Below are 72,089 nucleotides of genomic sequence, written 5' to 3'. Positions count from 1 at the left end.
AGCTGTTGGGAATGGCTGCTGTCTCCAAGCCCTGTTGCTGGCTCTGGAGAAGGCTGAAAGAGGCCTGTGAGGAGGAGGAGGAGGGTGCATGTGGGACATGTTGTCTTTCTGCCTTTCTGACAGTCTGGGTTGGTGTATTTGGGTTTTGCAGTGGGTTCCAGGACAGCGGGGGTGGAGACAATGCTGCAATCTCTCAGCAAAGGCACTGTGGGTGCTGTGTAACTCTCCATGGAGAAGTGAAATGCTTAAAGGTGCCATTAAAATGCTGAAGGAACCAAGTATTTGTGATGTTGGCCTCCCATGATGCTGCAGTTTGACACTGGAACCAGGATCCCCTGAAAACTGTTTGCTTACCTTCTCCTGCTACAGAAGAGAGGGGGAAAAATTAAACAAGGGTTCATGAGTTGAGATAAGGACTGGGAGAAAACACTCTAAGGGCAAAACAGGCTCAAATTTAAAGGTGTAGGGTAAATTTATTATTACCAGAGTCAGAGGAGGACAATGAGATAAAGAAGCCTTTAAAACACCTTCCCCCACCCTCAGCCCCTCCCTGTTCCCAGGGGTGCCTTGCCACCCCTGGAAAAAAATGCATGTGTGCTGTTTTGAATTTTTCTTAAATATGTCATCACAGAGGGGTTAGCAACCTCTCTAATTGGGCCAGCAGTGTGTCCATCTCCAGAGCATCAGGGATTGGCTCTGTTGGACATGGTGGAAGCTTCCACCAGCTCCTCACAGCAGCCACCTCTGTGGCCTCCCCACTACCAAAAACCCACAACAAACATCGCAGATCAACACTCATGATTCTGTGAGAAATACTCTGTGCTATTCCAGCATGCAGTGAAACCCCAGCTTCTCACCACAGAGCAGCCCTGCTCCCCCCAGGATGGCAGCCAGGCTGCTCCCTGCTGAAAGGAACCTCTGTGTTTGAAGGTTCCCTGGCAACCAAGGTGGAATATCTGGTCCCCTTTTTCTTTTTAATATTAATTTAGCTTTGTAGTTAAAGGGGAAATGCTGGGAGATGCACAATGTGGGGCATTAATGGGTTAGTCAGTGGGGTTTATTTGCTGTAGTGGCAGGGGGCTCAGTCTGCAGGCACAGTGAGGTTTCTCCAGTTTCTTTCATCGTGGTCAGAGTTCAGCCCTGCATTTCTCTGGTGTTTGGCGACTGGGGACCTCCAGCTCTGGTTGAGTTAGCAGGTGGTTTTGTGCTTACAGCCCATGCAGGGAGAAGTCAGGCATTTGTAAAGATTTTGGAGAGACGGAGGAGCAGCAAAGATCCTGCATTGCCTCTGGGCTCACCTTTGCAGTCCATGACTTTGGCAGAAATCCCGTGGGACAAAATTCTCATTTTTTCAGTGGAGAATAACCCCAGTGCAGAGGAGGTAATGATGACCCTGTGCCTCCATCTCTCTGCTGACTCTGTCACTCCAGACTCCTCCACATTTCCAGGCAAAGGGCACAAAGGGCACATTTACAGCTGCTGTATGAAGTTAGTGAGTGTTGCCTTTACCAGCCAGGGTGGCAGGGCTGTTCCCAAACCCTGGGGTCTGTTAGAAAAGTCTCTCCACATCCTCAGGAGGATCCATAATCATGGAGAAGACTTTGCTGGTGGAAGCTCAGCTTCTCAGTGGGCTGCTGTGTCTGAGTTATGCAGTTTGTCCCTCCTCTCCCCCTGTCAGGACAGCCACAACCTCAACTGCTTGTTATGGGGAGTGTGTGTGTGTGAGCACACAACCAGAAAAAGGCAATTTGGGATCCTGTTATTCACACAGCACTGTGTGAACTCAGGAAATTGGACCATGGGGTGAGAAAGCAGAGCCCTTGCTCAGTGGGAAGCAATGGGGAATATGGCTTAAGGAAACAGGGAAAACAGGTAAAGAGTCTGACATTTCCTGGTGCTGAATTCCTGCTGAAGAAGCAGAGCTAAGGGTATGCAAAGTGATCATAACCATGTGGAAAAACTTTCCAGTTCTTTGCTTTTCTGGAAACTGCCTAAGTCACTAATGACATGAGGGCAGAGGAAAACACTCTGCCTTTCCCAAAGTTTTGTGATTTTTGATTGTAATGTTCAACTGCTCTAAATATTAGTGATATTTGGAGGTAATATGGTAATATTTTTCAATAGAGGATTTTTAGACAGCAAACTGTAAAAAACAGCATATTTCTAACTTGGGACTAATATGAATTGACAGATAAAATTTGCCAAACCCTGGAATTTATGAGCACTGCTAAAATATACAAGCTGGAAGCACCCTTGAGAATTGCAATTTTTCTGCCACTCTCCCCTTCTTGGAAGGGCTGTGTGTGCCTGGCTATTGACAGCAGTTCAGTAGAGGAAGAAATTGCCATTTTGATGCTACACTGACATCTGAGGAAGAAGTGAATCAGGGTGCTGAAGGTGCCCAGGGCAGGGAAAGCAGGAGAAATGCAAAGTGTGCTGAGCTACATGTGCAATTGTCTGTAGGGGCTTTTTTTTGTACTTTTGCCTCCTAATCAAGGCTGTTGTTGGTTTGCTTCAGGCTGGGATTGAGGGTTTGTGTTATATGAAGAGGAGAGTGAATTTCTCTGGACTACAGCATGGAATGTGAGTGGAGAATATGCAAGGTCACACAGGGACACTGCAGCAGAAACCAGGATAAAACTGTGGTCCCCTCAATGCCAGCACTACTCCCAACAGCAAGGAATGTGGGGGGAAAAGGGCACACAGATTTTCAAGTCAATTGAAATTATCCATCCCCTTATGCACTGGGCTTCATAGCATGAAGGGTTTCTACACCTCCAGTATAACCAGTGTGAAGCTCAAAGGAGCAGCAGCCTGGGCCATCTCCCTTTTTTACTGTGCTTAACAGCAGTAAAAACCTCCCAGCAAGAAAAGGATTTGCATGATGAAACCTTAAACAGCTCCAGTTCTTCACCTGGAGGGAAGCACTGGGTTGTAATGAGATCTAAGTTTAAAAAAAAATCCAGTTTATACTTAAGTTTAATTTTAATTAAAATGTGCTTTTCAGATTTCTACTGATAACTCTCAGGTGCATTATGAAACACTGGAAAGGACACTCATTTTGAGCACTTTTATATTTTCAATCATGCTGACAAATTCTCCCAAGTTGTTATTGAATGGGTTGATAAAAGTAGCCACCTACACAAATGTGGGATCTAAATCTCATCTGCTGGAAAGGCTGAAAAAAATATTCCTGATCTGGATGGGAAGAGCATTGGGCAGGTAGAAGGACTGCTGCTCTGGGAGCACATTGCTCAATGTCTGCTCACAGGCAGTGATTTTCTCCCAGGGCTTTTTGGATTATCAAGTCAATCAATGTATGTGATGCTGGCCAGAATTTTAGTCTGACTATGGTCACCCAGAAGTGGTTTTGCTGTGTCTCCTTCTGTGGGTGTTCAGAGGTGCTTTTTAGAGGTATGAATTTGTTGGTGGCTGTCTGCACAAACAGGTGGGAAGGTTTGCAGCAGAGCAATCCCAGCCAGCTGCCTCTGGTGGTGCTGGTGGAGGTGGGGAGCAGATGAGGTAAATAAAGCACAGGAGGCAGTTAAGGATGGACTCATTTCCCTCCACTACTTATAAATTAATTCCAACATCCTGTGAGGATCTCACACAATTTCAGTTCATGAGCTCACGTGGCATTAACCACAGAGCCTTTCATGTCACCAGACACGTCACAGGAAGAACAGCAGCCTCTGAACCAGCCATCATTCCACAGGAACACACAACCTGCCTGTTCAAGACAGTGGATATATTCTTTTTCTGTCTCCAACACTACAATTAGACTATTGAAAGGACTATAGGAGACAGTTGTCCTGTGAAGGAGCAGGTATTTATTCACAGAGAAGCTGTCCCCAGTTGTCTTAAGTAACTGGCAAAATAACCTACTCAGTTACTCTCTCATTGTTGCATTTCAGGAGGATTTCATTAATCTGTGGTGTCAGGCTCTAAACAGAACTCCATAATCAAGACAGAAATAATGTCCTATTTCAAATAATGTCCATTACAATTCTGAATGTGAAATCTAAAGCTGCTGAGAGATAAGGAACATGTGGCAACTAGGTAGTGAGTCTCTTTGCTACTGGAAAGATTTTCTTGTTGGGTTTGGGAGAGGAAATGTTTGTTTTGCTCCTTTGATCTGCAGATGCTGAGTTGTCTCCAAGCAGGAACAGCCATTTCTAGTTACTTTAGAATTTCAAGAAGTATTTGATCCAGAAAGGTACTAGAGATAATTCTCTGTGTTTCAAAGGGTAGATAATGCATCACATGAGTAGGAGACACCAGAGTTGTTCCCTGAAGGATCAGACAAGGCTATCGGAACATCATCGAGGAATTTGAGAACAAGCATTGAAGCATATTTGTTCTGTCACTTTTGAGGAATATTTGATGAAGCCTGTTTGATTTGATTGTTTCACTACTGTGTGAGCTCGTTTATCTGATTATGGTATTGGCCACTTTCTCATTGTATTGAATTTTAATAGTCCCAAGATTAATTAGATGTGCATAAAGAGCAGCTGTGAGAGATGTGAACCTTTTGTTCTGGATTTTTTTTCTACTGCAATGAGAAGAAAGAGATGAGAGATAACTGAGTGCAATCAAAGTGCAGTCATGCTCTTGATTAACAACATAATTAGTTAAAATTCTGAAAGTTTTGCAGGGAATATCTGCACTTGATATTAGGCTCTGAACTGACTAGAGAGAAAGACCACGTTTGGATTTTGCTTTATTATTTATAAACATAATTGAATGTTTAAATAACAAAATTTCTCCTTTATTTTTCCATACGAAAATCAGTTAATAATAAATAAACAGACAAACCAGGAGGGTATGGTGGTTTTACTGTTGTTACATTAACCCCAAAGGGGAAAGTTTGGTCCCCAATCACAACTATTTTGCAGCTGGATTTGCTGTAGTTCCCTTAATGTGCATCCAGGTCAATGTATGTGCATCCAGTTTAATGTTTCATGGAGATACAGGCTGAAAAGGGTTTTTTTTTAATCTGGGGATCAGGACATCATTTTTTCTCTTTAAAAATTCAGCTTAGGTGGATGCTTTCAACAGGAGCTCATAGAGGAGGTTTGGTGCAGACAGGAGAGTACAGACCTGGGGTGGAAGTGGCTGGGGATGTAAGGGAGGCAGATGTCATTTTAACTAAGGGCTAAAAATGAATACCTTGTCTTTTTTTTTTACAAAAAGCCGATTCTTTTCTTATTTAGCTGTTAAAATCACACACACACACAAAAAAAAATCTCCCAAGCTAAAACTGGTAAGAAACTCATGAGATTTTAATGAAGATTTTTCTGATAGGTTCTCCTGCTTTTTTGAAAACTTTATTACCAATTAACATTTGAAAATACCTGTTTTCACACTGAGTGAAACATTATGTCTAACATTATGTATAAAAAATGAAACAACAGAAGAAAAAGAGCATTTAATGGCTATTATTTGTGAATACTCTGTTTATTTACCAAAGATAACACACAGGATAGAGAACTACAAGTAATCTCTTATTTATATTTTATGTAATTGTATGCTTTTACTTTCACATTTTAACAGAATAACCTTTAAAAATCCTTTAAGCCTGTGGGATAAACATGATAGCAATGAATCTTCATAAGCTCACAAAATATGTGTTTGCTCTTCTAGAAGTTTATGCTTCCAGATTTAAGTATCTCCATCCCAAAATACATCCTGTATAAAACTCTCAATTTCCTTGGTGCATCTGCAAGTTTGCAATGCTTTCCTTACAGCCACCTGTCAGTTTTAGCTTCTCAAATTCCACTTAGCAGCCCTGCTGAGAATCATAAAAAATAGTAGACTAGAAAATTAGCAAACTTATTTTGTCGTGCAAGGGAAACTATTATTTTCAACATCTGGAGAAAATCTGTTTTGGCTATCGTTACTTACTCAAAAATTTTGGTGGTTTTTAAATGGAAAAAATAGGTTGATTTGTTGTTGTTGTTGTTGTTGTTCCATGCATTTTTAGTGCCCATAAATCCCAAGGGGTTTTTGGGGGACAGATCCATCCTTTTCCAGGAGACTTGGGGAGGACAGGAGTGAGGATTTGGGCTCAGGAAAAGGCACACCAGTTTGATTCTGCTCTGGTGTTGTTGATACTTTATTTGAAGTTTTTTCTGTACCCCAGTGTGCTGAAGCACAACACAGAGGGCTTGTCCTGTTCATGCTGGAGGCCCGATAATTAGAAATTAGCTGTGCTTGCAGCGACTTGTTGGTGGTCTCATAAAAATTCCTTTTAGCTCTGAGCAGCCCCTCAGTATGCAGAAATTCTTCAGTCACCATCTGCTCAGGGCTTGTGGACATCTGCAAGTTACCTTTCTGTGACAAGGATCTGTGAGCTGGGTGTCTGCAGCATCCCTAACTATCTAAAACATTTCAAAGCCGACTGCTGGTGAGAATGCAAAGGGGATTCTTGCACAAAATGAATGTGTGCTATGAAATAAATTACTGGGACACACTTGCAACTGTTTACCTTCTGTTAAGCTTGTTGCTACTGAATTAATTTTGGAAACGTGGTAATTTCATTCTGCTAAAACTAATGTAGGCATGGGATGTGTTTTTAGAGCTTTAAATCATCTGAGAACACTTACTTTTCTTAATTTATCACCTGCTTTCTAAAAATTTTAATTTGTAGTTTTCCTTCTGTGCAATCAAAACCTTATTATTGAAGAGGCTGTCACTCAAAACTTCCTCCTCTCCTGTGATGTGCAAAATGAATTCTCTGTCAAATGTGCTTGTGTAATTCACTGGGACCAACTCTGTTCAGGATCTGATCCTGCTCTCACAGCTGTAAAGCCTGAGATACTCCTCTGAATATTCACTGCAAATTATCTGATCAGCTGCTAGCCAGCCTCCTGTTAGCAAAACCAGAATGTAACAACTGTAGGGTGGATTTGCAGTTGGCTGCTAAACAGCCTCGTTTTTAAATTGTTGTCCTTAAACAGCATAGTCATGTAATGGAGCAGAGCTGAGCTGAGGATGCCCTGTCTGTAAGGCTCTGAAAGGCCCCTGTCACACCTCCCTTTCATCAGGCAGAGAGAACAGATCATTTGAGCTCTGTAATCTGTTGCTGCTGATAGCTGACCTAATTTCTGAGTGCAGAAATGGCTTAGTGGCAATCCCATCTCTTTGATAAAGGAGGTGAATAGAAGTGGTGTGTTGTTGAATGGCTTCTGCCAGGAAGGTCAGCAAGTTCTTAAGGGAAAATGTTTGATGGATGCTACTAAATGTATAAAGCTTCTGCCTATTGCTTATTGACAGATTCTGAAATGAAATTATTTTCTCTCAAGCTTGAAGGTCATTTCCAATACGTGCCTTGGCACTAAACTCAGGATCAGTTCAAATAAAATGCCAAGAGTGGAATCGAAAATCTCGAAAATCTTCATATGCTGCAATTACAAGAAACAAACCAACAAAGGGAGCACATTGAATGAGATCCACGAATGTCAGAATACAACTTCAGGACATATCCACATCCATGACTAAGACTTTACTCTGTGCATGCTCATATTGCACAGCTGATAGACAGAGAGGCAAATTGAGCCTCACTGACATCCTTTATCTATTTAAAATAATTGCTTCCAATACATTGCAGGGGAAAGCAAAGCAGATGTATAATTAGACATATCCCTTGGTGAAAAGTCAGTCTATAGGCTTGGATGTCTCTTTATTTTTAACATTCCCAATGCCATCTGGAGGTTATTCTAGCCCCCAAATAAGTAAGACAGCTCTGAAACAGCTTCAACGGGGCTGGGCCCTGAGGTTCAATTATCATGCCTGGTGTCATGTCATAACTCATTAATTTTCAGAAATATAAATTTTTAATGTAATACAGCAGGCATAAATATTTTTTGCCATTTGATGGGGGGAGGGATTAGAACACAATGGGAGCAGAGCTGTACTTGGAGTGGCCTTTTTGGACACATGGATAAGATGCCTGCTCATTAAGGGAGCAGCCAACTGCTGGCCCTGGCTGATTGCATTGCCTTGTGTCTCTGGGAGGTATTTTTCTCTGAGTCTACAAGCTGTAAAAATAGCCCCTGTGAGTCTGGGTTCAGACTTCCTGCCACATTTGCACATTCCATTAGCAAAATAAGAAATTTGCTATTACAGTACAGAGGGTAAAACAGGGTGATGCATTTTGCTTTAGTGTATGTGTATCCACTTCTAGAGCATGCCCTGCAAAATGATCAGTGGCTTTCTCTCTGTGTCTGTTCTACTGGCCCCTAAACACCCTCTTATTCTTCTACCCATTCCAAGGAAACAAATATGCTAAATTTAATCTTGCTGTGTTGGATTTAGGAAGCCCCGAGGGACATTTAGAGATCTCCTATTTATTGATTGTGTCCCTGATACCTCCACAAAGATGTGGTCTCCATTCCCCTGCTTCTGCAGCTCCCTGCAGGTGCTCAATGCCCTCAGCAGTGATGGACATGGGAGAGGTGGCCTCAGGGACAGGGACAGGGTCAGTGCAGGTCACCCAGGGATCTGTCCTCAGCCTTCCTGCCCCTTGTGCCCCTGGATGGTGCTCCTAGCAAAGAGCCTTTAGAGCTGCAGCGCTCATGGGTCAGCTCACCCTCCCTTCCAATGAGACTGATAGCTTGGAAAGCCCTTATCAAGAGTGATAATGCATTCTGGAAGATGGGTGGAGAAATTCTTGCTGTGCATAATGCATGCTTCCCCCCAAGGACAAAGCCTGAAGGAATTCTAGTAGGATGCCAATGATAGAGATGCAGTGGAAATTCCCACCTTGAATTGAGATCCACAGTGCCGTTTGGCAGCTGGAGACTCCTGGAAGAGGGAAGGCTGGAATTTCCTAGTGGATGTTATGCTGAGTGCTGCCCGGATGGGGTTTTGGGGCAAGGTAGCCATAGTGCAGTGCCTCAGCTGGCTGAGTGACTGGACCCAACCCTCTTGGCACCTACAACCTTCCTGTGGTGCTGATCAGTGGCTGCATCCAAGCTCCTCTCTGATTTACCAAAACCTACCTGCCTCTTTGAAAAAGGGTCCCTACAAGCAAAGGCTGTCAATGTAGGTGTTCATGTGCACAAATACACTCAGGACTACTTCCAACTATATAGAACAGCTTTTAATTTGTCCCCAGTGTGTGATACGTGGCATTTAGGGACACGGTGGAGGAACTTGGCTGTGTTAGGTTCTTGGTTGGACTGGATCATCTTAAAAGCCTTTTCCAATCTAAATTATTTCATGTTTCTATGTAGAAAACAAAGGACTCCAAGTACATTTAATTTCTTGGTGTGATAATTGTCTAGAACAGCTCTCCACCACCCTGAAAAACCTAGATCATCCTCTCTGGGTAACATCTATTGAGCTGTCACTGGAAACAGAAGATATTTTTTGCTGTCAGGTGTAACATCTTTAATCTCCCTCTGTGTGGGGGTTTTTGGACTGGAGCAGGTCCATTTGTACTACTGGACTGCTGAAAAACCTTTGGCTGCAGCACTTCTGTCTATGTGAGATCTGCACAAAACACAAACTGTGGTGCAGGTTCCAGGATGGCAGAGGGTCAGCACAGTCTCTGGCATTATTATGGGCTGCAGACCCTGCAGCGTGGGTGTTTGTGCTGGTGATGGGATGGAGGAATGGTGCAGCAACCATGGCATTGCAGGGCTCTGGCAGCAGTTCTGGGAAAACAGCATTTCTGTAAAATATTAGCACAAATTTCTACAGAAATGGTCTTTCCTTGGGTCTGTGTTAGATAACAAAAAAGCACAAAGTGTTCAGCAGGTTCTTCTCATTTCCCTGACCTGGGATCAGAACTGATGCTGGCTGTCACCCTCTGTTTGCCTTGCTCTGGGTGTTGCTTTTTCAATGGCAGAGCCCCTCATCTTCCTCCCCTGTCCCTGGCTGAGCAGCCTCTCTGCTCTTGTGGGGCTCTGGCAGAGGGGGCTCTGCTTCTGCTCCCTGGGGATGTCTGTCCAAACCCTGGGACCCCTCCCAGGAGCAAACACGTTAAATGTGGCACAGCAAAGGACAGGCAAGAGGTGAGCTGTGAAGGGACAATCATAACCAGACAGCTGTAAAAACTTCCTAGTGAGCAATATAATACTTGAGCAGTCTGAGGAGGTGGTTAAGGACAGATGAGACATCTTACAGGCAGAGGTTCAGCTGTTCCTGCCCTAGGCAGGAAAATGTATGAGCTGGAGCTGTGAGGTGCCTCCCAGCCCTGTTCCTCCTGGTCCTGCAGGTCTGTCCTTGGGGCTCTCATGGCACTGCTGGTGTTCCCAGGTGCTCTGATGGCTCCCAGCCCTCAGGGCCCCTCACTCTGCTGAGCACAGGGCACCTGAGAGCTGCATGGCACTGCCTGGCTCAGAGGTGCCTCACAGGAGTTAACCAGGAGGGATTTTCCATACAAATAACATGCCCAGGATGAGCAGCCTGGTTGTCCCCGTGTCCCTCAGCACAGGGTGACAAGCTGCCCTTGCAGTGTTTGTGCAGCAGGGTGAGGGGCTCAGAGCTCTGGGGGCTCCCAGCTCACTGAAAGGCAGCACTGGAGGATGGCAGTGGGATGGCATTTTCTCATCCCACACCCAGAGAGAGCCTGGTGGGGCAAGAAGAGCACAAAGAGATGCAGAACCTTTTTCAGAAAAACTGCAGGAGCCACAAACTGGCTGCTTTTCTCTGTGTCCTGTCACCAGGGTGAACAACTCACTCCGGTGTCAGCTTTTGTCCCCAGAGTGGCTTGCCAGCCTGTGAATGGAATTGCTGATTTACTCCCACACAGGAGTATGAGTTTCTGTGCCACAGAGTGTCAATAAGCACTAATTAGCCCAGTTCATGTGCAGTGACTTTAGTCTGACACCAAGGCCCATTTCCTTTGTGCTTTATAAATCCTCCTCACATCACCAGGACTCCTGGTCAGGGCTCTTGTCATCCTGGCCCAGCCCCACAGGAATGGAGAGTCCCTGCAAGCTCTGCTCTTGTTAATAATTCCCCTTGTATCACCCCAGGTTAGAAATGCTTTTTGCTTGTCTTCAAAGCTTCCATTGCAATAGAAATGCACACATTCACTGCCCTCACCATGGTGGAAGGAGAGGTGGAGTTGGGTTGTTGAGAGATGCTGCACACAGGGTTGGGCTGCAATGAGAGAAAACTGCTCGTTCCAGGCTTGGATTCCAGGCTTTGGTTCATCTCTGCTGTGCTGGAGAAAAGGCTGGTGTGCAATCTGACAGCTGGTACAGGGAGTTTCCAAACAGGTCTGTGGCTTGGGTCAGGAAAGCCACAAAAGCTTTAGTTCTTTGGTTTTTTTCCTGGTGTCTGTTTTTGTGGACTTTAGGGTGCAGATGTAATTTTTTCTTTATTTTTCCCTTGGTCATCAGCATTGCCAGAGTAAAATAGTTTTTGATGAAAACATTGATTTGAGGTAGGCATGCTAAGACCAATGTCATGCTGCTGCTGGCACCTAGATTCAATTTTACCTTCTATGAAATACAGATTTCATAAAATGCTCCATGACTTCTCTGAGCTGTTTCAATTATCTTCAATCAGTTTTGAAAAAATATTTCATCATCTTCAGTCAGTCAGTTTTCTTGACTTTTTGACCCTTAAATCCAATCTGTTGTATCCAAATCAGCTGGCACAGAACAAAAACACAATACTGGCAAATCAGCTGCCTTATAGAAGCAGTGGGCAAAATTCCTGCTTGCATTACAAATCTGGAGCAAATTTAGTGGCTTGATGCCAGATCTGAACTGAAAGCAAAAGGGGGCTGTTTATTTTGAAGCCAAATTATATATAAATGTTGTACAAATTGTGTCCTTGCAAGAACATCACTCTTTCTACAGACACAAATATTTACATGATGACTATATAGCAGAGAAACTGTGGCATTAAACTTTCAGACATTTGCACTGGAACAGCCACATAACACACTTTGATTCTAAATGATGCTGCCCTTGTAAGTCTTTGCACCTCGTTTTTATGGCCAACTTGTCATTTTTGTAGATAGTTATAAATATGACCATAATGTATCTACAAGGACACAGTAATTAAATATATAATTAATTTTAAGACTGTGCAGTTTAAAGTTCTGTTCAAACTGTAGGTGATATGATATTACATTTCAGTGCTGCTTTCATTAAAGACATTACAAGGAAAAAAATCACTGAAAAGCCTCTGGCTACCTATTGGGAGAGGGGGTGTGAATTTTATTGTCCATCTAATTACTTGGCTGAAGACTCTGAGATTTAAAATCCCATTTCCCACCCCAGCAGGGATGTTAGATACTGTTTTCTGGCCCAAATCCAAGCCAAAGAGTGAGCTTCTGCATACCAACAGGGCCCTGCTGCTCCAGCTGAATGTATTCTTGCTGGTTTGTCCTGGGGACGTGGGAGTGGGGTTGCTTCTGAGCAATATAATGAGTGATGTCTTGCCATCCTTAGAGCCTGTGCCAGGGAGCCCTGGCAGGTGCAGATTGGTGGCCTGAGGGTCTGTAACTCCACCAAGCCATTACTGAACTTTTGTGGTCACTGGGAGCCAAAGTGAACCTGGTATGCAAGCTCAGAGCTGGCTGTGAGCTTCTGTATTGTCTAAAAAAACACCAAAATCCTCTTAAAAAACTCTCTGTGATGGAAAATGCATATTGCATGGAAGGCCCCCTAAGTATTACTGAGAGCAAAAATTGTCATATTTTAAATTAAATTTGTTAATTTTCTGTGCAATTCTGAGCTCAAAGTGGTAATGTGGGAAATGGCAGTGTCAGCTGTGAGTGTTACACAGGCTGCATCCACCTTGGAGATCCTTGAGCTCAGGGTGAGGCTCACATCCCACCTCTCATTGTGCAGACAAATCTGTGGGATTTGCTGCATGGAGCAGCACAAAATTCCCAGAGATACAAAACTTATTTTGCCTTTTGTGGTGTAGGCATTATGATGGAGATGTGGTCAGGTAAATTGTTGGGACCTGGAAGTTCCACCATGAGGGCTGCAGCCACCCCGCTGATTCATAAAGAGGAAAAAAAAAGAAATAGTGAACTAGACAACAAGGAATGAGACAATAAGTATTTCACATTTTCCCTCCAAAGTATAGTAATTTATTGGACATTCAGAGCTCTTAATTAACTACATGAAACAAGCACTCCTTCTCCCCCTCCTCTCTTTCAATAAGGTTTCTACAGCAAAGCAAAGGTGTGATGTTGGTCTGGTTATCCTCAGAGATTAAGGCAAATTGTGTAAGATATATTTAAATCAATTAATCTTTTCAGATAGGTCCTAAATCATGTCATCAATCTATTTGATTCTACAGGCATAATCCTGAACATGCAGCTGTCTTGTGCAATAAGCCAGGGAGATGCTCGGCTGCATTCAAGGGAAATAAATTTAATTATAAACACATCATGGAGACAAACATTTCCTGAATGTGGAATTCGATGTCTTGTCAGCCTTCCAGCAGAGAACACCATCAAAATTTTATAGGGAAGTAGACTCTGTCCTGAATTTATATGTACTGGCAAGCACCTCAACCAGAAAACAATTTCCTCTTTTTTAAAAATGTTTTTTAATGTAAAGCTATTTTTGTCTTCAGTACAATTATCCACAGTGTTAGATGAAACCAAGAGTGCAGTTACAAGGTGTCAGAAAAGAAAGAAATACAAAAACCTACCTGGTCCACATGGCCACAGCATCACACCCCAGATTGTGAAGGGAGCAGAGGGGCTGGAGGTGCAGCAAGGGGTTCACAGGCTTGTGTGTGGCCAGAAATTCAATATCTTCCTGTATTTAAAGCCTGGTGGCTCCTTTTGGTGCTGATTGTTATTCAGCAGTTCTGGGCACCCAGGGACTCAGATGTGGGTGGGATTTCAGGGACATTGGGAGCAGGATGCCCCAGTAAAGCTCAGCTGGGTGTGCAGAGAGGGATGAGTGCCCTGCACAGGGGACACCGGAGCTCCCAGGGGTGCAGGGACAGCAGACAGGGTGTCCCTGTCTCTGATACAGCCAGCAGGGCCCTGTTAATGCTGACTGAGCACATCACAGGGCATCTGGAGTAACTACAACATGAATAATCCTGTGCTTCTCTTCTATTTACTTGTTCCTGTAACTCAGTGTTGTCTCCTCACCTCCAGTTCTTTCTGGATTCTTTCAGGAGGAATGATTGACAGGGTTTTTTACTGTATGGTTTTTTATTTATCACTACTCCAGGTTATACTAAATATTCCATAATTTATAATGGAATATTCTATAGCAGATGTTTTAAAGGAATTTTGTGCTTGGAAAATTCTGTGAAAAAAAGGCAGAAAGAAAATATCTTGAACTTAGTGATGATCCCTTCCAACAGTTTCTCACAATGTTTCAGTTAGGGGAATGTGAGATTTTATTCTTTAAAGAATTCAAAAAAATAAATGTTTTCATTGTTCCTTCAGTGTTGGAGTCCAGCAGTGAGCAGTAAAGGTGAGATGCAGCAGAACTCCTGGGTGCTCACAGAGGGTGACCAATGTGGTTTAGAGTTTTCAAAAGGAGGCAGCTGTATTAGTATGTTATGTATCATAAATTTGTAATGGCAGAAAACTGTTCTGTTAATAGCTTCGTTTAGTTCAGAATAAATTTTTAATCTTCCCTTTTTGCAGGCTTATTGTTATTAAAGCCAATGCTAGTTGGGGAGTTTCAGGGCAGATTTGGTCCCACTTGAGGAAATAACATATTTATTCACGCAGCAGTTTTTCTCTGGGACCAGGTCCCACCAAATATTTAATTTTTCCCATCTTCCATGGTTGGCTTTTAGGTTATTATATAGTTGCAATGTCCCTGGAGCTCTAAGCCCTGGGGCTTTTTGAACCTGAACCATAACCCCAGCATGAACAGTAAAGCAGCCTTCTGCTGACAGAGCAATGTTGGGCCATGCTGCCCTTGGCGTGGATTTCGTAGCTGCAATGCTGAATCAGTTTCATTTATAACCAACCCAAAGCTGTGCTGGTGTCAAGGGCTTTTGGTTGCTCCTACATTGCCCCTTTCTTGTTGCCTGTGTGGGTTTATATCTGTGTGGGTTTGTGTTTTCTCTTCCTAAGCTGTTCTGCACCTCTGTCTTGTGCTGTCATCAACCACTGAGACAGAGAAGTTCTCAGCTGAGGAGCAGCAGGTCTGGCATTTCCCTGCCAGGGAGATGCTCTGAAATGGATGCTGAGGAGCTCAGCCCCAGGTCCCAGGGCAGGGGGAGACTCTGGGGTCTCTGCTGAGCTTGTCCTGCTCACAGCTGGGGGGTGGCAGCTCCCTGAAACCACCCAGGTGTGGCTGCAGCTCCTCTCCTGCCACAACAGCTGAGGAAAGCTGATAAGAACAATCCCAGAAACCCAGGGGAAGAGAAAGCCACATTTTGTCCAGTGTGTGATTCCTGCTGCATCACCTTCGCAGACAGCCTACCAATATTTTCTTTTCATATTACATTTTAATTTAGGCTGTGGCTGCTTTTTCTAAGTGCCCTTTAAATATGCTTAGAATGCAGAGGAAGGGTAGGAAATAGAGAGAGGTAATTACCTGTTCAGCCCTCCAGTGCAATCCCATGCATCATCTGGAAAAATCTGAGTTAAAGCCAGAGGCAAGGAGAGCCAAAGCACTGCTTATTGGCTTTCCGGAATGTGTAGCATCTGTCAGGTGTAATTATTTCAGCTGATATCTTGTTAATTATTTCCCCACGCTTACCTGAGGTGGTGGCAGAGCAGGTGAAGGAGAGCAGAATCCCACCTGTGTGTGCTGCCCTCACCATGGAAGAGAGACAACCCTGAGCAGCATCAGGAGCCACTGCTTTTAGATGGCATCTTTATCTGTGTGGGTTTTGCCCCTGTCTCTGGTAACCTGAGACAACTTGCCTGCAAATTCAACTACTTCCAATTCTACCTTTTTTTTTTACACACTTGATAGCTTCCCAAGAAGACTTCAGCTTTCACCTCATCAATATTCATGATATTTTATACTTTTGAAAAATTTTTGTTACTCAGATTGTAGTTTTTAATTTATAAGAAACTAGATATTATTAATAAAAAATAGGTGCTAAACTGGATAGCATTTGTGAAAAAAAATTGCTAAGTGTTTCAGTTTAAAAGTGCTTCCAAAGCATCTCAATACAACAATCATTAAATCCATAGAAATATTATCTAGAGATAATTTTTCTATCTGCAATTAATACAGAGAGGTAATTATTAATAGAGAGAGGTTATTATGTTATAATAAAGAATAATTATATCTATATAAAATATATGTAATATAAAAATATATATCTATAATATATATTATATAAAAATAATATATTATATATAATATAGATAATTCTGTACTCTATATACTCTATCTCTATATAATATATATATAATATATATTTTTATATATCTATAATATATATTATATATAAAAATAATATATAATACATATAATATATATAATTCTGTACTCTATATACTCTATATACTCTATCTACTCTATATATATACTCTCTCTATATATACACTCTATATATATAAAATACAGAATATTTTTCCAAAAACCAGGTGATGCCTTCATTGTTCTAAGTGCATAAAACTAAAGAGAGAGTACATCAAGGTAGAGATGTCAGTGTTGCTTTTGATTATAATCTGTTCATCTTGAAAGCAGCAAGGATGAGCAGGTCCTGCCATGGCAAGATGTTCTACAGTCTGACACTGTAGAAATGCCCATGGCTACCTGGGGACACACATGCTTGGAGATGCCCCAGAACCTGGGCACTGATCCCTGCTGCAGCCACTTTGTCCCACACAAATCCTTGTGGTGCCATCCTCATGCACCCTCTGGTAATCTCTGGGGAGGAAAGCTGATTTATCACAAGTGATTTCAGCCTGACTGACATACAGAGGTCTCAGGCTGGCAGTGCTGAAATGCCCTGAAAATATTTGATAATTATAGATGGCAATCTCCTAACTCAAAAAGCAATGGATTTGGCACAGGAGAAATCTGTATTTGACCTTCTCCTGATAGGGACAGATATGTTTCTAAGAACTGAAAATGAGTTATTTTCCTGGGTATAATTAATTCTGGCTGGACTACAAGACCATCTACACTTGTCTTTGTAATGGAGGGCAGCTTGGTGGCAGCCAGTGCTGCAGGGCAGTAAATGAAATAAAATAAAATTTGGTGGAAACTGAAGCTACTTCACACTGAAAAAGTAGTTCTTTTTCTGGGGAAAAGGAAATTAACTCTGGGACCAATTTGCAGAGCAGTTATGGTCAAGTCATTATAACTGGAAATTTTCCCAAAGATAGCCAGATTTGTCTCCCTGAAATCTGTGCTCTGGATCCCACAGCTACAGGACTTGTGGCAGAACCTTCTTTAGACAGAAATTATGTTAAAGGAGAAGCAAGAGCTGTAACAAAGGGGGGAGTGTTTTTTTGATGCTCTTTGGCAGTCTAGCAGTCCCTGAGAGGAGATCCTTTCTTGGTCCTGGGTTTATTAGGAGTGACAGGTTTTCATTACAGCTTTGTCCTTATGGATGTTGGGGACCTCAGAGCCCTGCCTTGTGTGGTTGGGTGTAATCTGGCAGTGCCCAGAGGCCAAGCTGACCAATGCCCCCTCTTTTTGGGCCCTCAGAGCCAAGGGAAATCCGTTTAGGCTCCAGGTTTGGCAGCTGGGATTGCAGTGTGTGCCTGGAGCAGGCACAGCACCTGGGACAGACAGTCTGGCTTCAGGCCTTCATTTCTAAAGTAACTTCTCAGAGTTATTTTACAGAGCTCAGGGGGAAAGTGCAGCTTTCCAGAAGCCAGCCCTTTTCTTAGGGACAGCCTGTGGAGTGAGATTTCAGCTTTATGTGTTTGAGGACACTGGGGGTCAGAGCAGCTAATCAATGTTTAATTAGATCCAAATGTTCCAGTTTCAGTGGCATCTCATTTAGTTGCAGCAGCAGAATTTTGACCCCTAATTTAGAGGAAAATGGGAGAATTTTTGTATTCAAGATTACTTGGCAAATACACCAGAATCAGACAGTGAGGCATATTGTTATGTATTTGCTTGTGCTTTAATTATTGCTATTCATTACCCTGCACACCATTTAACAGTAGCACTCTCCAGTTCATCCCTGCTGTCTTGGAGAAGCAGCACCAGTTAGTGCTTTACTGGTCACTGCTGCCCCAAAAAAGAACTCTTTGTGGTACCCAGACTTGATCTTTTCAGTGTGTTCAGCAGGAAACTGTGCCACAGAAAATGCAAGGAGAAAAAGCCATGGAGCCAGGGATTGGGCTCTGGTGGAAGTAGAAATGGGAAATGGGTTTTCAAATGGTTCTCAGGCTGCTCCATGCCCTTGGAGGAGTTAGCAGGGGATGGTAGGGAGGGATGGAGAGAACATTACTTTGCTCTGCAAACCCATTGTCAGGTAAATCAGTGAGGTGATGCTCCCAGAATGGCAGGATGGAGAGAGAGCTCCTCCACCAAGGAGAAACAGCAGGATCCTGGCTTGCCCCAGCTGAGTGAGGTAAGTCACCCTGTGAAAGGTGTCAAGCTGTGCCTTACTCAGGTCCAGGAAAAGCACCAACAGCTCTTCTGAAGCCAGAGGCAGCAAAACCACAGAATTATCACACACTTGGTCACAGCCACAGTCCTGCTGCACACTGAGCCATCTGCAAGAACACTGCCTGGCCAGTCTGCATGGAGAGAAGGAGGGCTGTAGATGTGCCTCCCTCCATGCAAAGACTTCCCTCCATGCAAATAGTCACCAGCAAACACTGGGGTTTTTTCAAGAATGGATTGCAGTCTATTCACATTCTGCTGCATTAAATTAACATGACAGATTACCTCACAGCTATGGCTCATCGTGGGGGAAGATGTCTGGAATATCTCACTGGGAGCAAAGTTCTCTGAAAGTCCTGCCAAAGGCCATCTTTGACTGGTTTTTAGTGCGGTCCTCTTTGTCCATGACATTTTAGCCTAAAGACATCACCCATTGTCAAATCTCCTCCTCCATGCTCCATCCTGGAAGTCTCATGGTGACAGAAGAGATGCAAATAAACTCCCACCTTCCCTGCAATGCATCACATGCTTATCCCTCTTCCTGCTAAGCCCTGAGTAGTCTGGAAATGCTGTCTGTGAAGGAAAGGACACTTCTGAGATGTGGCTGTGCTGGTTTCAGGGCAGGGCTGTGCACAGAGATGATTCCCAGTGATGCAGCAGCCATGGAGAATTATCTGCAAGGCAGTAGATTTAGCACCTGATGGAAGCTGTGATTAAGAACAGCACCTGCATGTAGAGGCTGCTGGGAAAGACTCCTGAAAATACCTTCCAGCAAAGGTTTTTCCACCAATGAGGCAGGAATTGTCTCTTGTACTTCCCTTTAGACTGAGGCTGGCTCTGAGCTGAGGTGAGCACAGAGGGACTGAGGGAGCAGAGGCCCCAGCACTGGTGACTTCACACCCTCCTTGCATGGGGCAGTGCTGGGATTCATCCTCCTGGTGTCTTTTTTCTGTTCTGTCTTAACACCTGCAGCAAGTGAGGAGCTCTGCCTCCATCCCAGTGGAAAAGAGGAGGGTGGAGAGCACTGCTGTGATTGCAGCCCTGTCCACTTCTCCAGACCTCTGGAAATGGATCTTTATTAACACTATTGTCAGCTGTAATGGATTCCTTCTCATCCCGATCACTAAAACAATTCTGGTGCCTGATCAGTCACATTATTGCCACTTATATTTAGAGCTAATTGATTCCCTGTGTTTATTTTCTCAGGCACAGAAAGAGCATCACTCATTGCTGAGCAGCAGCTGCCTCCACCCTCAGCCCTGCTCTTTCTCCACCTGGATGTGGTCTCTCCTCTCTTTTCCTCATCACTTGGGCAGATGAAGACATCCATCTCAAGAGTGATTAAACCCTGTCCTCTGCAAACCCCTGAGGGGCTGGAAGAAGAGACATGGGGAGGTGACATTCTTTCTGTTCTGACACCAGGGTCCTCCAAGGGCTGTCAGTACCAGCTCAAAGAACACAGGAGGAGCAGAAATCCACCCTGGTTTGTGAGCAAGCATTAATTAGCCCATAGCAGACGCACTGACACTTTCTGTCCCTTGCTTCAAAAGTCATCATTTCCAAATGCAGGAGGAAACTGAAGACAGGTCAGAGAGGTTGCTCCCAGGCAGCCAACCTTGCAAATAGTGGGTTTTTTTTAGCAGGGAAAAGAAGGAAGAATGGATTTTACTCTTGGATGTCTCTGTTTAAGAAGAGGATTTGATTTCCTTATATCTCTCCCTTATGTGTCTGGATTTTAAAAACACTTAAAAAAGAATAGATATCTAGAATAATAACAAAAAAAGTGCCTTTCAACTTGTTTTCTATAAAAACAGGATTAGGATTCAGTGTCTTCTTTCAGCTGAAAGAGTCAAAAAGCCAGTGCCATGCCACAGCCTCAGAGGGAAAAAGGCTGGAATCATATCCAAGTGTTTAATATTTATCAGATGATGGTTTCTTTTCTCCTTTGTTTCAAAGAATAGGACACAAATAAAAGGAAAGGCACATTTCTTTTAAAATTTAAAGGACAAGATGTTGAATTTTACATTTCTGTAGTAACTTATGCATTAGTAATGTGCACACACGGAGCTTCAAAACAATTATAGTATTCCAATATTAGAGATCAGAAATAAAACAAAGGAGGGGATTCAAGCATGTAATTTGTTCATTGTTCATTTATCAGCTTTAACATGAATGTTTTTGTATCTGAGACCTAGACTTGGGGCTGAGTTACACCATGCAGTCATGGAGCCTTCCTTTGAAAAGGGCTGTTTACATTTAAAAAACAAACAATAACAACAGCAGCATTCCTCTAACTGATCACAGCTGAAGCAAAGCAGTTTTATTTCCAGCTAAAGAAATTTGTTAAGAGAATTAGTGGCTGGCTGAGGCATCAAGCTGTGTGTGATAATGAGATGGGTTATAAATAGTGTCATTAATTCACATGTCCTTCTAACACATGCCACTCCAGTTAGTGTTCAAATCCCAAATCCCTCAATGCAAGATGCACTGACCTCCTCATTAAAGCATCTGATGGAGAAGCCTGGTTTGCATGAGCTGCTGCCTGGTGCTCTGCATCAGGAATAATCACAGGGCAGTGTTGTGCTTCTCAGCTAACAGGCAGAAGTATTTCTGTCACCAGAAAATAAGGCTTTCCTCATGTCTCCTGCTGCCTTTTCCAAGTGTTGGGGTGTTTTATGGGGCAGCACATCTCCCTGGGCCCTGCAAGGAGAGGCTGCCCTTACACCAGTGCTGGGATGCTCCTGCACCCTCTGAAACCTCTGCTTGTCTTGCAGCATCCCTTGAAATCTTGCTGTGAGGGCCCTAGAGTTAAATACACCTTCTTTAATGCTCTGCTTACACTAGCAGCACCTTTTGTGTCCAGGGAAGAGTCTGTGCTGATGGCAGCTGGCAGCTGAGGTCCTGCAGAACAGGGGCACTGCAGACAGTTCCTGCACACCGGCCCCTGCCTTTGCAGGCAGCCTCTGAGGTTTGCCTCTTGTTGGAAAAGAAACTCTTTATGTGGAGCAGAGATGGGCTGCTTGCTGTTCCTGGGGCTCTACATTATAAATCTTGCTAAGTGTGCACCATTATCAGTGAACAGCCTTATACTAGCAGGACAGGCAAAACAGATCGAGCTCAGTACCAGCTCAAGAACACAGGAGTGTTTTTTTCCTTTTTCACCATTTTTCTAACATTGTTTTTTCCTTTTTCACCATTTTTCTAACAGGCCTCTGAAGAATGAGCATCCTTCTGGAAAGTGTCTGGAGAGAGCAGTTATCTTCAACAGGTGTGGAGCTTCCAGTGAATCCATTCTGCTTCACCTCTGGGACACTCTGGGATGTCAATGCCATGTACAGCTGCCAAGGGAAACTGCTGTGGCAACCCACAAACTGCACTTTTGTTCTCTGCCAGCATCACATGCAGCCTGAGTAATATTTCTGCTGTTTCCATTTTGAGATTGAATGTGTTGGGTGTTTCCAGCAGGCAGGCAAACCACGTCTCCGCAGTATCATGGCTTTTGTTGGTGACAGTTTCCATGGTGTTGGTGTTCCCTCAGCCTCAGAGTTAGCACAGTTTCATTATCTCCAAAGATGGTGTTTAAATTGCCCATCTCATTAATAAATTAGACCTTGGTAATTATGGGCTTTTCTGAATAATCTAATAAGGATTCTTCTGCTTTGATGAGGAAAGTTTAACTGTGAAAGAAAGATTTATAATGTGCTCACAGGAACTGGGATCAACAGGGATGCCTTGCCTGGAGACTGAAGGTTCTCTCTGCCCTGTGCAGTTAAAGCCCAACTTCTAGATGGGCAAAGGAGCTACTGCTTTAAATGCATTAAAGCCACCAGGTCTCTGAAACACATCAGCATTTGCTTGTGCAGAGACAGAAGGATCAAACCTGTGCTGGAAGAGCTCCCTGCCCAAGGTTTGTAGGGGATAATTCTCCTCTGAGTCTGCTTGCCAAGCCAAAATGCAGTGATGGCATCCTGATATTGACTTACAAATAATGAGCTATGTAGAAAGTAATACAACCAGTGGTTTATTTGGGTTTTGGGTTTTATTTTTTTTCCTTTTGGGATTTAAGTGTTCAAAGTGCACGTGCTTAGGCTTTATTCTGAGCCTTTTGGAGAAGCAAAGGAGATGCTGAGATTCTCTCTGTAATCACCTGCCTCTGGGATCTGCAGCTCCATAAATGAGATATCCAGGTATCAGCAGAGCTTTGAAACCACAGAGGTTCTGAGCTGGCTTATCCCTGTGCAGCAGGCAAAGTGTTCCATGTGGTGACAGGGAAATGCTACTGGTGATGGGCAAGGATATTCTGTGTAATTCCCAGTGCCTGTATTCAAAAAAAGAAGCCATAAATCCATGACAGGAATGTGGAGAGAAGGGATCCAAGTGACCTCCAGGACTAGGAAGGACTCAGGGCAAATGGAGTGAAGAAGGAACTGGGCTGTGATTTTTTGGGTATTGGAGCCAAAAGTCAATGCAAGGCTCCAAAACCAGCTTTAAATTGCAAATAATCAATGTATGAAACATCTACAGATGCCCCATTGTGTGAAATTATGCTCTCCTTAATCTATGGAAAAACAGCCTGGTTCTGCAACAAGATTCTGCTGGCTGGCCAGGGCTGGCTTCAGTATCTGTGATGGGTTCTGGCTGGGTTTCTGCAGCGCTGGGACTAAGATGCCTCTGTGTGTTGGCTGATTTTATTTCTGGTCTGACCTCAGAAGTTCTTCCATAGATTAGGTCAGACATTTATCTTCCAAGCGTTTATACCCTCGATGCCTTAAGTCTTAGCTTTCATATTTTCCAAATTTTGTACTGCATTACTCTATAACTCTGAGCTTAATATAAAGTGTTAGAAAGTTTTCTTCACAGTTTAGTTAGACAAAATCATCCTTCTCCAGCCTGAGAACCAAGAACAGCATTGCAGATCCAGGCCCAAAAAGTGTAAACAGCAAATTGAAGAGAGCAATCTGGGAGGGTGAGACTTCATAACCTGGAGCTGTAATTGGACAATTAACACCAATATGTAAATAGACCAAAACCTATAAAAGTGTGAAAATTTGTGGCCAGCTGACCATCTTGAGTCCATCTTGGGTAGAGCCGTGGCCAGTCTCTTGTACTGCCCAAGGTTTATCCTTTAAAGACCTTTCAATAAATCCCTACTTCATTCCTCTAACACTGTCTGGCCTCTGTTCCAGGTGGCCTCCCAAGGCATCACCCTGGTCCTCAGGATAGTGCACCTTGCCTTGATGAGAGCCTCAGGCCCCCTTCACCCTTCACATTGCTGTGAGAGTCCTGGAAGGGGCATAAAACATGTACAGATATTTCTGGAAGAAATTAAAACTGGCTGTTTTATATTGGTAGATGTCACACACCGACCGGCTTAGAAATATAATATTAATGCCTTAAAAAAGTGATTATCACCTTTATACTTGCTTAATAGCATAGTTTTAAAGGGAATTACCAATATCATATATTACATTCGTCCCCTACAGTAAATAGTCTGTCCCTGGTGTATTTTATTATTTACTATAAATTCATTCAAGCAGTATATTTTGCTTCCAGTAAGGTACCCTCAGTTACTTTTTCTGTCCAGGATAAATTGAGATAAATTTTGCCTGAGCCTGGATTTTGCTCCTGGCATCCATCTTTGCCCATGAAAAGTTGCAGTTGGAGTTGAACAGGAGTTGAGAAATGATAATATTGTGCTGCAGAAAGTCACAGCTCACCAGTCTGCAGCCAAGCTGCATACAGAGGCCACATTGAAGCAGCCAGGACTTTAATAGGAATTGAGGAACACAAAGGAATGTGATGTATTCTCTAATGTTTATTCTGATAAAGCAATAAGAACATTACAAGAAAATGACAGTAGTTTTTTACCATGACATGGTGAGATTACTCAGTAGCAGATCATCACCCCAGGCACCATGGCTTGTCACTAGTTTCCATTTTTGCCCTTGGAGGGTTAAGAATTTATTGCCAGAGTTATTAAAAATGTTGCTAGAGTCGTAGAAATGTTGCTAGAGTTATAGAATACTTTTTGGAGGGGGTGGAAGAGAAGGTTTCAAATAAAAGATATCTCCATCCCTTTGTTGACAATTCCATGTTCCCAAGGCTTAGCAAATCTCATAGCTATGACCACTGTGTTGTCAAATTGGATAAAAGCCTCCAGGCTGGCATGGATTGCCTTCCTGCAGAAGTTGTGGAGTCCCTGTGAAAACTGCATGATTGAAAGCTCTGGTTCCACAGCTCTCACAGAGGGAATAAGTCATGGCCTTGAGGTTGGTTGTGCTTTGCAGTGGCTCTGGGGAGAGTTGCCTGGGCTAATAAAAAATCCTTATTTCCATGCCTTTTGAGAAATCCTGCTAGCTGCCCCCCAAGTACAACATTTTTATGGATCCATCTGGACTCTGGTTTGCACTCCCAGCTCTGGAAACCCCAGGATCAGCCCATGGCACAGCCCAGTGTCTATGTTGGGGTGGATTTTGGCAGATACCCCATCGTGCAATGTCTTTTGTTGCAAATAAGAGCCATAGCTCAAACATAAAATACATATAGGCGGAAAAATAATATCAATTTTTTTTGTGTCCCCCAGGTTATGGGGCTGCCTGTGGTCATGGAATGGGTCATCAGCACTCAACATCCCAAACACTTTTCCTGCAGCAGTGGAAGCAGGAACAGAACTGTTCTCTCCTGCTCCCCTCTGAAGAGTCATCATCTGCTCCTCACTGACATCAAGTGTTTTATTTAAAAGTGTTTAAATATGCAAAACTCATTTCAGATTTGTATTATTAGAATTTTTAAGTGGACAAGGATGCAATATTCTCATTACAAGGGAGAAATGTCACATTTTAGCTCAAAGAGTGTTGTCAATGCCGGGTTGCAAAACACAGGTAATGAAATATGCAGACTTTAAAAAAGGGCAGTGAAAGGAAGCCTGGCAGTGCTGCATGATCTCAGAGAAGCAAACCTCTTTGTCAGCTCAAATGCACGTGGCAAGGGAAAGGAAACCTCTGGGATGAGCTTTGGCTCATCCTGTGGCAGAGAGGTTTAAAACACATCTTTTGGGATACCTCTGGGCATTGCTGGAAATCCCATTCAAAGCTGACCCTTTGAAGCCAAGCAATGTGTTAAAACCTACTGAGTTTCCAATTCTCCCTGTGAGACCTTTCAATATGTTTTGCTCTGTAAATTTCCCTGATTTTCTTATGCTGCTGATGAAAGGGCAGGTGTGTGCCAGAGGGGATGGAGCACTTGTGGAGGTGCCTGGGCTCTGCTGAGCTCTCTCCCTTGGCTCACCCTTGTAAAGCCTCTGAAGTTGATTCTGCCTGCATATGTTGCTGAGAAGAGAGGAGCAATTCCTCTCGAGATTTTAGCATTCTGTAAGTAAAATAGAATGATTTTTGCATCATGAGGCTGAGACTTGAAAGCCAGTTGGGATGGATTTTGTTTAACTTCCCTATTTAAATAGCTCAGCTGTTTGAATACTTATACTTGTCTTTTTTATTATCCCACCCATGTTAGCAGTATGTCTATATTTTGTGTCTTTGACATAAAATAAGAAGGGGGCATGTAGGGATGCAAATAGGAATTAATCCATGTCTGTTGTAGAGAGAGTTGATGTTACAGCCTGCTAGCCCAAGTAGGGCATAAAATCTCAGGTGCCACTGGGGCACTTTTCCATTCTTGCTGCCCTTCCCATTCTGATTTTTCCTGTGTTTAAATATGCAAAACTCATTTCAGATTTGTATTATTGGAATCAGTCCTGAGGTGCTGAGATCCCACAGACAAGGATGCACACACACAGGTTGTGGTTGGTGTTTTTTGGGCTGTCAAGATCACTGAGCTCACCACTGCACTGTTGTTACCTTGCAATAACCCTGCACACACTGTAAGAGCTGTGAAGGGCAAGGCCACCTCTGATACACACAAAGCCAATTAGGGCTCACAGAGCACTAAACTCAAATTTCTTCAAGCCATTTAATTTTATTGATCAAACACATTTTTATTTCCAGATTGCTTGCTCTTGGGACCCATCCAGGTCTCTCAGTGTGAAGGACTGTGTAAAATGTAACGATTCAGCACTCCCAGTGCGCCTGTCTGTGGATTTTGTTAACCTTTAAGCTACATTTAGGATGCAAGGCAGGACTTGAAGAGCACCATCATATATCTGATGCTCATCTGAAAGAGTTCTCCAATTTTCCCTCATATCTTCCTTAAATGAAAAGACATCTGACACCTCTCTGTGTTGAATCCTAGGGTTTCCTGGAAGGGAGATTCCCAGCATGTGAGAGAGTCCAGCAATTCAGCCTGTGCATGGAATGATACTTAACCAACTCTTCTGCCAAAAATTTCTGTCCAGGATGGTGAGTTTGCCCTAGTGGCTAATGAGTCTCAGAACTGACAGGCAACACTTCAGGTGAGAGACTGGAGCTCACTTCAGAAATGCTACACAGCTAAATACTCTTACTGTTTCTTCAGCAGGGTTGGGAGTGCTGGCTCCAGGCACACACAGACCATTCTCGGAGTCTCTAGCACACAAATTTACTGCCAATTTAATGCCCTTTTGCACAGGAAAAATGTATTATTTTTGCCTCAACTGAATGAGAGATTTAAAGTCCCAAGAAAGGAAATACAGTCATTCTAGATCAAGAGAGAGACATATACAGTAAACAGTTTAGTATGTTGTGCAATAAAAAGAGCCCTATATCTTATAAATACAGACACCTAACTTATCATGTGCTTGAATCATAAGTACATACACACAGTTCTTCATTATCCACACACTGCTTGAAGGGCACCGAGTTGAGCTGGTCTGTAGCACTGTAACTGTGTTTTTATGTGTTTCTCTTTTTGGTGATTTAAATTGGACTCAGCTGTGGAAAGAGCCCTTGCCATTGGCCTGGAGCAGGGCATACTGGGGGATGAGGGCAGAGAAACCAGTGCTGGTCCTGTGCAGGTCTGGCTTATGTTTAAAACCAGGAGCAGCCACTGTCATCACTCTGAGCAAATCAGAAATCTCTTACTCTGCTGATGACACACAGGTTGCCAGGATATGAGGAATAGCAACAAAGATCTGTGACTACAGAGTGACAATTGGAGCATCTTCATGTGAGGGATCTCCAGAAATATCTGCAGAGCTGGGCTGGTTTGTTATCCCAAGCAAGCCAGCTGTGCCTTGGGGGCCAGGCAGTCCCAGAGCTCCATGGAATTCAGCTGATGGAAATCCCTGCTGCCACTCTGCATTAGAGGATGGCCATGGACAGGCATGGGGAGAAGTTAGGCTGGGTGTGAATGCCTCATTTCCTTGGGAAATCAGACAGAAATGTCCCCAGCACACTCAGGCTGGGTGTGAGCAGCTCTGGGTGTGTGGGAGGAGAACAGAGCCTGCTGAGCCCAACGGGAGCAGAACTGAGAGCTGCTGGGGTCCAGAGCCTCTCCTTCCTCAGCAGCAGCCCAGCCTGAGTCCTGGGGATTTCCAGGGATTTCCTTCTAATTCTTCATCTCCTCCTTTGAGGCAGTTATGGCTGCTCAGCTCCCTGTGCCCAGCCCATGTGGGTTCATCCCAGGGAAGCACTAAGGCAGGAGGCTGCACAGACACCCAGGTGCTCCCAGGGCTGCCAGAGGCCATCTGCAGGGCCATGGGCCACCTCTCCTCTGGAAAATGTGCCACCAGTGCCTTGAAATTGATGTGAGATTTCTGTATATCACAGGAACTGGATATTTAATTGTGTGGCAAACTTCATAGGACCACACTTGCCAAGTACTATTCTCCTTGGCTTATAGTCCAAACTGAATCCAAACAGATTTCTCCCTTCACTCACCTAAGGCTCTCATTCCTCTTTCAAATCACCTTTTCAAATTTCTTTCAAGAAACAATGCCTCTAAATAAGGAAGTAGAGAATATATAATGACATATAGGAATATTTCTGTGGAGTCCATCATAATCTCATGTTCCCAATTCACCTCTTTGCCTCAGATTCCCTTTGTTCCCCCTCCATCCTCCCACCAGCCTCCCTGTTTGTTCTTTTTCCTTTTGACTGCCCACTTTCATATTAATTTTAGCTTTCCTTCAGTCTTTTAATACAGTATCTATTCCTTGAATTTACTATAGTTTGACATGCTGTTTCATGAGTCACTGCTGCAGATAGAGTTTGAAGCAGATTAAATCATACAAACTAGTTCTAACAGCTCCATAAATATAATTTGATTTTATGCTCTTTTTTGATAAACCTTTGTAGATTCTTTCATCCACACACTCCCCCTGAACAATAATGAAGTAAATACATGTATTTTTTGAACACACATGGTGATGACTGTGTGCTGGGGATGGAGGGGACCCACAACTTCCTCCCTGTTCTCTGTGACAGCTGCTGAGATAACCCACCACAGAAAACCTGAATCATGTCTTCTTCCTCAGAACTCTTCTCTAACCCTTTTCTCCTCCAATTAATTTAACTTTATGACCCAAGGGGAGGAAATTCAGAGGTAACAAATTGAGTCTGCATCCCTATTTGCATCTTTTTACTAGAGAAATACTTCTTGGCAGCAACATTGATTCCCCAGCATTTTGGTGGCCAAAAATCACTTTTCCCCAGCTTTTTCTCCATTATGCTTTATTGGACTTGTTTGCTTTAATACAGTGGGAATCATGCTAATGCTTAGAAGAATCCATTGTCTCCAAGCAAGAGCTAAATTTTCCATACAGCTCCACTTTGCTTTGGTGTTTAATCATCTTCAGAAATTGCTCCTAAACTTGTATGTGCTACTAAGGACGTTAGTCTTTAAATAACGTTGTGCTGTGGTGGTGTGAGATGATTAGATTGGCAAGGATTTCTGTTGTGGTGTCATCATAATTTTCATTAGTACAGTGAATTATAACAGCTTGTTCTCTGCTCAAATTGATGTGATTACTACTCTGAAACCCTGGCACATTTCACTAACACCTGACATCTGGAAGAGAAAGGTGGGAGGCAAGGCAAGCTCTCAGAGCTGCTGTGTGATGCACACTGAAGGTCTCTTCATTTGTTCCAGCAGCTTCTGCAGCCAAGGGTAATGGTCTTTGTTGGTCAGCAGAGTTAATGCAATTCTTGTGATGATAAACCAAATAGCTCTTGTGATTAGTGATGGAAAATACCACCCAGCAATGTGTTGTGCTGAATAGGCAGCAACAGCAAAGAGCAGCACATCCTTATTTGAACGAAGGTAAGGTGTCAGAAGCAGGTGGATGAGTTGGAAAATTATTTTTAAAAGAAGAGAAAGCATGCATGGAGTGTACAAGTGTACATCAAACTGAAGGCCCGTATCAAAACAGAAATTATTGTTACAGCTTGTTAAATAGAAGATTGTTCTACCAGCAAAACTGTAAAAAAAAAAGCATTTCTAGCTCATCTAACAAGGGATGCCCTTGCTTGATGGTGATCCCTGGCTGTCTGGTACTGCACTGGTGACATTGATTCTGCAGGAGCTGCACAGATCACACACCTGATTTATGCCCAGCTGAAAAGGGGGGCACAGATGTACCTGCTCTTCTCTGGTGGGTGTGATCTGAATGGGAACAGCCACCACTTCACCCTGTTCTCCCTTTAGTGGAGGCCAGTGACATTGTCAGATCAGTTTTCTCTGCATCACCAGAGAAATTCCTTTCCTGCAGCATTAGGCCTCTCACCAGCAGCTCAAAATGCAGACCCTTGGCAGTGAGTTTTGGTGCAGACATATATATTCCAGCACTCAGGAGTGGTGATGATTCTCTGCACAGTGATCTCGCTCCCTGCAAAGTCAGCAAGTCCCACGCGCTGCCAGCTCTATGAGTGTCCAACAGGAAAATCTGATTTGTACTTCCACCATTAAGATTCTATTTCCAGCCCAGGAAATTATGCTGGGTGACAAGAGGCAGCCCAGCTCTGTAAAACAGTGTAGACAAGAGTGTCACATTGCTGCCCTGGCAGAATAATCTGCTCTGACACTGAGGAAATCTCTGCACGGGCACAGCCCAGCCCTGACCCAGCTGGGGACATGCAGGGCTGTGAAACACCAGAGCTGCCACCACAACAGCCCTGGGTGTGCCACAGGTGCCACCATGGCTGGGGATTGCCCAGCACCAGGAATCTCCAGCCAAAGTGCCTTCACTGACATCTGTCAGGCTCTGGTACAGACCCAGCAGGGCTGCAAAGGGCCCTGGCACTGCTTCTGCTACCAGCAAAATCCACAGGAACAGCAGTAGCTCTGCATCCAACTTTTCTTACAACAGAGTGAGGACTTGTGGCTGCCATTATCACAGATATTTTCTCTACAGCTGCATATTAAACTTTTAAGAAAATATAACCAAAAGCCATTAATCACCAGCATATTTCTCACTACTGTGGTGGCCAAGGATTACTTCAATACTTATTTTAATGGATTTCTCAGCTATGAACGATTTTAAGGTTAAAGGTCTTGCAAGACTCTTTTTATAAGCTTTCTTAAATCTAATCCATCGCTAATTTCCATATGTCTTGCACAGCACTAGGATAATGTAATGCATCACCACTTAAATCCCTCTCTGATAAAATTATCCCAGGTATTACAAAAATTCAAAGCATTGTTCTTAGCTATGTGAGCCTTTTTCACATGTCTCACTAGTTAAGACATAAACCTAACATGTTCAATTTTTTTTCCTTTGGGACAGTTGGAATAGGAGGTTTCAGATGACACCTTGGCAGCTTAGATTTTCCACATCAGCAAATGTCACAGGCACAACTTGCTTTTTTAATGACAGCTCTTAATAGAGAACAGCTAACTTCCTAATCTTGTGTCTTATTTTTTGGCCCTAGTTCCAGTGTCTTTAATCCCACAAACCAACACTTTCCCTCTCATGTCATATAAAACACTGATGTGATTCTTTTGCTCTTTCACCATTGATTTCCTCAAATAATTTTGGTATTCCCTGCTATACAAGAAGCACAACCATCAGTCTAAGCATCAACAGCACTCTGCTTCTGACAGTGGTCTTGTTGGTTATCCAGCCATGATTTTCACAGGGAGACAGAGGTGGAATTATCCAATAATCAACTGCACACTCAGCTAAGACCAGACAGCTCTTTGCCTTCTCTACCCTGTTAAGAAATCTGTGGTAAATGGTGAGAGAAGGTTAGCTCAAGAACCAAGCCAGGTCTACCACAGTACATGTTACAGGGAAAGTTTATGTTCACAGTCTAGGAGAAGCAGGCAAAAACGTGAGTTTTCCAAGAAGTCTAAGAAAAACTTGAAAATACAAGCCTGTTAGCACATCACAAAGTCAATATAACACCTGAAAAAGCACAGAACAGGAGATAAACTGGAAAGGAGGCATTGCTAGCGCATTGGGAAAAACGTGGTAATGGAAGTCTTGTATGTGAAGTCAAATGTAATGGCTGTGGCAAGAGAAACCATTCCATCAAAGCCTGCAGAGAAAAAAAGGGCAGGAAAAATAGCACAGGAAGTCAGCAGTGATGCAGACAAGGTGACTGTACAAGTTCTTGACAATATCTCAGCAATTGCAGGAATAAATTGTGTACATTCAGCTGTCCTCTGATGCAAGAACCTGCCCGTGCAGCCCCTGGGGAGGAGCTGCAGGAGGTCACCCAGGGAGGTGAGTGCCTGAGGGTGAGTTTATTTATTGGGTGCTCTGTAATGCAGCTGTGCCACATCTGGGCTGTGCCAAGGCTGATTGTCAAGCCAAGCTGAGCCAGCAGCTCAGAATTAGTGGCAGCTGCTGAAAGCAAAGGCAGACATGAAATTACAGAGAAACCAAAGTTTCTGAAGCTGTCTCTGAGGAGATTTGTTGTTTTAACCTAATGTACCTGACACCTTAAAGCCCTTGAATGCCATCACCAGTACAGCTGCACTGTACATGAAAGGAATGAAAAATTCACCCTTGGCTGGGTATGTATCACCTGTCCAAGGCTGCTCTGTGCTTCTAGGTGCTAAAGAATTGCAACTATTTCTGAAACTATGAGATGTTCAGGTAGTTCAGCAGCAGCAGAGCTGGTTACTTGCTGAAAACAAGCTTTGTTGGGGCTTGCAATAGGGAGGACTCTCTCCACTGGGTTATTCAGTGCAAGTCCCTTGAGAGCCTTCACATTGCAAGCTTCTAGGCAGCTTTCTGAAACCAATATGTTTCCAATAAGTGCTTGCTTTATTTTCAGGTTGCCATTGAAGTGAAGATTTGCATCACATTATTAAAATAACGTTGCTGAGAATGATGTGACCTCTATTCATGCCTCGTGGCCATAAATGATTTATGCTGAGCCCACCTCCATCCTTCCCCCTGTACTGCCTCATCTGTGCTGACATTTCCTTGTGAATATTTAAGGTGATGTCTGCTCTCATCTCTTGTTCAGAATCAAAAACAAGGGGAAGTGGATGTGCAGCACACAGGTGGTGAAGGGACACAGAACTGGGCAGTCTGTAAAAAGGTAATACTGAAAATGCTGCTTTGGGCTGTGGCTTGAATTGGACTCTCATCAATAATCCTTTGGAACTTGCCTAAAATGTGATGCAAATATTGTAGTCCTATTCAGCCTCTCCTTACTTCAGTGCAGGAATGTTGGCTGGGGCAGGAGCTAAGTGTGGTGATGGCACCAAGTATGAGGGGCAGGGGGATGGCTCAGCCTCTGGTGGGAGATTCACCACCCCACAGCAACAGCTGGACCTTGCAGAGACCTTCCCTCAGTGCCAGGGCGGGCAGCTCTGCAGCTGGGACAGTGGCACAGCCGTGTCTGTCTGTCTGTCTGCATGTTAGCCAAGTCAGAGCTGGTTCCTTCCCCTGTGCACTCACCTCTGGTAGCAAAAGACATTTCAAGGCACTTCTGAATGGGGACACCATCCAGGTAATTTGTTTGTTTGTTGAAATGACACCACACTGCCTGCAGGGCCATGTGTTAAACCTTCTCAAGCGATATATATATTAAAAGATAGAGAGTGTGTATATATATATATATATATATATATATGCAGATACGTATATTATTTATTTGTTTGTTTGTTTGTTTGTTTGTTTGTACATAAAGCAAATTTGATGCTTCATTTATGTATTCTTCTCATTACAACCTCTTGGACATACTCCTGGCCTATGATCCCACCGTCAAAGAAACAAAACACAGTAATCTGCCCCTAGTGCCTGTGGGGTTTGTGCTGCAGAGATGCTGGAATATGCAGCTGATGCAGGGAGGACAGGGACACTGGGGTTATCAATAGCACCTTTGCCACGTGGCTTTGTAGTTGAGCACTGCCATGCAAAAGCAATCCCTGCCTAATTCTGCACACCCTGGGTGAGGTGCTGAAAATAATTCAGGCTGCAAAGTAAGGACAGGGTGGAGGGAATGGGGCTGTCACATTTGCAGGGCACTGTGTCCTGCCACATCCTCCCTCCACCCACTCCACCTGTGGGACTGCCCTGGGCTGGGCATGGCTCTGCTCCCTCCTTGGCCTGGGGACTCTGCCATGAGAATGTCACTGCCCCAGGGTGCTGCCAAGAGCAGCAAGAAGGATGCTGAACACCCTCCAGCTCCCCTCTGAAGGTCACATCTGCTTTGTCCCCCTTCTCCATCCTGCAGACTCCTCCTGGCTCTGGGCTGAGCTTTCTGCTCCCCTTCCCTGTGTTGGATGTGAAAGCCAAAGGTTTCTCCCATCTTCCCAAGGCCCTTGCACCTTTCAGTTACTACAGGGAAATACCAGGACTTAGCCAAAGCACTCAGCAGGTGAATTTTCCCATCTACATTTTCTCACAATACTCTCAAAGTCAGGTGGGAGTTCCTCTCCTTTCTCCTGGCTTGCTTTTTGCTCCCTGGGAGCAGAAACTGGGGTGTCACAGGGCCATTTGTGACAGATGATCCTCTCCATTTCCCTGTGCTTCCTTGGGTCTTTTGTTGCAGTGGCTCTTGCCTGGGGAATGTTCTCTGTGTTTGAAAAGCTCTCCATGCTTACAACCTCTGGAAATCACACTGTGAGTAGCTTTGCCTGTTACAAAAATTTCACCAAAACATTGCAATATTTGGAGATTTTTGTCACCTCTGGCAACATCATGACAGCCTCATGTGTGGGAAAAATAACCCAGGGCCACCTTTGGCCATGTTGGGATGGATTTGAGTCATGCAGATGACAACCATGCAGAGACTGGGGACATCTTTTTGTTCACTGCTACCAGAGGCTTCATTTACAACATTACTGTCTGTTCAAAACACCCCCTAAGCAAAATCCTGGGTATTGTTCATAATTTTTACATCTGGGTACTCTTCTGGGAAGCCTCTCACTATGCTTTTGGAATTAAAGTATTACTGTAAGTGCTTTTAAGATTACTCATAATACAAACATTTCAGTTGTGCAAACCCATGAATATTCATTCACATGAAGTTGAGCTTTTGGTAGATTCAGCTCCTGATTAAGGTGTTGGACAAAAGATATTCTTTAGGATACTTTGCATGTGTACTCAGGGGCTAAACAATTACTTGCATTGTTGCTGTAGTTGCAAATATTAATTTCAATGCATATGGGAAATTGTTTTCTTCAAAACAAAACCAGAAGTGATTAGGATTTTGTGGTTATATGTTTGTAATATGCTGGTAGAAAGAGCTGGAAAATGTTTTGGTGGTTGATCATTGCCTGTGTCCCTTTAAGGGGAAACAGTGGAGAACATGTAGTCCAGTCTGAACCTGCAGAGCATCTAATGGGATTATGGTGCTGTACAGCAGAGTGTGTTCTGTTTAACTTAATAAAAATGCTCCTTGCAAGCAGAGATATTGTGAACCTACCAGACAAGAAGGAGACTCCTTTACCCAGGTGCTGCTCAGGCATTAGAACAGGCAACATCTTCAGCTTCAACATGAATTACTCCCAGCCCAGCCTGCACATCCTCTGTGCTGGCCTGAAGAGCACCCAGCCATGAAGAGCTCTGGGGGATCCTGAGGGGGGTTTGAGCTTTTGGGGCCTCTCCCACTGCTCCCCAGTGCCTGGGCAGCAGCAAACTGGGCACTGCAGCCTGGCTCTGCTCCAGCTCTGCCCTGGAGTGCCACACAGGAGGGAGGGCTGGCTCCAAAGTGAATGATTGGCGCAATTTGCTGGCAGGGATCACAGCAGAGGTGTGGAAAAACATCCCTCTCCTTGTGCACCAGGGTGCTGACAACAAAGAAGGGAATTTAGGGGAGCATCCCAAGGGAAATAAGGGCAGGCTAAGTGTTATTTTTATTACAGACACATTAGAGTGATCAGAAAAGGTGGTCACAGTGCAAGAGGCATTTTCTGTCTTCTCTCAATTCTCTATTACTGAGGGCATTAATCCAAAACCAAAACAACCCCTCCTTACCAAAGTCTTACTTATGTTGTTCATTCTCCTTCCCTGCTGCAGTCTGTGATCCTTCAGCTGGCTGGCATGCTTCAGTTGATATTTAAAACATCATCAGATGGTAGCTGGGGATAGTTAATACCCACAGATGTATTTTTAAAGCATCATCATCAGATGGTATTCACAGAGAGTTAACACCCATGGATATATTTTCTGTGCATAGGTTTCCCAGCCCAGGGACTGCCTTCCTTATTACACATCACCTAAATACAGAAATCTTCACCTGTAAAAGGATCCCATGGTATTGTGAAGTCAGAGCTTCTGAGCACTCTCCTGTGCAGTCATGCACTATGTTTAACATCCCTAAAATTTCTGGGAAATAGGCAGAGGGTCCCCCCCATTCAAAAAAGGGAGAAAAATCCTTTTAATGCTGAAAAACATAAAGATAAGCAGTGGGCAAGGACAAGTGGTGCCCAGGGAAATAATCACCCAAACTCAGGAAGCAAGAAGCTTGAAGGAAACAGAAAATTGAGCTTGGACAATTTTCCAACTCATTAACTGTTGAAATGGAGCAAATTCTACATCTGGACCTGCCTTCATTAAATTGCAGGGTTGAGTCACATTGACATCTTACTGCCTAAGCCCATGGCTCTCTAACCAGAACAGGGAGCCAGTCCATCAGCAGGCAGTGTCCAGCAGAGCTGTCCCATCCACACAGACCCCTCAAACAGCTCCAGGTTTCCCATCCAAGATTTGTCACCCTCTCTGCTGCTCAAAGGCACAGCAGCCCACGTTACCTCCTTCCCTGAAATCCTGGAGGTAACACAAACCTCTAACAGACCCTGGAATTGCTGCTGCTCCTGCTCTTTGATCCCACCAAGATGCCCTGGAAATGCTGCGCTGTGGCAGTGCAGGGGCATGAGGAGCATCTCCCACAGGACAGCTTGAGCACTGAGCAGCACATTCTGTGATTCTGACAGCTCAAAAACTTTGTGGCCCGGAGGGCCCAACAAAAAACATTGAAAAATAGATAACACACATTTAGTCCCCCTCAGTACATTTTTAGGCTCCTACTTTCCAGCTGGGACAGACAGGATTTGAGCTGCAAGGAGCTGAGATCAAGCTTAGCAGGATGCCCACACATTTCAGCATCCCACACACTTAATACCCATGATTGTTACAACAGAGCAACTAGTCTGTAATTAGAACAGACATTGCCAGAGCTCCTTTGTATTACTTATGAGTCATGCTGCTAAAATATTCTTTATTCATTATCCAAGACCTTTTCATTTCAGTGCCAGCCATTACCATGTTTCAGGCTACACAAGACTCTGCCAGACTTGTCAAAGCCAAGTGCATTCTGATAGGGATCTTCATATTTAATCTGACAAAGAGGTACTTTACAAAAGAGAGAGATCAAAAAGGTTCAAGTCTGCCCAAAAAAAACAAACAAACAAAACAAAACCAAACCAAAACAATCCAAAACACAACAACAACAAAAAAATCAGAGAAAAAGAAACAAAACAACCAACCTAACAACATCAACAACAACAAAAAAAACCAACAAAAAACCCCAAAAAACCATCTCTCAAAGTAAGGGATTTTCTCCTTTTTGCTTCTCCAGGCACACATCACAGCTAGAAGAACCATTTTAAAACTTGTCTTAAATTGTTCTGTCAGTTAATTACATATTTGTATTTTAATGTCTTTCTAGTCAACCAGAGAGGAAAAAGGCTCATGAAGAACTCAAACTGAATAGAAAACCTTTTTTTCTTCTTTAATATAGTGTATGGAACAGAAAGGGACAAATAGAGCTGAAATGTATTAAGACAAGGAAATAAAAATAATATCAGAAAATTCCTTTGGGCAGATTCTGTTCCAGTATTTACCAAGATTCATTTTTTTATTCCCTGTGTTATTAAATCACTGGGTTGGAAAGTCCTTGAGTCATTTTAAACCACTGTCTCATTGATTTCTTATTCCTAGAGCATCCTTAATACAGGAGCATCATTAGAGTTGATGACAACCATCCCTCCATTTCCCTCAGCAGTGGGATAATTGTCTAAATGTTCTTTCTGCTGAAGAAGAACACTGGCAGATTAATTCAGGCCCCAATAACAGGTTTGTAAATAAATGGTTAGGTTAAAAAAAATGTTAATTTGACAACCGAAAAGTTTCTATAAAAAAGCCACAGCAGGAAATGAGTCCCTCATCTTCTCTCCTTTCATGCAGCCACACAGATGCAGGTAGCAAGCAGGGATGCAGCATGGCAGGAGAACATCCCACTGCACAGCTGGGGCCTTGGGTGTTCAACTGCTGCTCCTTTAGAAATCCTATTTTTGGTATTTTAGATTGCACCTGTTATCCTTCCTGCTGGCACACAGGCTGCAGACAGAGGTGCCTCCCCTGAGTCTCAAGGGAATGATGTTTCTCTATTCAATTAATATCACAATGCCCTGTTCTGCATTTCTAAAATATTTTAAAGTTTTCTTGAATTCTTTTCAGATTTATCTCTTTAGTTTAAAGACTTATTATCAAGAAGTGGAATTCATTGCTTTATATTTTGGAAAGCACACTCTCAAATGTTCCTCCTTCTTAAGTTGAAAGAGTGGCTTCAATCTGAAGTTCCCTGAATTGTATTTCAAGGAGCATTCAACCTTTGCCCTGCACAGAAAATCAGAAATCTCTGCACCTCCCTGCTTGGTATTTCTTGGCTAATGTACTTTAACATTTTTCTTCTGCTTCTGTTTTCTATTCCTAATTTACTTATATTTCTCTTTAGCCTTTGGAAAACTGCTGTATCTACATTTCAAAGAGCAGCTTCTTTCCCTCCCAGATCTGCACATGAGCTGGAGCATTTTGCCTGAGCCATGCAAGCATCAGGAAAAGGGGAAGGAAAAGGAAAAGGAAAAGGAAAAGGAAAAGGAAAAGGAAAAGGAAAAGGAAAAGGAAAAGGAAAAGGAAAAGGAAAAGGAAAAGGAAAAGGAAAAGGAAAAGGAAAAAGGCCAGCCTTGGTATCTGGTGCTGCAATGCTGAGATGTGTAACAGGTGACTGATCTTAGTGGTGCCTGAGACAGACCTGTCAGGTGTTTTGTGTCACAGGAAATCAAACTGGAGTCAAACATTTTTATTGAACTATTCAGTTTAGCCATCTAATTATTTCCCAGTTAGGAAGGACATGACAGAAGTAAAGTAGACAAGAAGATATCAAGAAAGAAAACTTCCAAATCATTTAACTAGAAATAAAACAAAAATTGTATTTTTAGGCTGAAGCAATTTTTTTTTCCCCCGGTGACATCCATATCCTTCCTTTCAATAAAATCCCTGGGTACACCCATTTCTGAAAGCACAGAGAATGTATTTACTGCCTTCCAGGAGGAACCATGTTCCAGGAGGAACCATGGTCCAGGAGGAGCTTTGTGGCAGCATTTCCTGCAAGAATTACAGGCCTGGAAAAACACACCCACATCTCTGTGGGGAATGGCACCAGCTCCTTCTCCCAGCCCAAACCCAGCAGCATTTCTCACCTGATGCCATGCTGGGAGCACACAGAGGGGGATTCTTCACTTTTGGGAATGTGGTGCACTGGCACAGCAGGGAGGGACAGGACCAAAACACCTGGGATGAACCCCCAGACAGGCAGAACAAGAAATGCTGGCTTTACTCAGCCTTTTTTCCTCTCCCTTGTCCTAATATTTTTGGTAGGACTAAAAGCACGTGGCTGAAGACCCAGTGGTCAGTTTAGGGCTTGAGCAAATAAAGGTAGGTAACTAAAAAGTAAATCTATAGGAATGAGCAGTGCTGCTGTTTCCAAGTCATGGCTGAAGGAGTTTAAAATAATGGAAACTAACACAAAACTACGTCTGAGAGTCAGTATAAGCACTAACAGGCACTAAATTGTAAATTTCTTCATTAACTCATCTTTCTACTGAAGAAATGAGGTTTCAGAGGGAATTCAGGAATCATTTCTTCCACATGAAAAATTTGTGCACTTAATTTGTTGCAGTAAACTGCTGCTTTGAATGCTGAGGAAGTCTGTGTTAGGCAGATGATGAAACAACATCTGCCTTAACTGCTTTTTTCCCCCCATTTAACTAGTAAAATATTTCCATTTCAGTCATGAGATAAAAAGCACAGTGGAGAAAATCACAGGAGAAAAAAATTCCCAGTTTTCTAAGCAGGGCTTTAGAGGGAAATAGCTGATATCACCAGACTCAGCACAAAAGAAAATAATGGAGAATTCTTTTACAAAAGGTTTACAATGAACAAAGAGAGTTAAAGCATTTTGGAGGGGCCTGCAGCACACAAGTGGGACTTGTAGATAGAGAGATACATCTCTTTCATTATCAGAACTCTTAGACTTTGATCTAAAAACAAACAATGACAATGGAAGGATTTACAGAGTCTGAAATCTGAGTCTGGTTTCCATAGATTTCCAGTTATTCAGGAGAAGGTAATTGGAATCTACAGCCCCATAGCTGTGCCTGACACTGGCTCTGTGTCATCTGTAGATTATCTGTACATCTGTACCATCTGTAGAGGATCTGTATATCTGTACCACCCTTAGATGGTAACATCTACCCCACTGACACTCCCTCCAGGGACACACCAGCAAGAAGCAGCACAGATGTGACAGTGTCACTGCAGGACAGTGGGAGCTCACTCATTCCACTGCTGGTTCAGCTCTGGAAGTGTTAAAGACCTTGACCTTTTCTTCTTTAAACAGTGTCCTAGATACTGGGTTTTAGCGCAGCTTACTTCATGTAAAATATGCCCTTTTAAAAAAACAAATTCTGACTAAAATATTATTCAAAGCTTTTTCCAAATGCTTGTTCTTTTTCACTCCCTCCAAGCATTCAGTTCTCATATATTACAGCCAACACCTTACTGCATATAAAATTCCATCATTGAATTTGAAGTGAAATCAGAAGAGCATAAATTGCTCAAAGCCTTCAGAGGCCCCAGCCCCATCTAGACCAGAAATGCATTCAAAGATTCAGCCTCTGGATTAATCCCACGGCTCAGCAGAAGGATCTAAGCTTCAAACTGAAGAGGTTTGTAATAGCCGGGTCAGTGAGCCCAGAAATCCTTGTGGTCAGCAGTGGGATCTCCTCACAGGGTTTTTGCTGCAGGGTTTTTGCTGCAGTCCCCTTCCCTGCAGTAGGTGCAGTGTCCAGTGTGTAGCTGTCCCACTGCAGACCAAAATTACCAGGAATGACTGAATTACTGGGCCAACACTTTTAGAGCTGAGAAAATGGATGACTGCAAATCTGATTTCTTTTTCTTGCAGTATTTTGGCAGAGTTCTTAGCACAGAAAAAGCATCATTCCCAAAAGTGATCAGAAGGAGCAATTGCTATCCATCACTTGTCCTTCATGGTTAGCACAATATTTTTGGGCTTCATCACAGAGTGGCAACCTCTCTTGACTCTGCAGATGTTGTTTAGATCTTCTCCCTGGTGCCTGTAACACAAGGAACTGGAGAACCAGCACTTCCAAATGTTCACATATTAGAGATGTAATACAGAGGAACAGCAAATGTTAATGTGAGGGAGCCCAGAGTGGGTCCCCTGTTCTTCTGGGGAGTTTCCAGAGCCTTTCTCTACCCTTCAGTGTTTTTCCTTGCTGGGTGATGATGTCTCAGCTTTGTGATGTTCTCTAGAAGAAGGAAGGAGACATTGACATCAGACAAAGCAGGGGACAGGTTTGTAGCTTCATCTGCTTTAGCAGCTCCAAATATCACCAGGAGGAAACATGAAGGGAGAAGTCTGTAAGCCTATAAATGGTCAAACAAAGCAGGAAGCTGCCATTTGTAAGAATTTTTTGCTGCAAGTAGAAAAATGCTGTTAATAACTGAACACACCCATCTGATCACTATTTATAATTTCAAGACACCATCCTGGTTATACCCTGCACAATCTGCTCAGCAGACATCTCAAAGCAGCCAGGAGAAATTGGAACTTGCCAATTCATTTACCAGTGGGCTACAACCTTTGCTGTGTCCAAATTGAATCCACCCATCAGAGTTGCTGGAGTTACAGGAAGCACAAGGTAGTGTCAGGGAAGAAATTATGTCCCTAGGAAAAAGTTACAGGAGTGATCTTGCTGGAAACAGCTGAGCAGCAGGGATAATAAGAGTTCTAGCCCATGAAATGTCAGCAGGTTTAGCAGGGACTCTTGGACCAATGCTGGGACAGCTCAGCCCCCTCTTGCCATTTAAGTGTTATCACAACAATTCCTGGAAGTTTCTAAATTGAAAAAAAATAATTAGCAGTGCATAGACATTAATCATAGGCTTGTACTGGGAAAGCAGCTAGCCAAAATAAAAAGGACCTTTAAGGTGTCACATTTTTGAGACAGGACTGACTAGTAGGAAGTATTTATGTTTGTCTGCTCTGCCCCCAGCCTAATCAGACTAGCACCACTTATAAAGCATATTTATCCTGGCTTTGAGCTGGAAAATGTGTGTGCAGCTCAAGTCAGAGCACAAAGAAGAAAACAACAGCCCTCACTCTGATCTTCACAGGTTTCGGGACAGGGATGGTACCAAGTTTTAGATCTCCAATCCTGTGCTGAGGATTCCAATAACAGAGCTGAGCAAGGCAGCAGCTGTGCCACTGCCCCAGCTGAGGTTTGGATCTGTGTCTCCTGAGTCCTTTAATCCTCATATTCCTGCCCCTGTGAGCTCTGAGTTCAGCCTGTCACCAGGCTGGGTTACCCAGAACAGCCTCAGCTTCCCCACCAAGGACCGAGGAGGGTGAAGAACAGAGAGGTTCCTGCCATGCTCCAACAGTGAAAATATTCCTGGTTTCCTGTTGGCAGCCCTGAGACAGTTACCTTTTGCTCTGTGTTGGGCTGGAAGCCAGTTTACATGACTACAAGGATCAGCTTACTGCAGAAAAACAGGTATTGTGATGATTTTATTTAAGTGTTCCTAAGTGGCATTTCATACAAAATATAAATTACCTTGTCCACTGCTTCCCTGACAAATACCTTTTCTAGCTCTTTTATTGAACAGCATAAATATATCGCTTGGTATTGTATGCGTTAAGTGTGCCTAGAGATATTTCTTCCAGCAGTATTTCATCTTGCAAAAAGCAGAGTATTGACAAAATATGTAGTCTTTGAGGTAAAATGTGATGGCCAGCTGGGTTGAACCCATCACTTATAGGAGCAGCAGTCCCTTAGAAATGTGGGTGTTTCAGAATGATCATGCTGCCTTGGCTTAGTTTTCAAGAATACCTGGCTGCCCATGGTGTTTATTGAGCCTGAGGTTTGCAGTGTGATGGACACCAAGGTTATTTATAGATTGTTTTATGGCAGAGTGTCATGGTGCAACCCCCATGGCCTCTGGCTCACTGCCTTCCCTGGAATGGGGAGAGAATGGGAAGGGTAAAACTCAGAAAGGTTGTGGGCTGAGATACAGACAATTTAAATGCTAAAGCAAAAGTTGCAGATGCAGCAAAAGGAAAGCAGGGAATTCATCTTTCCCCAGGGCAGGCTGGTGGGTGTGCAGCCATCCCCAGGACAGCAGGGCTCTGGCACATGTAGCAGTGATTTGGGCAGGCAAACACCATCCTCTGGACATCCCCATTTCCTCCTTCTTCCCCAGCTCCATGCCAGGAACTTGATTCCACATAGTCTGGGAATCCCTCAGGTCAGCTCTGTGCTCTCCCAGCTCCTTGTGCACCCCCAGCCTTGGGGCTGCTGAGGAGCAGAACAGGCCTTGATTCACCCAGCAGTACCAAAACCATCCCTGAATTATAAACACTGTTTCCAGCATGAGTCCAAACCCCAGCTCTGTACCAGCTACTGTGGAGAAAATTAACTCTACACCAGCCAAAACCAGCACACAGTGACAAAAATGAAACACAATAAATACTGTGCTGGTGAGCTATGGCATGTAGACTCATTGGAGTCAAATCTGTAAAAGGATCTCAGCAGGTCACACCATGTCTTTGGAGTCTGGCCTAGTGAGGATTTCTGCCCCAAGAGCTTTGGAGTCTGCCCTAGTGAGGATTTCTGCCCCAAGAGCTTTGGAGTTTGGCCTAGTGAGGATTTCTGCCCCAAGAGCTGCCCCCTGCACCCTCCCTGACCGGGCCACCTTCCCTCATTTCTCAGCAGCCACACAGTGCCCCTAAACACCTGGAAAGGATTTTCTCACAGACAAACTCACAGAACCTCCAATTGAAGCTGTGCTCAGAGGAGTCCCAGGATGCAGGACACTTGCTGTGATCAAAGCACCAGCAGGATACAAACTCCATTTCCCTTCAGATTTGGCTACTGCTCTGTCACTTGGGATCTCCCAAACACAGCTCTGGGATGTGGTTCCTGTGCATGCCCCACCTCTTCATACACTTGCTGGCCTGGAAAAGCCAGATTTAAAATACAGATTCATTGATCTAAACCACCAGACACCAACCTCAGCAGACTCCTGAATACAGGGGGGAATCACAAAGGACATGAGGGGATTTCATGTCCTTCATCATCACTTCTGAAGTTACCTTTTTAGATGAATAATATTATGGGGTGGCACACAGTGTATAACCCATGGTAGCCACCCCCTAAAAATGTCACATTCATGAAGTCAAAGATTATTTTGCCTTTTGTTTTATCTTACACTCGTGCTAAGCACAGGAAGAAGAAGAATGCCTGTTTTGCACATCACTCCCTGTTAGGCTGTGTCTGCTTACATCCCATCAGCTGACATAATGTTACCCAATGCAAGCAGATCAGATGTGACACAAATGTCATGTTGAATCAGATTTTAATGGAGTTGGCAGCTTTTACATCATGGATGAAAAATACCAAGTTAACCACCATACCTGTAGGTGCTCAGGATAAAGCAATGCTAGTCACTAACTCCAAGCCACATTTTCATATTCTAACTTATAAAACGGCCATTTTTACTCTGTGTTATGTTCCTATTCCTTCCCAAAAGTCATAAAAAACCATGATGAGGACTAACCAGGACAAAGCATGCATCAGCAGGGAATTCATCTACTGAAAAATTGATAGAACTTGGAGCCTGTCTCAAAAAACCCATCAAAATCAATAACAACCTTTCTATTGATTCAAAACAGGAAATGGATCAAGGTGTCCATGCCTCAATAAATATTTTTACTGTACAACTAATTTCCCATGAGAAGGAAATTACAGGGTTTTTCTGTAGGCCAGGAGGAAAAAAGCAGAGCAAATTTTATGTAACAGAGCAGGATTACAAAGGGCAGGCAGCACCTAGGTGATTTATCAAGTGATAATAACATGTTGGATTTTTCAATGTTTTTTCATTTTCTACTCATACAGAAATTTTACACTGAGGAAGGAGCAAGGCTGATGTTTGCACCATGACTTGTGTCCATGCCCCTCCAAGCTACAGCTGGCAGAGAAAAAACATGGCATTGGGATATCAGAGAGCCCACTAGGCCCTTGCTCCTCCTTACCCAGCTTCTGGAGCAGAAAACAGCCCCAGGACCTTTGGAGCTCCTGTACCTATGGCTTCTAAACCAGTCTTGCCAGGGCCACATTGTGCAGGAGATGCAGGGAATCCTGGCAGTCCTCTGCAGGGATCTTCCTTAGCCACAGCTGCAGCTCATATCAATTACTTTCAGCATCCTGAGGGTGTTTATCATGCAGTGCCTCAGTGGGATTCTGCTTTACAGCAGATTATTGTCAGGAGACTGGAAACTCTTGTGCCACACTAATAAGGTAATGCTCTCATAACACAGTTGGTTAATAACTTCTATTGCAAAGAGGAGACAAGTCAAAACTACAGAATTGCAGCCTGAAGGGAAGAAAAGAGAAAATGTCCAGCATCATCACTGCCTGCAGCTCTCACACATCACCTGCTCAGAAGCACACTCCCTGCACACTGCAGCAATCATCTGCAGCAGCGTGGGGAGGGCATCAGCTGCCACAGGGATTCTGCTCCCCAAAATACACCACCTAGATAGTTTTCCCACATGCTGATTTTCCTTCTCTCACCATATCATTTACCCATCAGAAAAAATTCTGCATGTCTTCCAGTGAAAGGAAAAGGACAGATATCCCTGCAGGGACTGGGATGCTGAGCAGTGAGCTGAAAGTGTCTGTCAGGGGTAGCAGGAATTAAAAGGACACTGTCCAGACCATGGATATAAACCTTCATAACCTCCTCCTTGGTTTTGTATCCATCACACATCCATGTGTTAGAAGAGGAATTGTGTTTAGCACCCTTTGCATACCAGATCCTGCTGTGCTCTGCTGCTCCTTTTGCCGTGAATCTTCTCTTTCTACTGGATGAGAGCAGAGGTTCCTCTCCTGCTTATTTTTTTTTTCTAAAAGCTCTAATAGCTCCACTCCTCAGCCCAGTTCTGGGGGAAGAGAGCACACACAGAGACATGCTGGGGGCAGATGTGCCAGCTGTTAATTGTTGAAGTAATGCTCCACCAAGGTTTTCAGTGTATTACACAAGGTACCTGTGCTCTTCTCCAGGCTGCCCACAGTAGCCGCTGTCAAGGCCAGGTGCCACTGAACAGAGACCCTCTTGTGTAGGCCAGAACTGCCCACTGAGGGTTTGCCTTTCATATATGGGAACTCTGATAAAGAGCACTTGAACAAATCAGACATTTTCTCTGAAGTGAAAACATTTCCAGCTTACCCTCTCGATCCTTCAGATTGCTATTCATTGCATGCACTAGAGGAGTACCAAGCAAACTATTAATTCAGTGATGAATCCTGCAGTTTACCAGTAGTCTAAGACTCAAATTGCAAAACAATTCATCTTCAGCCTCGTTCATAAGTGAGGAACAGGTATCTGGAGGCTGGTAACCTTTTAGAAACACCACGGTGACAGATTCTGCCTGACAGCTCTGATATGAATTTTGCCTGCTGCATAAATATTGATGGCCTTAATGCTCAGCATAGCAGACTTAATCTTCTTAGCAGGTATGTTTCCAGATTTGGAGCTGTGCTGGCTGCAGGGTCCCCTCCTTCCCCAGCACGGCAGCGATGAGCTCAAGGTGCTATTTAGAGTCATTAGCCCTTGAAAGGGAAAGTTAATTGACAAGCTTTCAGGAAGGAATGGTGCGTACTTGACCATCTCAGAGGAATGGCTCTCAGCCAAGTGGATTCGAGATCCTGAAGAGCCTCTGACACATCCGAGAAGGGATGGGGAAGGCACACGAGGGAACAGGGAGAACAAGGAGTCTGTGATGGAAATGCTCTTGTCTTGTGGTGGGGGAAACAAGCCAGCCTGGCACTGCCACTTCATTTCCACATTTCCTGCAGGAAGATTTCCCACAGGAAATCTCTGTGATTGAGATGAGAAGGAAGCAAAGATAAACAGGATTTCAATGTGAGTGTTTGTTTTTAGACCTTGATCTTCCAACCAGCTCTCAGAGTCCATGGGGGCTCAGAACCCATCCACCAGCCAGATGTGTAATTTATAACTCCCTTTCTTCAATGTCAAAGCCAACGACATAAAGGACATACAATATTGAGAAAGACCTAACTTACTGACACTATGAAATATTAAGGAAGCAAGATAGAAAAAGAATATTAAAAAAAACAAACATCAGTTTGCTGGGTTTTGTCTTCTGCACACCTTCCATTTGTTTATTCCAACTGTATATCTCAGTCTAACTTTAAGTAACTTGGCTGCTTTTATTCTCACTTTATTCTCACTTTTAAAATAAAGAAAGTTTTAACCTAATTGTTTAAATTAATGAGCTGCTCTGCAAATTTTCTATTTTCAACAGAGCCACTCTCAGTCGGCCCTGCCAAACCAAATTCTTTGACCCAATTTCTAAGAATAAATTTCCTCCTGAAAGCTGAAAACAGCCACACCAATCTGTATTGTCCAGCCTGCTGAAACCGGGACTTTATAATGGAAATATGCAGAGCCCTCAGCAACAGTGATGCAAATTACTGTGGTTTTTATTTTTTTGCAAAGGCTATTCTGAGATTCTGAGGTCAGTACTTACATGGCTTGATGACAAGGGAATTAACTGCACAAAGATCAGGTGATATTAGAATTTAAAAAAAACCTCCCTGGGAAAAAATAGAAACTATTCAATATTGTATGAAGCCTAGATGTGCCATTGGTTAAAGAGTAGGAATTATATATTTTTTACTTTTACACTGACAAATGGATAAAAAGGAAAGGAAAGGATTTTGTGCTATTAACCAATATTCTTTTAAAAAAATCATAATCAGATCTCTGTGACCAAACCTTTAAATATGTATTCTATAGAATGAAATCTGGGTATCATAAATTAACTGCCAGTTACCTGCAACCATGCAGATCCTTACCCCTTGCCTCTCCTTGCTCTTTAGGCTGCACACCCATGCCAGGGATTGTATCTCACTGTCACCTCTTGCCTGCACCATAAATCAGAGGCAGTTTTGCTGCTGAGCTGCTGTGCTTAAATCAAGCCCTGTGTGTATTAATAAATATAAATTGCATAGCAGCTGAGTGCTGTAATCCTGATGGGGGTCTGAGGAGGCTGCCGTCAGTAACCTGGCAGCAATTGTACCCTGGCACCCAGGATTTGTATTTCTGCTCTTGCACAGGCTAGAGCACGACTTCTCTTTGCTGCAGCTAATGCAGATTGTGCCCCTTTGATCTCTCCTGGTGGTGTTATCAGACACTGATTTCCAGGGGGTGTCATGATGGAGGGAGAATACACAGCCTACAAGGGGTTCTACAAGGGATTAATCTGCAAACTCCTCACTCAGTGAGGCCCTGGGGCACAGCAAGCCCTGGCTGCACCAAGGCAGCAGGAGCATCTCAGGGAGGAGCTGTTTGGGGCCACATCCCCAAATCTCTGTGAGCAGGGTGGGAGGTGGCAGCAGCACCAGCCCAGGCTGCCAAAGAGCAGCAATCTCTGCTCTCCCAGCCCAGCATTTGCTTCAGACACAGCAATAAATGCAGGGCCCAGGTCTGGAAGGATGCTGGACTAATGAGGAATTTAACACCAGGGGATTTGACCCACAGAGAGAGGAATGGCAGCAGCACCTCAAATACTTGTTGCAGACTCCAGGTTTTCCTGAGAGCCATTTGCCTCTTTCTGAAGTGGTAAAAACACAAAGCAAATTTTGTTAATGTGAACATCTCATGAGCACAGACAAAGCACCCTCTGCAGCACATCTTCCCACCCACACATGCTGGGATGTGGCAGGATGAGGTGCAGGCAGTGCTCCAGCTGCCCTGAGAGCTGCCAAGGAGCCCAGCACAGTCACCCAAAAATACCACCCAGAATAATTTACAGTGCACTTGTGTTCTGCCTTGTTTCTCAGAGGTGTTTTATTCTGCTGGAAGCATACAAATTTATTTCGTAAAAGTGATGTATCTTAAGACTAGAAATTCTGCCACTCCATCATTTCTGTTTGTTCCAGAGAGAGGACCTGTCTCTGATTCAGGGCAAAGCAGGGATTTTATTCCCTTTGATTCAGAAACAGAGATCTGTACATTTCAAAGAGAAATATTTAACCATAGTCAGATAGGCTAAAACAGTGCTAGAAGGTCTTGTTTAGATTTAGCATTATTAGCAAAAATAGTTAAAAGCTCTTCCTTAGTAAAGCCAACAAAGTAAGACAAATTTGAAGGAAAAATAGAACCATGATTCTATACAGACAGCAGCAAGGATATACTCATAAATTGAAAGAAAGAGAATACCTAATCTATTTGCAGTCTTTCTTTTAAGGGAGAAAAACGTTTTTGCCTCCAGCTGTAGAGAACTATTTTCAGTCCATCAAAGAGAGAAACACAGTACAGACCTCACCAGCCATGCCATCAATAGCAGTGCTTGATGGAGGACCTCAGCAGCAGGACTTGCTTTTCCCTCAATCACCATTTCCAGGCAGGATAAAGCTCTCCTGGGCACGTGGCACTGGCATGATGCTACAGCTGAAGCACTGCAGGTGCAGCAGAAGGTCCTGCCAAATCAATATTTTGCTTTCATACAAAGTCTGAGGACACAGTCTGACCCCTGCCATCTCCATGGCTTCTCCTTTCTCTTTTGGGAAGAGCAGCACTGGTACACAGCCCTGTGTCATCTCAACCTTGGGAAATACAAATGTGTTTGTGCAGAATGGGCTTATTAGCTAAACCTCTGCTGCAGGGCACAGCTCAGGTGATCCATTGAATTTTATCTGCATCCTCTCAAAAGCCTCTGGGAAGCCTCAGGAAGCTTAAATAATGCAAGGGCACCAAGCACTGAACCCAGCCCCTTGATGCTTGGAGTTCAACCACTTTGCTTTTAGCTTCATCACCAGTGAAGAGGAGGGAAGTGGGGCTGGCAAAGTTTGCCTTGCAGTGGGGTGGGAGCAAAGAGAGGCAGAGGAGGGGTGCAGGGGAACACTCCAATGCCTGAACTCTCCTCAGCAACATCCCTGTTGTTCTTCTGGCTCCTCAGGAGCCCTGCCAGGTCTGGCAGTGAGGTGAGATTTGTACAGAACCCTGCAGAGAGCAAGAGCTCTGTCAGGGCAAACCCCAGGAGAGAGCCATGAGAGGAGAGGATTTGGGGCACCCAGGGGATCTGGGATGTGGCTTTGCTTCCCTACCCTTGCTAGAGTAAAGATACAGTAAACAGTGAGTATCAGTGGAGAAGAAAACCATGGCAACAGAAACTTAGCTCCTGTGTTAATTTATTGCCATCGAGATATTTGCCAAGTGCCAGCTCCCTGGGAAAAATGCATTTTTCATCAGTACTGCACAGAAATTAGCATCAGAAGAATTAATGCACTTAATAACTGACAAAGAGCACTGGGAAATGTGCGTGAGATATGAAGACAACTGTATTTATGTGTCCCTTCAACCTATAGCAAACGCCAGCTAACTGGATAAATGTCACTGCAAGTTTGAATCATGACTTGGTGTCATTTTAAATTCAAGAGAAGCAAGGATTTTCTTTATTTAGCTAACACTGGAAGTGACATAATGAATAAAGGGCACAAGCTCCTTGTTTGTGTTGCAAATCTTTCAGCCTTTAACCTAGAAAAAGGTGAAGGCATTTCCAAAACAGGTCAGGCCATAGGCTAATGTGCTGGTTTGTACCCAGAGGAGGTGTGCAGCAGACATGGGACCTCTCAGACCCTTGAGGCCATGGGGGCTTAGGCCATCTCCTCCTCCTCCTCACTTTTCCTGCCCCATCTAAGCCAGGAGAGTCTGCAGCCCCTGGCCTTGCTGTGCCAGAGCCCCTGGAGCACATTCAGCCAGATCCCTGCTGTTCCACAGAGCAGCAGCACAGAAAATCTGTGCCTGTCTCCAGGAAATCCAGGGGTTTGTGTGCTGGGCTGAGTGTTCCAAGCCCACCCCATCACTCTGATCCTTGGCTTGTCTCCAAGGTTATCTCCTGCTACCCCACACTCCCAAGAGCACAGCTTCTCCACCAGGCTTTGGTACTTCCCCTCCTTCCATGTCACAGCCTGCTGATCTGAATGCCAGGCAACAAGCAGCCAGCTTGCCAGAGCATCTCTGGGTTTGCATCAAGACAGTCCACTTCTTGGCTTTGGCCCACAGAAAAAGAACCTTCTTCCCCAGCACTAATTCATTAAATACACAACACACAGGCTACAATTACGATGACTGCAAATAGCATCATTACATTTCTATGAATATTTTTGAAGTAATACCAATCTCTGCATTGTTTTGTTGTTTTTCTTTTTAATATACTCCACCAACAGACAGGACTGTGTACTGTCAGATATGCACTGCAGAACTAAATCCTGGGCTTGCTTTCAGGACCTACAGAGACTTTAGGAAACTTGGGTGGTGATGGGCTTGTTTTCTATCTGAAGCAACTGCTCATTCACGTGTTTCTAGAAGATGGTTTTTGCAGACCTGCCCCCAGACTTTCCCTTCCAAATGATGAAGCACTGTTTGTTCACACTGAAGGCAGTGTGCATTCTGTCTCTCAGCCTGTAACCTTGTAACAAACTGACCACTTCATTCAGCCTCTCTATTTTAACAGGGAACATTATTTCGTACCACATGCAAATTGGCATCTTAACTGTGGGAAAAATAGAGACTGATTCATTGTTCAGCTGATGGGAGGAATTACCTCCATCACTGTGTGATTCATCTTGATTCATCCCACACCAGGAATCACGAAGGAATAATTTAAAGCCAACTCAATATATTGTAAGCTCTAAGTGGGAAAGCCTGTGCTTAGCACACATTGCTGATGGACAAAAGCAAACTGTGGGGCTATCCTGTTGCAGGGCAGAAATTCTGCAAAGATGGAAGCACAGTTACAGAAATAGATGATTTTTCCCCCACCCTTGGTTCACTGTGGAAAGCTGACTCTCACAGGACAAGGTGGAAAAAGAAACAAGATAGAGAAAAGGCATAAAAAATTTATTGTAGGCAAAGCAAGATCCGTGCAGGGAAAGAGTGACAAAAATTGAACTGCTACATGTTCTGATGAGACAAATAGGACAGGACATGGAAGAGCATCCTAAACCAGTGCAAAGCCTGGTGCTTGCCTGCTTGCACACGAGTCAAACAGAGAACAGGTGAAAAAAAGGGAAAGTACACAAACTGGAAGAAAATGTGGGGGAAGAGGAGTTAGAAAAGCAGCAACACAAAGCAGGGACTCCAGGACTCAGAACACTAAAAGATAGGGATAATGAGAAACACAGCCAGGAAAATAACCCAAAGACCAGAAGGATTCAGGTTCCCTGATGGGGTGGGGTAGTAGGGGTGACCTTGTAGACAAATTGCAGAGTATTTACCTGCCACAAAACACTGTTTCTTTCAGGATCCTGCTATGGCCTAGACAAAGGGCTGCATGGGACAAAAAGACAGTGGATATTGTTCCCATGGCACAGCTTTAGCATGTCCAGAAGCAGGACAGTTTGTAACCCTGAGCTGGCACAGAGTAGAAAGCCCTGCTGTGGTTAGGGGAGCACAGGCAGGGCAGCCCTGCAGAGCAGGACCAGGTTATGGATTTGCTAAGAGAACACTCTGAAACACTGTAATTGCCATCTGGGCTCCATTATTGCAATATGGGGGTTTTAATGGAGAGTTAAGAGCAGTGCTGACCTTTAAATACCCTAAGTATTTTAAAGCTGTACTAGAAGATTTTACACCAATTATTTATTAGCATTATAAGTAAATGAGTTATTATCATTCATGGATTCTGTAACAGTCAATTTGTTTCTCTGCCCAGAGCCTTGAAGTGCCTATTTCACAATTTCTTAGAGATGTAACCATAGGAACTAAGTGGTTGCCAACATAAACCCTCACAATTAATGACAATAAGCTTTCACCCTATTGAGTGATAGTGAAATGTATACAGAGCTGATGAAATGCACCTCAAGGGCCATGGGACCCTGAAGGCAGAGGCACATCCACTGGCAGCCTCAGTGAGTGCATTGGCTCAGCTGTGCCTTTTTGAAACTCTCACACACAGAATCCTGCTGTGAAATGGGAGACCAAGAAGGCAGATTTTCTGCCCTGGATAGCAGAGATCCCTCTGAGCTGTAGTAGAGAGCAAGGACAGTGCCCTTGACCCACTCCCTGAGCATCACAGAGGGATGGGGAATGGCAATGGAGAGGAGCCACAGCTCCCCAGGACAGCAGGAGAGCTGCAGCACAACTCTGCTCCTGCAGTTTGAGCAGCCCCCAGAGCTCCCTGCACTGCAGCACCCACCTGGCATCAGGGGTTCAGCTGTGGTGCCTCCTGCACTTAAACCTCTTCTGTGAGATCCTCCCTGTCCCTTTCACATTGGGATGAGCATTTTGCCTGTGTTCCCCTCTGAAGAGGTGGGTTTGTTTTGTTCCCTAAGCATCTACTGCTGGAGGACAGACAGCTCCACTGCAGATGATCATCCTGCCGTGGGTGTGTGATTTCCAAGCAATAACATGGCTTTTCCCAAGAAAGCTTCACAAATACTCCATCTCTGGAGCTGATCATTTTATATGCTTAAATACCAGCCCAAGGACGAATTCTTTGCTCTTGCTTGCCTGTGACCAGGAAGGCACAAGACCTTCTTGCAAGGGAAAATGTTCAGTAACACCTGAAAGCAAACTGCTTGCTTGTCAGGGAGGGGAAATTCATCAGGAGTTTGTGACATTTATGGTAACAGGCTCAGAGGACATCTTGAAAGACACCTCCATTTACTGCTTCAAGAGAAATATCCAGATGACTCTTCCCACAGCATGTTATGGCAGAAATTAGAATATGGAAATTAGAGGCATCCTTGCTAATGGTTTGGGGCTTCATGAGGTGGCTCTATCAGAAAGACTTTCCTGATTCTGAGCTTTTTCCCAAAGTGATGCTGAAGAGGAAGACTGAGTGGGCTTCAGCTCCAGAGAGGGAAACAGTTCTTTGCCCACAAGGTGGTGGAGAACACCAGAACATCACCTGGGGCCTGAGCAGAAGGGAACAGAGCCCTTTGGCTGCCAGGGGGATGTTTGAGGAGAGGGGAAATGTGAGCAGCACATGGGAGGCTGCAGGCACATCTCCAGTCTGCAGCATAGAGGGACTGAGGGGCTGCCAGAGCCCCTGGGATCAACCCTGCAAAGGATCAGAACTCAGTTTGTCACTGAAAACTTCATGAATGAAAACACTGAAAAGGGGCACAGCAACAGCTCCTTTTTCCCTTGGGCAGCACTGCTAGAGAAAAGTGAAGTGCTTCAAGAGGGGTAGCACAGGCAGGGCGAAGTTCTGCACACACACATCCAGTTCTGTCTGAGCTCTCTGCACACAAAACCTTGCATTGAGTGATGCTGTACTGATTTTTGCCTTTTTTTTTTCCTTTTATATATTCTCTGTATTCTTTACACAAATATTTGTAGCTCTGTAGCCTATTATTGCAGTCAGAGCTACTTTTCCCAGTACTTTTCCCTGCCCTGAGAGGCAGAAAGACAAAGCATATTCCAAAGCCCCTATCCTGGCTCTCCCTAGGACTCAAGACCAAAAAACAGCTCTTAGAGACACATTTTCATCAACAGGTTCAGTTTCCATCTGAGGGGGGAGGATTTAGCAGGGGCTTGAACTGGAGGGGAATTGCAACACCACCTGTGCTCCCAGTTGGTGATTTTTGTCAATTATGCTATTTCAATAAACTTATAAAACTGTATGCACCCCCATGGGGGGTGAGCTTTTGTGGACATTTTCTATATTTGCCCCTGGAGGTCTCAAATAAAGATCAGGCTTTATAATACCAACTATACTAGTATTATCTTGAAAGTGTGTATTGTTTCATTTCTAGGTTTCTTAAGGCATCAGAAGAAGCCCCATTTGGCTTCTGCAGTGCAATATTCCGACCAATAAAGAAGCCCATTTGAATATTTGATGCCATTAAGGAAACTGTACTGAACCCTTAGACAGGTTTTTGGTTATCTCAGCCATCAGAAACACTCAGAATTCTGTGTTTAAATGTATCTGTCTACAGCTGGGTACAGATACACAGTTCCTGGCAGATAACACTGTCACACCAGATAATAAGCTCCTGCTGCTAGATAAAGCACTTGGAGGAAGATGCACATTTGAATTTCTATTCCCTTGGCTTTAATGAGATGCCATCAGCTCAAGTTTGGCCCCATATTTAAATGTCATTAAGAGAAGTTCTGTGCAATCATAACAAGAAAAAAAATTTAGCACAATTTCTACTGGAAATGGGATTTTCTTGCAAACCCTCATTTCTTTGCAGTCTTCATGCAGAATTGTGTTGGCAGATAAGAAATCCCACCCAGTGAGGATGGGACTGAGAGCTCTCACAGGGTGACCCAGGAGGGTCCCCAGGTGTCCCCCCAGGCAGGGATGTGGCACGTGGCAGCTTGTGGCACATGTCCCCACCCAAAGCCCTGCTGCCACCATGGCACAACACATGCAGTTTAATTTGACACTGACACTGGTGTGGCCACAGCCACCCAGGCAGAGGAGTTTGGAGACTGAGGCTCCATTTCCAGAGGTTTGAGCTCCTCCACGCCCAGCACACAGCCACCACCCATTGCCCCCTACAGCATCTTCTCCCACAGAGGCAAAAGGCTCAGACCAGTCAGATTTGGTGTTTTTCCCTCTCTTTCTCTGCTTCATATGCTGCTGACTTCTGGTGTGCCACATCCTAATCTTGATGAAAATCTTGGTTACCTCTGAGGGTTTTAAGATCTCAAAAACTAATTTTCTCCTTCATATTCCAGCAGGAATAGCTTGGAAAATAATAATTTGGCCATATATATATATATATATATATTTCCCATCATATTATATTCCAAACAATTGCCTTGGGGTAGGAGAAAGCACATTAAAATGCATGCAAACTGAGTTAACAAATGTCAGCCAGAGATCCCAAATAGAAAGTGTTCTTCTCAGACCCCAGGCTAAAAGTCTGAATAAACAGATGTTCTTTGCTCTGTGCCCTGAAGGTTAAACTTAACCTTTGTTAGACAAACAAGGGACACTGATACTCTTTGTTAAATAAGAAAGGTCGATGGCATGTATAATCAATAATATTAGACCATTTGACATATTTTAGGTTAGGGGTTTTAGCAGAGGAAGAGAAGTTATAATATTTCTAGGAGAGGAGAAGCAGACAGACTGTGCACAATAAATCGAAATATTAAGAGTTCAGAGGCACCCACGGAGAGGCAGCAGCTCTCCCCCTGTTTCCACACCTGCTTTATTTGCAGCTTGGGCTCCACCCCAGATGGAGGGATGGTCTCCATGCCACCCCAAGGAATGGCTCCTCTCTGACACCCTGGTCTGGCAGGTTTTCAGCTGCACTCGCAACAACACCCAGGTTTTACTCCTTCTTACCAGTGAGTTAGGACTTGAGATCTGGATGTGAGTAATTCCACCAGAGATAAATTTTGTCAGAAGCACTCTTATCCATAACTCCATATCCATGCTCACAAAGAGACTTAAACAAAAAGTCCAGAAAAACCTGTAAGAAAAACTGTGTAACAAATTCCCGTGATCATAAAAACAGAAGAGAAAGTTAGGGAAAATCCTGGTCACTGTGTTGTTTTTTGCCTGGAAACAGAAAAACTAAATATACCAAAAAACCCTTCGCTTCCTCATGGGTTGGACAGCAGGGTTTTTACTTTTTCTTGTGCTCCTTTTGGGCTTTGCAGTATGAAATCAAGGCACGTGCTCCTCTTTGCTTTTTTTTTTGCAATCTCCATTGATTTATATTCCTCTAGGCTGTGCTGCTTTTTCCTGCCTGTGCTTCTATTCTGCTCTAACCTACCCTGTGTGCCTCAATCTGTGGAATTTTTCATGATCTCCTAACTCATGCAGATATCCATCTTTCTAGCTCAGCAAAAACTAACCAGAATATGAATGGTCTGTGTTCCACTCTGTGCTGTGTGTGGCAGGAGCTGCCTCCCACATCTGATTGTTTTAATTTACCCATCTGATTTCTCTTCACATAACCAAGTGAATCCTTTCTCTACCCAGGCCATGCTTGCTGACCATGGAGATTATTTTTAATGTGGCTCCCATCCCACAGGAGCAAGGACTGCCAGGGTAATGTTCCTTCCTGCTCTGCTGAGTTGCACATCACTAACTAATCCAGAATGACTCTCAAGGACCCCCGTTACTCAACAGAGCACAATCAACAGAATTGCTTCATGTTTTGTCATGTTGTTTCAGGAATAATGGGTTCATATGAGGTGACAATGCCTTGTAAACTGTCTGCAATGAGATATGTTTTATTAGGAAAGTACAGAACTACAACTGCTGATCATCTAATTAAATTTCAGGCCAAGTTTGCTGCAATTTGATTTACTCATGTGCTCTGAGTGAGTCACAAACATTTTGAAATACGGGGCTGGTATGACAACTGTGCACAATGATATAGAAAATAAAGGCCTTTTCCATGCCAATTGGAAATAAACCCACATTTATTTAAATAAAGATATGAATTATTTATGCCACTTCTGTAACACAAAGATGCTGATGCAGATACTCTCATAACAGAGAATATAAAAGCAGAAACTAAACATGTGTCTTACCTGCCAATAATCCTGCAAGACATCTAAAGAAATAGAACCTTGTTTACTGTAGTGGGCTGTTCCTCCCAACACACAGTGGATGTGAGTTTTCCCATATTTCATCTCAAAGACAACTAGAATACCTTATACACTCATGCTAAATACTTTCACTCCAAAGCTGATCTTTATTATTGTTATTATACAGAGAAAATATCTGTTGATTACGTCCAGACAGATAGGCCCATTTCCATCATAAGCTTTACAACAGTTTCATTGCCTCTCACTGAAAAGTCAGCATTTTGCAAGATTTGAAGGAAAAAAAAAAGATAAAAAAGAAGTTGAAAACAATTAACACAAGTTTCATAGCCATTTTCCATGGGAACAAAATCTTCTATAGTCAGGGCAATTATTCCTTTTAAAGTATAGATTCCAATGCTCTGTTGTGAGTTGCATTTAAATAGGGAATGAACTCATCATCTGACCGTTTAACCATCTGTAAATAGCCTAAACACAGGACATTAGATCTGGATAAGAAATCTCTGCAAAAATGTTCATTGGTATTTAGTGCAAATTAGAGCAAACTCCATTTTGTAGAGGACACCAGAACTCTTTGTCCCTCACGAATTATCTGCAAGAGTTGATATTTCTGGTGGCATGGTGCCAAATGGTGGCATTTTGGCTGCCTTGAGTGAAAGTTGAGGGAGCATGGGTGAGGTAGAGAGTACTTAAAATCTGGCTAAATCAGCATCTAGGCCATGGTAGATTGAAACCAGAATCCATGGGAAAGGCTGTGAACCTCCCAGCCCTGCCTCAGACCCACTGCTAGGGTTGTATCATCTCAATTATAACCTGCCCAGCAGCCATGAATAAAATAAATAAAATTATATCCTAGAGATGTAGCACTTGCTGCATTTATAGCATTAATGATGATTTCATCCCATCTTATCCCATCTGTAGCAGGGCATAATTTCACTAATCCCCTTTTAAAACACAACTAGACTCTATTTCAAGGGAGGGAATCAGCCCACTGATGCCCACACGAAGGCAGAGCTGTGGTTCAGGAGCACAGCAGCCAAACATCATTTCCAGAGGAGCCTTTAATTGACTGCATTTGTGAAAGATGCATCAAAATGTCCCAAAATGAGCACATTGTCACTTTTATAATTTGCTGACAGTTTGCCCCCAGGTAAACCTCCAGCACACTAATAGTTTTTCTTGGCCAGCACAACTAATATAGACTTAATATCTCTCTTTGCTAAATAAGAGGAACATTTACAATAGCTGCTGGGTAGAAAATTAACCAAGTGAACTCTTCAATTTGTCTGTCCCTGTCTGTCTCTCTCATTAATTTTTTATGGAAATCAAAGACTAATTCTGTCTCTCTGCTTGTAATCACATTCAAAACATGCTCATGACTCAGTAATCTGCTTATGAAGGTTGCTGTTCTCTGCAGTAACTCTGCAGACACCCACATTTGGGGCGGTCTGAATGTTCACACAGCTTGCAGTTGCCAACACAATTTCTATTCCTTGCTGTTTTTGTCATTTTAGAATCTCCCTTCCATTTTGAAAGCTATCAGGGTGAACAGGAAACTCATCAAGCCAAAGTCAGAAGTCTCAAGAAGCTATTCACCACACTGCAAACCCCTGGTAAGCAATTTCTGATGGCTTAAAAAAAAAAAAAAGAAAAATAATTTACTGATGATGCTTTTTTAAAAACAAGCCCATCCTGAAAGACCAGATGTGAAATCCCACACTTATTATCCCAATACAAGGGAAGTCTGATCCAAATTTGTTATTTTGGCTTGAGCCAACACTCTTTGCTCAGCTCCTCTGCATACAGAACATAATGGGAGCGAGGTTTTATTTCAAATTTCAACTAGTTGCCAAGATGTTAACTTTCCTAGCTGTGTACAGCATCATAATTACCTGCTTCTACCAGTAATTGGTTGCCCTCATACAGCAGCAACAATCCAGTTATTATTCCTCATTCTGCTCCAGTCAAAAAGGCCCTGGGGAGGAGCAGTGAGCAGGTATCCATGTCACCTTCCCAGCAGCTGCTGGAATGAAAAGTGGCCAAGGAGAATTTCCATGGAATGGCAATACCATAATTGATGTGCTCGTGGATGAGGAGAGACAAAAGGCAGTGATGAGGGCAGGGGCAGGAGCAGCTCTGTGGGAGCACGAGGGGCACAGCTGGGCTCATCATTGTTTTCCTCTCAGCTGCATTTTGATGGCTTAGCAACACAGCTAATTTTACCTAAGAGGGAAATGGTGAAGCAAAGTGATAATACTTCTTTATTAAGCAAATGCACTCTTATTTATAGCCAGATTTTGGATCACAAAAATAAAAGAGATGAACACAGAGCTTCCTTACTATTTTGTGTGTGTGTGTGCATAATTAGTACAAATGTTTTTTCCACATTCAAATCATGCACCAAAATCAACTATCTTCCAGCATGTAAATGTTTTTCTGACTGTATGGGCAACACAAATACAATGTCAGGAGAGTTTGTAACAAAATGGTTTGAACGCTTCTACTTAAAACCCTGTACTATACAAAAAAACCCCACATGTATGTATTGCAGAGATATGGTGATGTGTTCAAATGTTCTCTCATGCTTCCTGTGATCAGTCCCCAGAGCATAATATTTTGGAAGAAGCTAATTTGTTACATAATCTAAAGAAAACAATCACAGGCTTCCCAGCTCTGCTCACACAACAAATATAAAACCAAAAAGGATTTCTTTATTCTTAAAGAATGAGCCATGAGTTGCCTAAAAATAAGCTTTCATAAGCACATAAAAATAAACACCACAAATATGAGTGAGAGAGAATTCTAAATGAGACATTTATTAGACTTGGGATGGCAAAAGAATAATGAAGTAACGTGTGAAAACTAATTCTCTTTGATTTGACATGTTGATTTTTGTGTTTACAGCTAGGCGGGGATTTGCTGAAGAGAGGTGTCGATGAGGACATGCAAGTGGGTCAGAATGACAAGTTTCTTCAAGCTGAATTGCACCATTTTTTAAAAATTACCTTCTGGAGAAAGTCTAAGGACAAAAACACACCTCTGCTAGCTAAGCAAAACTCTCCTAAAAGTTCTTGTGCAGAATAAACTCTACATCTGATTATTTACCATTTCTTTTTTTATTTTGCCAACCATAGTATTTCCATATCAATCTAGAGCATGCTCATTTTAGGCCTTAAAACTGGGTCAACACACCCTGGAAATTCACACCAAACTGCAGCTCCTGAGCACAGATAGGCAGAGTTGTCAAAATATTCTCATCACTGAGTAAATTTGTGCTTAGAGCAAAACCAACAGCCTGGAAAACACAAGTGCCCTGCAAGCTATCAATTAAACCTTACATCAGGATAAACTTGTGTCAAGAGGAAATTATTTCCATTTTACCTGGAGAGATCCAGCTCTGCTCTGACATACAGACAAGGACAGATCAGGGAAGAGTCCACTTGCCTAAAGAAAGGGCAAATCCTTGCTGTGCTGTTTGATAAGGTGCTACAGGGAGCTCCTGTACCCTCAGTGGGGTATGATTTAACCTGAGCATTTTCTGAGATTTCAAAGCATTCCCATTCCTCATCAAAATGAAAAAAAAATGCTTTCAGGACGTGCTTTAGCAAAAGCCACAAAGTGTCCCCAGAGGAACCCAGCACTTCATGACTGGGGCAGGAATTTGGTGGCTGGACTCTGCACACAAAGCCTGGTGTCAGTGGGGAGATGAAGCAGCTCCCTACAAAATTCACCTCCCTTCAAATCCTCTGGGGAGCCCCCTTTTCCCCTAGCTGGTCTCTCCTTGCTTGCAGCTTTCTGGGCCCATGAGCCCTTTAACTCAGAATAACAAGATGAATCAAAAATACTGAAATAGAAGTAAAACTGCAGGAAGAATGCAACATATTTTAAATTTTTGAAGTTTCTTTCATTTGCTGTGGCTCAAATTGGACTCTGTGTATTTTTAAAGCTTCTCTTTCTGCCTCTAATTAAAGAATTCATTTTGTTTGACTAACAGATGTAGAAACTTATTTCATCAAATAGTACCTGAACCACAGTTTTTCATTGACTTTATCAAAATTAACATCTGGTAGTTTTTTTCTGATCTTCTGAACAGATTTAAGACGAGAAAACCTTTAGAGCCCTCTTATCCCAGGTCATGCTTACCAACCACTCTTCCTAGCTCCATTTCAAACACAGAGGTAGGTGGGAAAATCAGGTGGGTTTTCTCTCCCTGTGGATATTCACACAGGCCTGAATGGGTGGGAATTATATCTGCTTGGAGGATTCTGAGAGTGGGTGGTTCAGAGGCCAAGATTAAACCTTTGAGCTAAAGGGAAGGTAGAAACATATTAAAGACTATTTCACCCCCTCTGGTTCTGGGAGGTGTGTTACTACTCACTGCAAGTTGTGCTCAGATGGAGAAAAGCATCTTGCTCAAGATTTAAAACATGGCACCACCAGCTAAAAGGTGGAAGTGTTGGTTCCATAGAATCCAACAAAAAATTCCCATAAACTTGGGATATGCCAGATCTTCCTCCTGAAACATTGGCCACATCTCTGCCTTCCTGCACTGGCGTTTTCCTGCTCTAGTATCACTCTTTCATCTGCTTTTACATGCCATTCTCCTAACTTCATCCTTCCTCCATTTAAGATGTGTTTTATGAGGTTGATTTTCAAGGTACCACATTGCCCCACCTTTATCTGCTGCCCTTTCCTTTCACTTCCCCTTTTGCATCTTTTTCAAAGAAACTGAAGAAAATGTAACCTTTACTGTGCAGCATCTTGCCAGCCAAATGAGCAGGAGAAATCAAGATCTACCTCCTTTTTCCCATGCAAGTACCTCGTGCATGTTTTTGTCCTAAGAGGAGTCTGAACTAACAGACATGAAATTTGCTCAAATGTATTTTTCCCAGACTGGTCCTAATTCAATGTTACATGGCCTCCACTCCCCAAACAGCCCTGGCACACATTTCTGGTTGAAACTCACACTGCTCTGCCTTAGACTCCAGGGGGATTTAATGAACAGGGAAATATCCCTTTAGAAACACCCCGTGGCTCTCAGGCCACTGAATGGGGTAAATGTAAATTGAAACTGAAGATTATATGATTTTTAAAAAAACACAATAGATGAACCTAATTTCCAACCAGATTTTCTAATAGGACACACCTTTCCCTTCCAGTTCTGGTACTGCCAATATTGTGCTGCATATCACAGTATGGCAGCGCACAGAGTGGATGGGTCACAAGAGTTCAGTCTTGAATTTGTAGGAAAAATGATGCTGTACATATTTTGCAGCTCTTGTCTGTGCTAAACTCTCCATCTTGAGATATGCAACATTTACCAGCTTACACATTTTACATTTCCCTCTTAGAATGCCCATTCACCTTCTGCTTTGAACTGTTTCAGGGTCTGTTAACAAGGGAAGATAGAGCTGCTCAGAAAAATAACTTACTTTTTAAAAAATATCTCAGTAGTGCAGGAATGTTTCTGAGTAACTGGGTTGACAACTGCAAATGATGTACTTAAAAGTACCTGGACAAATTGACTTTGCATTACAAATTGGGCCTGTGCTATTCAAAGGCATCAATTTGTATTGTGTTAGTAGTCAATTCAAGTAGTAGTTAATAATATTCCATTACAGTTAGTAATTAATTCAATAACAAAATTAAATAAATATTAAATATTGTACATAAATATTATTTTAAATTATTATTTAACACAAATATTAAATGATCAAATTCAATAATAGTTAATGGTTCATTCAAATCACCTTTTTAATGTCTAAAGGACCTATGTAAAGAGAACTTACTTTCAAGGTTACAGTATTAATGAGCTATTGTAGCATCATTTTTTAGCTGCCCAAAGAGTGATTTCAAAAGTTAAAACTAAATTTCTGACCTTACACTGTTACCCAGAGGCAACCTTCTGTTGCCCACTAATCTGATTTCCAGGAAACATTCAGCTTTAATTCCTCTTGTCATCAGCACAGGAAATGAGCTGGCCCCTGCTCTGCCTTTACAGCTGTTAGTGATGAGGCTGGCAGGACAATTCAGGCTGAGTCCTCTGTCCCCAAACCCCAGAGCAGCCTGGTGTGTCTGGGCTCCAGAATCCCTGCCCTAACCTGCAGGGCTGTCTCAGGTCATGGGTGACCCTTCCCCACCTCCTCTCCAAATTCCTGTCAAGTGAAACCCACCTTTCTCCTTGCCCCAAGTGCTCACCAGGCTCCTGTCTCTTGTACATGGCTCTGCAGCAAACAAACAGAGAGACAGAAGCTGCCTCCTGCCAAAGGGAAAAATTGCAAGAAGGAGGAGATTAATGTGGAACAGCTGTGCTGTGGATTTTTTGAATAATTTGCTGAAAATAAACTTTAATGGCAATTAAGAACAGAGATTAGCTCTGCAGTTCTGTGTTCTCAGAGGGCAACTTGCTTGAACAAAAGCAAAGCCAGAGCTTGGCACCAGGAGCAGCTCAGCTGGCAGTGCCTGCCCAGAGCCAGGCAGGGATGGGAGGGATGGGATCTGCTCCCCAAAACCTGCCCAGCCCTGGGCTGCTCCCCAAAACCTGCCCAGCCCTGGGCTGCTCCCCAAAACCTGCCCAGCCCTGGGCTGCTCCCCAAAACCTGCCCAGCCCTGGGCTGCTCCCCTCACCCTGCCCAGCCCTGGGCTGCTCCTGCTTTTGGGAGCTCCAATTTTTAGCTCACTCAGGAGGAAGAGGAGGTGATGGCCCAGTGGATCAGCCTGGCTGCTGCTGTCCCCTGTGCCTGGCTCTGAGAGGTGACCCCAGAGGTTCTGGGCAGGGTTGAACACCATTGTCCATGGCAGGGAAGTCACAGCCTCTGCCAGCTCAGGCTTCTCTCTCCTGGCTGTGTCTGTTTGTCAGCAGTTAGAGGCCCAGATGAACCAAACCCAGACCTTTCAGGACTCTCCACAAGTGCTGGTTCCCACCACAGGAGCTGACAACAAGCAGGCAGCCTGCACCCCCCTGGCCTATTTGAATGTGCTTTCAGAGCTCACCAAGAACTCAAGTCCTTCAGTTTGCATCTCCCAAATTCTCACTCTCCACTCCTAGGGCAGCCCTCACCCCCTCTCCCAGCAGCAGAAAGGGCAGCTCAGAGGTGTGACAGCCCCTTCCAAGCAGTGATGGGACACAAGGCAAGGCACACTCTGGAATGTCTGCTGCCTCCAGCAGGGTCTATTTCTAGGACCATACCTGGTTCAGCTTGCCCAAAACCACCTTCCTTGTGGAGTCCCCAGTCCTGAGCACAGATCTGTCAATGCAGAGTGTGCGAGCTCCCCTCCTGCTCCCCCTGAGTGCTGGAGTGGTGCCTGCTTGGGTTCCTGGCTGGGAGGCACAGGGAGGCTCCTCCTGAGGGAGATGGGAGGGAGCTTTCCCTGCTGCATCCTCTGATCTGTGAATTAAACACCCTGGCTCCATCATCAGTTTCTCCTGTAATGACTGGGCACTGACAGAGAGGGATGAAAACACCAAGTCATTCCTCCTCCTCTGAAAGAATAAAGGCCAATAAAAGATGGATGTTGGCAGGCTGGCATGAATTACCACGCAGGCTGATGCTCTGAAAAGTCCCAGCTCTGCCAGCATGCCTGACTGCTCCATGGACATTGAGTTACATGACCCCAAACATGACAGAAACTACTTGTGTCTGCAGAAGTGATGTCAATTCATTTTGAAGTTAATTCATCCAGCTCTGATCACAGCTTTTGCTGCAGCTGAGAAAAGACATTAATCTGTTTAATTTCTCCCTCTGCGTTTCAGATCAGACAATCCATTTACTGAATGTGATTGATAAATGAATTAACTGTGCAACATTCATTCCTTTCACTAGTTCAGAACACACAAACTGAAAATAAGTCACTACAAACCTCTATATATGAAAGATAAACTACAGATCTTTCAGGATATTGTGGAGTTCAGTACCAGAGGAGGATTGAAAGATTACTTAACCTTGTCCAGTCCAATTCTTCCTCACCTTGCACCCTCAGCAGTCATAAAAGATCACCAGCATTGCATGGTCAAGCACAAAGGTCTGTTTGGATGCATATATTGCATCTGGCAGGAGAATTTTCCCTGCATGCTTTTCTGATTTGTTCTCTTACTCCAACAAGCACAATTCAATTTTTTAAAATATTTTTGACACGACCATATCCTACCAGAATGTAAAATAAAGCATTTTTGGTACTAAATCTTTTTCAGTTTCAGTGTTTGCTTGCTTGCTGAAAGAGAAAATGTGGAGAATTGCATGGTTTGTGAGAGAAGAGACTATGACTTGAAGGGGGCAGTGGTGGAAGGTTCCCAGCAGCAGACCCAGGCTCACAAAAATTGGCTCTTGCTCCTTTTCCTACCCACACAGACATGTGGGGCAGGTTGCAGCTGAGATACATCCTGATTAATGGAAAATTGTTTCTTAACACTGATGAACCACTCATCAGGAAACACAAAGCACATCCAGTTCCTTCCAAACGTGAAGACATTTACTATCTGCTCTATGAGCTTTATTACAGTATTTCCTACAAGTTTTATGCATGCAATCAAAGCATCTACATCAAGTTCTGCACATTTTAAACACCTCCATAAAGCAGAGTAATGACCTTCCCCCCCCCCCCAAAAAAGTTAATAAACCAATAATATTCAAATTTTACATCAGTGAAGCACAAATATTAAGTACATGCAAATTGCACTGATAAATCTGGAATGAGCATGTAGCATCCAGCACTTTGCATAGTCACTGGAAGTTCTGGGACAACAGAGAGCATCAGGAGACACTGATGGCCAGTCCTGCCAGACAAGACCTCTTGAGTGAGGAAACCAATGCAAACATGTTCATAGTCTTGGAAATGAAAGGGGTAAAGCAGTAATTCAAATGCCACCTAATCTTTGCTAGTTCAACAGCAAAACAAAAGTCTTTTTCCAGGGCTGGTTAAAACCCCTCTAATATCACATCATTGGGAGAGGCACTTAATCAGTGCCAGCCCTGCCTGCCTGGGGCTGGCTGGCACCTCTGTGCAGGTCCCTGCCAGCTGGGAGCCACGAGAGCCAGGGGATACAGAAGGGAAACCAGGGAGAGGAGAGCCTGGCACATCCAGCAGTGCTGCCTCTGGCAGCCCCTTGCAGGTCCCTGCCAGCTGAGAGCCACGAACAGCCAGGGGATACAGAAGGGACACAATGGAGGGGAGGGCATGGCACATCCAGCAGAGCAGCCTCTGGCTCTCTGCACGCTCCCACTGCCAGCCCAAGCCATCTGCCAAGGGTGGGAAAGCCACCAAAGTGCTCCTTTTTTAGCTGAGTGATCATATAAAGATGTACAGGTAATCCCACAGCTCCCCCCCAACAGAAAGGTTTGATATGTGACTGTATTTGCTGTCTGCCTGCCACTACCCAGCAAAGGGCCTGATGCTCCTGTCTCCATGGGTTTAATGCACTGTGCATCTCACAGCAAATGCTGGCTGCTTTTCTTTGCATTGCACTGCAAGCTCATCAACAGAGCAACAAGGTCAGCTTCTTTGTAAGTACAGAGAGAGCAAAATGGAGAAAACAGTCATTGCGTTATTATCCCCTTGTTCATCCCTGCTCCTGCTCCTTTCTCCAAGGACACACAACCTCAGGGGTTACCCATGCTGCCAGTCTGGCCCAATAATTACATTTCAAAATAAAGTTACCGGTCAAGATGAAGTCTGCTTTCCTGATGATGCTGATCTTCTCTTCTTTTTGTACTGCAAAATAATACAAATAGGATGAGAGCATGTTTGGTGGGGGTTTTTTCCCATTTTTTTTCTCTTTTAGGCTGTATAATTTTAACCTCCAAACTAGGCCAGCTCAGAGAAGGAGCATTTAATCTGTTACAGTGACTAACAAAACTGTTATATTGTTAAAGATTACATGTGAAGTGTTTACCGAAATGCCATCCACTTTGTGCAAATGCTTCCTAGATGGTGCTAAGGAAATGCAGAATGCAGAGAAAGACCAAAGAAAAGAGCCTGACTGAAACCCACCAGTCTGGAGCTCTGACATTTTGGGCAGCCCCACTTCCTGGGATATGAAATTATGTTACCCATCCTTTAAGAAAGTCAGCACATTCCACAGCACACATGGATCTGTGATGAGTCAAGGGTGAGGAAAGCCTTGCAGACTCCAAGATTAAACACAGCAAGTCTCATACCTTCTGTTGCTAACTCATATCTTTTCAAAATTAATCAGGAAATGGAGCATACAGCCCTTTAGCATAAATAAAATGGGGAGCAAAGCTCTCTTCTCCCTCCATCTCCTCCTGGCATTTGTGCTGCCAGAAGACACAACCCTCATGGTGAGTTTTGGGGGTGTTTGTGAATAAGTCCTGGCACCTTTAGTTTGCCTATGGCCTCAAGCCTTCTCCACTGGTTGGAGGCATTTAAGCAGGCTTGGGGTCCTGGTTTCCCACCAGGAGAGTCCCACCCATCACTGTAATTTCCCTTTGGTATCCCTTCGTTTTCATTTGACAGCTCTGTGGGCTTTCATACCTTTTAAAAAAAAAATTTAAGGACACTCCCTGTCCCAGCTGTGTTCCTGAAGGGGCAGGCACAGCCCCAGACATTGGCTGTGAGCCCTTCCTGCAGTTCTGCCCCACCCAGACCCTGCAGCCCGGGGAGCTGCCCTGGACCAGGGCACACAGCTGTGGGCTGCCTCCTTGATGGAGCTATGGTGGTGGGGAAACATTTAATTATTGGTTTATCACCTTTGTTAGGAGGCTCAGCAAGGGAGGTGAACACTCCTATGAAAACCCTGCTGTTGTGCCCAAATCAGGCAAACACTTGGTTCAGTAGAACCCCACCAGCCCGAGCAGCAGTGTTTGCTGCCTTGTCTCATTTGCTCTTCTGGCTCTCCTCTTTGCTTCAGCACAGCTGATATGCTGGAATAAAAAATAAAAGCATGCTGGGGAAAGCCTGGACCTCAGCCTGGCTTCCTGTGAAACGCACAATGCCACGGGAAAAGGAGCTGACCTTTCAATCTTGTGTTGCATTGGGCTTGGAATAACTCAGAGCTCTTTCTGTATGAAGATTTTCAAGAACATTGGTAATATACAACAATTCATGGAGGCTCTGTGTTAGTTCACTGCTTTCTTATTTCCCCAACCCCCAGCAAATGACCTCTGCCACATCTGGTGGTGTCGGGAGTGCAGGTGCTCTTCAGGTGCTGTGCTCATGTCTTGCCAGGGACTGGGGGATACTTTACGCCCTTCATTGAGGGATTTTGTTACCTTCGTAGAGATGTTCTGCAAAAGCTTCAGCTCCTTTTAGGACTAAAATTAAGCCTCTCTCACTGTGTGTTTAATTAACTTTTATTTGCTTGACATTTCATTTTTTATTATTTTTAAGCAGCCCGAGGTTCTTGGCATTAACTTCACATGTAAACTAATTCAACTGATAGATTATCTTTGCAAAAGACATTTTTTTTTCTACCATCACACCACTAGGAATATTTTTCTGAGGAAAGAAAGTGGCTGCAAAAATTCCCCTTGATTACCTGAGTACAATGGATGCTTTGCAAGGCAATAACAAGGGTAGAAAGTATCTGCTGAGAACATGTTAACACTAAATCAGGCACTTTATGCTTCTGGTTGAGCTCCTCCAGGTACCAGTAAAGGGGAGGAGGGACTGCAGAATACTTATTTTATTGGGAAAAAATGCATTTATTTCCTCAGTGGTTTAAAGCCTGATTTTAACCAGACTGAAGAAAAAAATAATCCCTGCACTCCTCCACTTGTAACTGCCAGGCTTGTCCTCCCTTCCCTTCTATTTGGGGCATATTTTGGAAAGGCTCTGGTGTCTGAGATGTGAAGAATCTTCTGCCTGAGTGGCCATCATCAGAGGCCACAGAGGACCAGGGACAGGAGCAATGTAATCAACATGAGGAGTGAAACCAAAGGGAGCACAAAATCCTCTGCTTCGGATAATAATTTTATGTATACACAGACACACAAACATACCTAAAAGCAGATGAAGATTTTAGGAGAAATGTGCCTATCCCTCCCCCACCAAAAATGGAATCAATTAATATACTGAGCATTACCAAGACACCAGCTTGATGAAGTGCCCTCAGGAGAGGCAAGAAAAAAATTCTATTTTTGCATTTACAGAACATCTCAACCCACAATGTTCCACCTATCCTTTTCAAAGCACTCATAATTCACCAAAGAGAGAAAACCTGGCACTTACTGCATATGAGATATGTTTACAGTGGCACAGTTGGTATATTGATTACATTACTTCCTTTTAAATATTTTAACACAGTCCTTGGCTAATGGAGTATTTAATTAAAGAGAAATAAACATCAGTTTTCAATTTATGGGAAAGGAGTGCCCTTACAGTATGGGCTGCAGGATATGATCCTCCCTGTCTTTGCAGATTTATCTTTTTCTCCAGACACGGAGGATATAAATAACATCAGCCTTAGACTGGTGGTTCTCAGTAACTCTTCAACACTTCATAATATTCTGCTGAAAAATCAGTGTTCTCTAAAATTCTAGTCCTGAATTTCCAGCAATATCTTCTCAGCAGCAATCAAAAATTGTTGGGATATATGAAATGGGGGTACAGTAGTCAATACTAGGCTTACAGACACCATAATCTGTTTGGCTGATAATAAAGTCAACATGCTGGTTTTGAGAATAGAAAATAATGTTAAATAAGCATCATGTTTGCAAACACCCATTCTATTCCTTTTTAAAATTAATTTTTTTGTTTCCATTTCCTACAATCTGATGGATTCAAAGTAAAAAAAAATAATTTTGCTAATTTTACCCCATTACTGAAAAAATGGTATTTCAATCTGCGTGGATGTGGAAAAGAAAAATTCAAAGAGTTTCCTGCAGAAAATTGGGCTCTCTGGAGGTTTTTTTAGCCAACATCTCCCTAATTTGTTCCTAATATCTGATCTAAACCTACCATCCTTGAGCTTGAAGCCATTGCCCCCTGTCCTGTCACTGCATGCCCTGGTGGCAGTCCCTGTGGTCATTCACCAAATGGCAGCAGCACATTTATCCCCCACCAAGGCACCCTTAAACTTTGGGCCTCCTCTTTAGCCGTGCCACAGTAACATTTTGAAGGCTGTCACCTGTCCCATGATTTGCAATGTGACATTTCTGCTTCTGCATTTTGTGACATGGCTTTTACCCAGCCTGCAAATGCCCTGGAGCTCTGTGCTCACTGTTCTCCTCCTTGAGCAGCACCTTGCAATGGTCACCACTGATTTTCAAAGCTTCCAGGGCAGCATTAACCAGGAGCTGCTCTTTCTAAGGGTTTTCTGCTGGCTGTTTTTCTCCTCCTTCCCTTTGTTTTTCTCCCCTCAGACAAGTCTTTGGGAAAGAGTGCCTCAGCACAGAATTACTTTGTTTGGGTGCCAAATCCTCCTCGCAGTGGGGTGTAGTCAGGAGGCTTGCATCCCTCTGCCAGAAAAACTCTGCTTTTCAGTGGCTCTCAACCTCCAGCATCCCTCTGGCAGCCAAGGCAGAAAAGAACAACCTTATTCCCAATCCAAAGCATTTATTTTTTATTCCCTCCCCTGCAGGCTTCATCTCCACCAGCCACAGCCGCGCTCTGCTCCAGGTCTCTCCCCACACTGTCCTCACACAACTGGCCTCCAGTTTGCTGCCCTGGCTCCAAATGGAGCTTTTAAAATCCAAAGGAAAGCCAAGCATGGAGGGGGAAGGAGCAAGCCAGCTCTCAACATGAGCTAGCCCAGCCAGCCTGCCCAATGCTGGGCTCCAAACCCACAGACAGGGCTCCCCCACCCTGCTGGCTCACAGCCTGCCTCAGAGCAGAGCAGGAGTCCAGAAACAGGAGAGACTTTTTATTTGCTGCTTCTCTGGAGACCTCTTGAGCTGCTCTCTGAGCGGCTCTCATTTAAGAGCTGGCATGGCAGCCCATTTGATTTCTTTTTAAGCACTTGCTGGTGGAAGAATTTTAGAAAAGGAGTGTAATTCTTGTAAGAGCAACTTCTGCCTGGGCAAATGCTGCTGTCAGCAGTGGCACAAATGAAAATGGGAAAAGAAAATTCTGCCTCTTGGTGGGATGGGAAGAGCAAAGGCTGCTCCAGGGCTTTGATGTCCCAGGGACCACAGCCCTGCTGTCAGGGCCAGTGAGCTCCCCTGGGCCATGGAGGTGGCATCTCACCCCACAAACCCCACTGAATGCCCCACAAGTCTTTCCTATCTCATAAAGCAAATTATTTGCCTTTCTTTTCAGCCTTCCTTTCTTGACATTTCTTCCCTGATTCTGTTCCTTCCTCAGATTCATCCCTATCTCATCACCACTTGACAGCCTCTAGTTATTTCTCATTTCAGCAGGTAAAAGGGGACAGACATCTCCCTCCTCAGTCCAAG

The 72,089-nt window shown here is 43.7% G+C and overlaps 1 long non-coding RNA gene across 2 annotated transcripts; it reads left to right on the top strand.

The window, feature by feature from the left end:
* Nucleotides 1–42,382: 42,382 nt before the first annotated feature.
* Nucleotides 42,383–60,835, top strand: LOC134425927 (uncharacterized). Of its 2 annotated transcripts, XR_010029805.1 has the most exons (4): nucleotides 42,383–42,683; nucleotides 57,167–57,235; nucleotides 59,253–59,351; nucleotides 60,643–60,835. It is a non-coding gene; the product is annotated as an uncharacterized LOC134425927 (long non-coding RNA). The 2 variants fall into 2 exon arrangements; XR_010029804.1 differs by lacking the exon at nucleotides 57,167–57,235.
* The last annotated feature ends 11,254 nt before the right edge of the window (nucleotides 60,836–72,089 follow it).

Source organism: Melospiza melodia, chromosome 16 (assembly GCF_035770615.1).
Source record: "Melospiza melodia melodia isolate bMelMel2 chromosome 16, bMelMel2.pri, whole genome shotgun sequence".
NCBI lineage: Eukaryota > Metazoa > Chordata > Aves > Passeriformes > Passerellidae > Melospiza > Melospiza melodia.
Note: the sequence above shows the minus strand (reverse complement) of the source record. Positions and strands in the feature narration are given on the sequence as shown.